Source organism: Cupressus sempervirens, chromosome 1, assembly GCF_028749045.1.
Source record: "Cupressus sempervirens isolate cs-2001-9-10 chromosome 1, ASM2874904v1, whole genome shotgun sequence".
Taxonomy (NCBI): domain Eukaryota; kingdom Viridiplantae; phylum Streptophyta; class Pinopsida; order Cupressales; family Cupressaceae; genus Cupressus; species Cupressus sempervirens.
In genome coordinates, this window is record NC_143118.1 from 27,836,836 (window position 1) to 27,908,924 (window position 72,089).

Consider the following 72,089-nt stretch of genomic DNA (forward strand, 5'->3'; position numbering starts at 1 on the left):
GGAGTGTTAAAGTTGTAGCTTCAATCGGATTGATTCGATCTCGTATTCATTATTATTATTGATAATCATTTTTTATGTATACTTATCCATGTTAATAATATACATTACTGTATATATATATATATATATATATATATATATATATATATATATATATATATATATATATGTTTAGTTAAATGATGATAAAACCATAAAGACATGTCTCCTCTCATATTTATATGAGATTCAAATCTACATTTGGAACACACAAATACTATAGCAGTGTTATTACATTTGTAGAAACAATCTATAAATCTCAACAATCATGCTTCACAAAGCTCTATATTTTTATGACGATATCCAGTGATTAGTTATGGGATGCCTTTAAAATAATACTGTTTTGATATGCTTTATGATGATCAATGGAGGATTATTTTTAGCAGGGCTCGTTTAAATGTCTTTTTATTGGGTAGCATTTTCATTTCCATCTCAATAGTCGCTTTGAAGTGAATGGCTTTTGACAAGTTATCTCATGATTTATTATTATTGCTACGAAGGAAATGCTTCTCATGACTTGCTCTCCTACAAATACTTTTAGCTGCACTATTCCAAGTTTTATATTCTTGATTCTCAATGAAAGGACTATGATGTCCTATGTTTTCTATGTATGTAAGTTGGGACATGAGATTTCATGGCCAAATTCCTTGGTAAAAACATATGTTCTCATATTTTTGTAATCTAATCTTGGGCTATATATCAGGTTGTAATTTTTTCCAAAAGCTTTTGTATATGATAGTCTCCTTTTTCATGAGCCTCTTAGTAATTGAGTTACGGGGCTTCTTTAGTGGCTTCTCTAATAGGATCTAGATGTTAAGCACAATCATGTGCTTTCTTGGGTAGCTTTTGGGTTTTGATGTTGATTATACTCTATACTGCTCTTTGTATTGCAATGGGTTATGGATGGAATTTTTCTTTCTAGTTCTTTTCTTCGAAGGTCCTCTTTTGAACCAGATTTTTCTGAAATAAATATAGAGTTTCGCCAAAAAAGAAATTATAATTAATATAATAGTATATTAATATTATATATTATAGTAATGTAATTATATGAATAAATGTGATAATGCTTCATAAATAGTCATCTCTCATATATACATATAATGAAATGTGTAATGTTATTTATTATAAATAAGAACAATTAAATGAAAATAGTCATCTTGTAATGTCCCATTTTAAAAAAAAAAATTGGGAGGAATTAATTATAAGGTTATCAATTAAAAAATATATATTACAAGGTAACTTTATAAATTAAATAAAAAAAGCTTCTAGAGGTTGCTGGAAGAAGCGGAGGAAAAATTAAAAAGGGAGGCCGACCTATCAAAGAAAAAAGAATAAATAGGCATTGAGGGCTCGTTGCCTATCATCGAGACTTATTATTGATTTTTGCTTGTGTGCGTTGTGGAGCCCAGGGTTTCTGCAAATAGTCACAATTGGCCACTGAGAACGAAAACTCTCAATTGGTACGCAATTTTGAGGGTGTGAGAGATCACCTGAATTATTGTAGTTGTGGGAAGGATATTTCAATCCTTTCATTTGTGCTTAATTGCTGATTTGGAGTTTCAGTTGGAGTTGCACTTTCACCATATCATCTTCAGCAGTCAGTCTCCAGTATTCGATCGATCCAGGTTCTTCTTTTCAATCTGTAGTTGCAACAAGTTCTCAATTGTATACAGCCAGTTAGGGTTTCTCTGTAATGTGCTATGTCATAATGTTTTGGTGCTGAAATTTGCCATATCATTTGTAAAAAAATTTGGTTTCATTGAATGAATACATTGGCACTATTATTTCATCTCAGCAATATATTTTAGCAGCGTGTTAAATCTAGAGTTTGTTTAGTGGCCTATTGGTATGGGTCGTTACAGTGGTATCAGAGCAGTTTTCTGCCAGCCTGATAGGGTTACCCAGCCACCATTTAATTTAGTTTACAAAAGAACCAACATAACGAAGAATATGGCTGAGAGACATTCTCAAAGTCCATTCAGAAGTGTGTGAAATGATGAGACTTTACAGCAACAAGAGAGGCTTCTACAGTCAATAGAGGCAAGTACACAGGCAATGATATTTATGATGCAACATTTGATTGGGGAAAATAGGAGGAATAATCATAATAATGACCAGGATGACAGGAGCATAGCAGGATCACAACATAGGACACGATCTGGAACAGCTGACAGACCCACACGTCCTACATTCAGAGAAGAAACTCCAGCACGCACACGTGATGCTATGATAACAGATATTGTAGATGAACTCCGACGAGCAAGGAATGAGTGGGATTCATTACCAGAATATGTACAGGATGGATGGACATTTGATAGGTACTTGAACTATAGAGCTCCCAGGCAGAAGCAAGTAGATAAACATAGTGAGTTGCAACAGGTCACCAACAAGTTGGTATTACCCACATTTGATGGCAGTGGAAAAATGACTGCTCGTGCTTGGATTCATAAGGTGGATACTTTCCTATCTCTGAAGACTATGACAGAAATTGAAGCACTCAAGTATGCCACTTTACACTTAGATGGGGCAGCACATGATTGGTGGACACATGGCATGATCACATTGCAACACAATCAGGTAACCACTTATCAGAAGTTTTTGGATAGATTAATAGAAAGGTTTGATAAAAAAAATCCTGAAGTTTATTTTCGGGAGTTAGCCCAGTTGAGATAGTCAGGAGGCTTAGAACAATTTATCAATGACTTCTAGAAGCTTGCAGTGATGGTGCCTAACATTTCAGAAAGGAGGCCAGTCATTTTATTCACAGAGGGATTAACTGAACCACTCAAGGGGTGGGTAAAGACCTTTGATCCTCCTACATTACAGGAAGCCATGAAGAAAGCTCGTAGTATGGAACTTGCAGCTCCAGCAAATCGGTTTAGTTCAAAGGGTTCTTCATCATTTAGAGATAACAAAGGGGAATTCAGCAAGGGTAAAGAGAAGGTTAGTGACTCAAAAGACAAGCTAGTTGCACCTTAAGAAGCTATGCTTCTTTTGCAAAGGTCCATATGAGTTTGGTCATGATTGTCCTATGAAGCCTAAGGGGAAGGCTAACCGGGTGATGTGGGCTTATTATGAAGGTTTAGATTCAGACATCTCAGAGCACCATGATGAGGATCCTGATGAGGTAGAGGGTGAACAAGAGGTAGATAGTGTTGAGAAAAAAGAGGCTCTAGAGATACATTTACAGGAGGCACGTCTGTCTAGTAATCAAAGAAAGGGATCTTTTAGATTTTGAGGAGTCTTGGCAGGATAAAAGATTATTACTCTATTGGATACAGGTGCCATGCATAATTTCATTGATGCACGATTTGTGGAGAGGCGTGGACTCATTACTGAGGAGTTCGAGGGACTAAGAGTTAAGGTAGCTGATGGATATACTCTTCGTTGTGATAGGATGGTGCGAGATCTACCTTTGCGCCTAAACAACTATGAGTTTAAGGCAGACTATCATGTGGTCAACATGGGTGACATGGACATTGTACTTGGGATGCAATGGCTACATTTTTTGAAGGAGGTTACCCTGAGATTGGAGGATATGGAGATACGATTCGTGGTGGATGGCAAGACTCATGTGCTAAAGGCTATCCGTAATGGTGATGTTAGGACTATCTCACTTAGGCGGTTGGAGAGATTAGCCAAGCATAATAATATAGAATGGGCAGCAATATGTGCCTTGATGCCTACCCAGGGGGAACAACATAAGATCGAATATCATCCAGATATTCAAAAATTGAGAATCAAGTATGGGAAGGTATTCAGTGAGATTCCACTAGGCAAGCCACCAGACAGAGGTATTGAGCACATTATCAAGTTGGAGGAAGGTGCTAAGCCTGTCATGATCACACCATACCGGCACCCAAAATGACTCAAAGATGAGATCGAGAGAACCATCAACGAGTTGCTAGCAATGGGACACATCAGACCAAGTCACCTTTTGCATCTTCTATTGTTTTGGTAAAAAAGAAGGATGGAACTCTACGAATGTGTATTGATTATAGGGTGTTGAATAAGAGAACTATAAAGAACAAGTATCCCATCCCACGCATCGATGAGCTGATAAACGAATTGCATGGGGCTTGTTATTTCACAAAAATTGATTTGAGATTAGGCTATCACCAGATCAGAGTTCGAGAGCAAGATATTGAAAAAAACTACTTTTAGATGTCATTATGGTCATTTTGAGTTTGTAGTTATGCCTTTTGGTTTGACTAATGCACCTACCACTTTTCAGTCCACTATGAACAAGGTCTTCCACCATCAGTTGAGGAAATTTGTGCTAGTGTTCTTTGATGATATTTTGATCTATAGCAGGACATGGCAGGAACATTTAGAGCACTTGGAGACAGTATTAAGCATTTTACAGAGCGAGTCCTTGTATGCCAAGGAGTCCAAATGTGATTTGGGGATGACAGAATTGTTGTATCTTGGACACATCATTAGTGCAGAAGGAGTACGAATGGATCCTGAAAAGATCTGTGCTATTGTTGATTGGCCACCACCAGAGAACCTTACATAGTTAAGAGGGTTCCTTGGTCTATGTGGATTCTATCGCAAGTTTGTTAGTGGCTACTCACGACATGCAGCGCCCATGACAGATTTGCTGAAGAAAGGGGCATTTGTGTGGACTCAGGAGGCACAGGAGTGTTTTATGCAGTTCAAGGAAATAATGACTACATGCCCAGTATTAGCATTGCCTAATTTCACGAAGCCATTTGAGCTTCAATGTGATGCTTCTGGAGAGGGAGTTGGTGTTGTACTCATGCAGGACAAGCATCCTATAACTTATGAGAGTAGGAAACTCAGAGGGGCTGAGAGATCATTCAACATATATGATAAGGAGATGCTGGCCATCATGCATGCCTTGGCCAAATTCAGACAATATCTTGTGGGTAGCAAATTTTGTATTAAAACTGATCATAATAGTTTGAAGCACTTTTTGGGACAGCGGGACCTGAATGATCATCAGCAGAAGTGGGTGAGTAAGTTACAGGCATATGATTTTGATATCACATATGTTAAGGGGACACAGAATATTGTAGCAGATGCTTTATCCCATAGGCCACACCTCACTTCTATGATTCAGATATCAGAGGATTGGCGACACTTGATTGTAGCAAAATATGCCAAAGACACGTGGGCCTCTTCTATAGTGGAGGGGACAACAATCGACACCAGATACACTCTCATAGATGATTTGATCATTTACAAGAACAGGATTTACTTAGTCCCAGGATCGAAAGTGAAGCAGTTGATTTTGAGAGCATTCTGTAATTCACCTACAGCAGGCCATCTTGGGTATTTCAAGACTTACAGGTTAGTACGGGAACGATTCACTTGGAAGGGACTTAAGGCTGATGTTTTGCAATATGTGTGTGAGTGTCATGTTTGCCAGCAGAAAAAACAAGAGCACACTTATCCAGCAAGGCTCCTATAGCCACTTCCTATTCTTGACAGGAAGTGGGAGTGCATCTCTATGGATTTTATTACGGGCTTGCCTAGGGCCTAGGGGCGTGATTGTATCTATGTGGTGGTGGATAGGCTGACAAAATATGCTCACTTCTTCCCTATCGCTACTACATACTCAGTAACTCAAGTGGCAGAGGTCTTCTTCAGAGAGATTTTTAGATTACACGGGTTACCTCATATCATTGTGAGTGACAAGGACAGCAGCTTCATGAGTCACTTTTGGCAAGAGATATTTCGGTTGTCTAGCACTGAGCTTACACCTAGTACTAGTTATCACCCACAGACTGATGGTCAAATAGAGATTGTAAACAAATGGGTGGAAGGGTATTTGAGGAATTATGTGGCAGATCAACAGCGAGCTTGGGTCAGATGGATATATCTCTGTGAGTATTGTTACAATACTACATATCATATGACTATACAAATGACACCCTTCATGGCACTTTACGGTTATGAGGCACCTAGTTTCTTAGATTTGTTGTTGGGAGACAGTCCAGTACCCTGTGCAGGTGAACTATTACAGGAAAGTAAGGATATAGTTACTACTCTCAAAAACAACATTGCTAGAGCTCAGAACCAGCAAAAACAGTATGCAGACAAGAGGACTGAGCGTAGTTTTGAGGTAAATGATATGGTTTATCTCATGTTGCAACCATATAAGCAGTCCACTCTCAAGAAGAGTGGTATAGAGAAACTCAAGCCACGCTATTATCGACCATTCAAGATCATCAAACGAGTTGGTGAGGTGGCTTATGAGTTGGAGCTTCCCACAGATAGTCGAGTGCACAATGTGTTTCATGTATCACACCTCAAAAAGGCGTTGGGTCAGAATGTGATGCCTTCTGCAATATTACCTCCCTTGAATGATGAAGGGAAATTGATCTTAGTGCCAAAATTCATTCTGGATAGTAGAGAGAAGCAGCTTCGCAGGAGAGTAATCAAAGAGTATCTAGTTAAGTGGAAAGATTTACCTATTGAAGATGCTACTTGGGAGGGAGAAGTGATTTTGCAACATCCAGCATTAAGATTGCTTGAGGCCAAGCAATTTTAGGAGGGGCGACCCTGTAATGTCCCATTTTATTTTTTTTTTTGGGAGGAATTAATTATAAGGTTATCAATTAAAATATATATATTACAAAGTAACTTTATAAATTAAATAAAAAAAGCTTCTAGAGGTTGCTGGAAGAAGCGGAGGAAAAATTAAAAAGGGAGACCGACCTATCAAAGAAAAAAGAATAAATAGGCATTGAGGGCTCATTGCCTATCATCAAGATTTATTATTGATTTTTGCTTATGTGCGTTGTGGAGCCTAGGGTTTCTGCAAATAGTCACAATTGGCCATTGAGAACGAAAACTCTTAATTGGTATGCAATTTTGAGGGTGTGAGAGATCACCTGAATTATTGTAGCTGTCGAAAAGATATTTCAGTCCTTTCATTTGTGCTTAATTGCTGATTTGGAATTTCCAGTGGAGTTGCACTTTCACAATATCATCTACAGCATTCAATCTCCACCATTTGATCAATCCAGGTTCTTTATTTCAATCTGTAGTTGCAACAAGTTCTCAATTGTATACAGCCAGTTAGGGTTTCTTTGTAATGTGCTATGTCATAATATTTTGGTGCTGAAATTTGCCATATCATTTGTAAAAACATTTGATTTTCATTGAATGAATACATTGGCACTGCTATTTCTTTTATTTCAGCAATACATTTTAACAGTGTGTTAAAATCTAGAGTTTGTTCAATGGCCTATTGGTATGGGTCATTACACATCTCTCATATTGAAATATCAAGATGTTTGGAGGAGACGATTGTGAATTGACTAAGTTCGTAAGACAATAAAAGTTATTCCTGTGGTGAAAGAGTATCAAAAAATCCAACATTGTGTTAGTTTTAGGTAGCTTGGACAGTTGTTCATCCATATGTGATAAATTAGTAAATATTTGTTAGTTAATTGACTCCTAAAAGCAACTACTAACCTATTGGTTAGATTGTTATCAAAAAACAACTATAAACTTCTTGGTTAGGTTGTTATCAATAAGCAATTAGAAACTTCTTGGTTAGGTAGTATAAAAAGGGGGTCAAGGGAGGCATTTGGTAAACAGAACAGAGGAACACAAAAAGTTGTAGAAGCATTTGCAGTGTTAGCAAATGAGTTTGCAATGATAGCAAACAATCTTACAGTGTTAGCAAAGGCACAGTGATAGCATTGGGGATAGCAGTGGGGAATATCAACAGAAGAAATTAAAAGGATGTCTGAATTCTGCCAAGGAAAGGTAAAGAATTTAATATCTCTTGATTTGCTGAAATTAATATATTTTCCATCTCCAGAACTGATTTTTCCAAGGACGATTTATCCAAAATATTGTGTTTTGAGTTGTGACTTTCTTTCTATATTTTATTGGTGAAGTTGCAGTTGTGTTATTTTTTGATATTAACTGTGAATTGTATTAATTTTCACACATAGTATTACAGAAGATAGGAACTTTTGTACAAGAGATTTTGAACAAAACAATATCCATGTTAATATTAATAAGATCTAGACTAGTGGGGCAGAGCCGTGATTTTTTTTGTTGCGGAGGAATGAGAATATTAGTTGAAAATACATATATCTACAGGAGACTAGATAGATCTCGCCAAATTAATAAATTCTATGTTGGCTTCTAAAGCAACCGCTGAAAGTATTTAGTTGCAGATGGAAGACAAATCATCGAGATGAAACTATAATTTGAATATTCACGTTTCTAAAGACATATATACCAACGCCTATGTGCTTCGGGACAAATAATATCTATTGAATACTAGAGGACAAACATAAGATTTGTATGATGCCTAAATTTGTTTAAAAAATTTGTGGAGTTTCTTGTGTTTGCTTGATACATAGAGTTCCTCTATATATGTTAAGTGTTTATGATATTTCTAGTATGTGAATTTCTGATTGATTTTTTGTCAATTTGTCACGAGAAGCTACACTAAACGCTGAAGCCTTGGAAATGGGATACGAACATCATGTGCCTTTGTAAATTGTGTTTCTGTTGCACCAGACGTAGATAGTCCGCTGCATACATAAATTTGTATGAATAAATTGCGAAAGGAATTCCAGGTGATCGTCTTTACCACTCGGGTCTCGGCTTAGTCATCTGCAATCACTACTAGTGTCTGGTTTAAGGGTGCATATGGTTGTAGGGAATACATATCAATTGTATCCTTTGCGATGATGACTATTAATATTATATTTTAAAAATTTAAAACGGTTCATCAAAATCAAGTCTTGTTGAGTGTAAAGATTTTATATAAAAAAACTGAAGATGTCTTAGACAAATTTGGTAGAATGAATATTCTCAATTCTTAATTATTAATCAAAGAAACAAAACTATAAGACTAAACCTTCAAATTCTATTCGAAGAAAATCCAAAAAAATATATTATCTTGGGCTCTTCACAATTTGACAGCCTAGCCCATCGAACAAAAGGTCAAAATTTCCTACGAAGTTCTCAAGGAACATTACACATCTCAATAAATCATGTATGAATCTTACTCGAAGTCGCTATCTGATGCAACTACCAGCGGACTTAAAAGGGATGCTGACTGTAAGTTATTTTTTGTGGCTGTTCCCGAAACAGCAGCAGACCCTGTAACTATATTATTAGAACTCCTTTGTCGAGTTCGATAAATTCTAGGTGCAGGTACAGGCACTTCTCTTCTTCTCTTCCTCGAACTCTTTTCCTTTGTTTCGCTAGTGCACTTGCTTTGTTGCCTGACTGGTGATGATTCCACAGATCCAATGGTTTCCTTTTCAGTGCAATTCTCCTTTGACACTTCCGCGTCAATGCCCTTCACAGTTCGCTCTGTTCTTTCAGCATTTATATTATTCTCATTTGCATTCGAAACATCAGTGTCAGTTTCCTCCGCGACGACGCTATGAAGAGAAAGACCATTATTCTTTTTCTTGGAAGCTGGTGAATTTGAAACCACACGATTGGCCTTAGTCTCTTGCCGTTGCAATGTTCTCAAAAGAGCTTCAAGCTCCTTTACATCACCTTCTTGGTCAGCCTGGAGATATAAAGCAAACATGTACACAAAACACAATTTCAGTCACCTCTAACTTGCCATTGTTAGGGACTACAAAACTCAAAAACATATAACATCTTACAAGCATACTCCGCAATAGCTCTTCTGAGTAGCGAGAATACTTGCAATGAAGTTGCAAGATTGCTTTTTCTTTCTCTGGGTCTATAGGCCTCTTGCCATCATCCGCAGTGACCTTTTTATCAGAAGCGCCCGTTTCTTGAACCTCGGTACCTCCTCCATCTGTAACCTTGAAGGATTCGGATCTGTCAACTGGTGTAACTTCAGGTTCATTATAGTCATCTGTTGCCTGCCCTATACAGTTTTCAGTTTCCTTGTCTTCATTCTCGGTACCCTCACACTGAACTTCTTTCCTGTTACCATCACTTTCTGACCCATCTTCATCATTATATTGGAGTGAACGTATCACATCCTCCATTTGTCTATTCACCTGAAACATTCACCATTATTTTGTGAGTGAAATGGGCAATCCGTCTCCTATTATTTGAAGGAGTACCAGCAAGTATTCATGTCAGGGTACAAGTTTCCTCAAGCCTACCTTGGCTCTGTTCAGTAACTAACTATCAAGCTCTAAAGCGTCCGTGTATTGGCATCATTACCTTAATTATAATATGTGAAGAATTTTAATGCATTCATCTTTAAATAGCACTGTAGACACTGTACAAAAAGACGATAGTACCTGCGGATTTAGTAGAAAATCATTAATATCTCCCTGGCAAGATGGGCACTTCTTGACTATCTTCTGTGTTCTCAAAGAGCGGCCACTAACAGTAGTACGCTCTCGCACATCTTCTTGCCCAACAAACAAATCTTCTATACAGGACTTACAAAAATTATGTCCACATGGAGTAGAAATTGGAAGAGTCAAAACCTTCTTGCAGAGGCTGCAACTGAACTCTGCATCCCAACACGGCAACTATCATACGTTTGTATCTTAATAACTATAAGACTAAATAAAAAGCTACGAAATCCAGATGAAACATGTACGCATCTGCAGTATGCATGCAAAAACAAACAAGGGACTACTAAGCTTTTCGCCAACTCAATCGACAAGCATGAATCATTAAAAGGTCTAAACAAGAAAAAACCTTTAAGCAACCTCTGCTGTATTGTCATGAATTTCCTTGTTTTATCATTATTCCTACTTCCATCAGAAGCTAATCTTTTCTTTGAAGAACCAAGTTTTCTACTTACAGGAGGGTCTCGTACCCATCCCCATCGTTCGCCCTGAAATTTGCAAAGACAAAACATGAGTATAAAAAACTCTCGCTAAGAATGTGTTGACCTTTCCAGTTATAGAAAAAATTAAAGATTGGAAAAATGCCAAAGTTTGGGAAGACAACCGTCCAATCCCATGATGGCTCTCTCTTTCTGTCAGTGATATCAGATGCATTCTTAAGCTCATTTATTTTAGGTAAGGGTCGCGGCCGATCCCCATGTTCATCACTGCCAAAGAAACAGAAACAGAATCAGAAGGTGAGCACAAACTTAATCGCTCAATTGAGATCTGGTTTCTACCATTCGAAATGTGAAACTAGTAAATGGAAGGTCCTTAAGAAAGAGTAGGAGAACAGAATTTGTAGATTTTGCAACGAAGGTGTGGTGGAAACAGAGTGGCACTATATGAAGGATTGTACAGCATACGAAACATTCGCAGCCAACACAAAGAAATGTCAAAAGTGAACAACATAAAAGACCTTTTCGAAAGACCAAGACTCCTCAAAAGGGCCATTTTACTTATGCAGATTCACAATAAAAGAGACAGGTTGGAGAAATCACATCAGACCGACTAGGAGTTTTATGTGGGTCCCTTAGGCTTATGGTCCCGTGGACGTCATTAAAAATCTTTCATTCATTCATTCATAATATAAAGACCTAGTTATTTATTTATTCTAAAACATTAAAAAGAAAAAAAAATTAAACCTGGTCCATGGAGCAGGTTCATTGTCACAGCGAACAAACAAGTATCGACAAACCTTAAACCCCTGCAAAAGAATTTTGAATACATATATCATCCACTCAAACATTAGAAGGCAACTATGACTGCAAGCCTAGAACACATTTGTGAAACTGGCATTTATGACAAAATATGAGAAGCATGCAACAACACACAACCAAATCTGCAGGTGTCTCAAAAAATCAGACCATCGATATATCTTAACTCACAAGGTTCGAATTATTCGAATTCATCAAATGTAATTTGAAAAATTCCGCAAAAAAAATTGACATAAAATTTTAGTTATATATATTTATGTATTTTTAAATATTAGTAATATATCAACAAAATTGTCTTAGACATTGGTAAATAATTTAACTAAATAACTCGATATCAATTTAAAATAAAATATTATTATATTAAATATCATAAAATTTGAAAAGAATAAAAATTCGTCCACGTGAATATATATATATATATCCCAAGAAAGAACCTTGTCATATTAGAACCCAATTACTAAACTAAACACCTCGAAATGATTTTTATCCGATTAAAAATGACTACCTGTATTCCTTTCTTACGCCAGCATTTCTCGATCCTATATATGCCATCGTAACGAACACCATTTTCTGGGGCATAAGATGAACGTTTTTCCTTGTGAGACCTGAGTCCAGATGACAACAAACATTCTTTTGCTCACCTTGTAGTGACAAATAACTTAAGCATAAATATAAAAGGCAGAAAATCACAGTTTCCATAAATTACAAGAAGCGTACCTGACAACACGAACCGGATAGCCCATCTTACAACTAACTCGCAAAGCTTCATTATATTTGTCAAATGTTTGATCAAAGGATTGGTCCTTATTTGTTCGCTTGTTCCCACTGAGATCTCTTCCGCCACTGTTGAAAACAAATGTAGTAGCATAAAGTTGGACCGATAATGGTGGCAAAGGTAACATTAATTTTATACATTCTTTCTCATTAATAAGATACAACAGGTCTTTTTCATCTAATATTCTATGTTTTAGTATCATCTTTCATTTTTACTTTTATTTACATAATTTACTAATTCTTTCTACATATAATAGATTTTTTTTATCATTCTAGTATTTACTTATTTATTTTTTCTTTTATAATATTTTTTCTACATTTTAATGTCTTTTATTTTTATTTTATTTAAACAACTTACTAACAATTATTAGTTTTTCCTTCTCTTTCCTTTACCTCTTTTTCTCCATCCCTATATTTTCAGTTATTTTAATCTGTTATTCTAAAGGCGTGGGGACTATAGTTTTCACTCCACACTTTTGAATTAATTGTAGCTTTAGTAACCCTGTAAATCTAAAAACATTCTTCTTGAACTATGGGTTTTTTATTAATGCTTATTAAAATGAATTTTTTCATTCAAATTTTTAATTTTCTCATTGGCCAGAGTTTATTTTTCTGATTACTCTTGACTTTACTCTGCAGACTATTGCATGTATCATTTACACGCTGGAATAGATTGCAGGGCCTGTTGTCATGCTTGATTTTTACCTCATAACATACTATTCCTCTTCTTTGCTAGCAGATTATTACAAGTTTCCTGACCCTGTCATTGGACCCAACAGGAAATACACATACAGGGATGCTGTTAAAGTGAATCTGGGTCCTCAATCCTGCCATGCCCACATTCATGCTTTTCTTGGTTATGCATTTATTGTTGGTCTTAGCTAGTTATCACACTAAGGTTCATAAGGTTATGTCTCTTTTGATCTCTCTTGTACGCGACAGGCAAGCATGGCTGTGTGGACTGGTACAATATGTGACCCTGTATGGAGCAGTGTTTGCTTATACAATCACTGTCTCAAATAGCATGAGGTAAGCTCCCAATGACTCAAGGTTTAGGGTTCTCAGACTGTTTTGTGGTTGAAAGAATAAAACAGTTGTTGCGCACAATGTCACTCAGAGCCTCACCAAATCTCCATTACCCAATCAGCCCATATTCTGGAGTGTCCACAAGGGTTTCTTACACAAATTAAACCTTGAATTTTTATGTGTCTCTCACAATTTTTATGATAGAATTTAGGATGCATACTAACAAATAATCTCAAGGTTTTGGCTATGTTGTATTTGTTATGAAACCCTCAATTGGTGGTGGTAATCTGGGTCTTAAAATTAGTTTATAGTCTACTTTTCAGTGGAACCTGTACACATCTGTAATCGAGTAGAAAAACCCAAACATTTCCTATCTTTTTCTAGCCTTCTTAAATGACCAGCCTTAGAAGACCCAATAATCATTAAAATTTGGTAAATTAGGTATTTCAATATCAATTGATGATATTTCTGTTTCTTTGACTGTTAGTCTGAGCCTCTCCTCGAGATGGACTTCTGTTCCATTAGTCTCTCATTGGGCTTTTGAGAAAATTTTATGTGAATAATGGGGGCAATTCAGACCGTCTAGCAGTATTCTTTTGTTGTTTATTAACTTTCAGCAATGAAACTGTAAAAAAATGTCTCTGCAATTGTTAGAATTAGAAGATAGGTAATGTTTTGTGTAATTCAATTACAACTTAGTTGTTCTAGCACATATTAAAAAAATCAATATCACATCCTACGGCCAAGATTTAGAACCCCCTGTTTCTGTTCAATCCTCTTCTACTTCATTCGTTTTTCATTTTTTTAGTAACGTGTATTCTGTTAGTTCGTGATTTCATCTGACTAATATATGTTGACTGCCCATTTCTGCAACCTAACAACCTGACACTTACTAGAAGAGCTTTATGATTTTTTTACGACTGATCTAATTGGATCCTGACATTGCAGAGCAATCAGGCAATCCAATTGCTATCACTTGAATGGACATGACTATCCATGACACTTTTCAGAAACCCACTTCAAGATCATTTTTAGAATAATACAGCTTATCTCAAGTCAAATACCAAACTTCCATAGAGTTTGGGGTCTTTCATAAATTGCATCGATTATGTCCAGCTCCTACGCGATAATATGACTGGGTCTTGACATGGCAAAAGTAGCTGGTAATCTTTTATCTCATTCTCTTTCAGATTTTTATTTTTAAAAGGTTCTGATGAATACTCTTATTCTGTTCCGGTTTATATGACCAGGTTAGATGTGTTCCAAATGTTAGAGTTTGTAGCCGCGATAGAGATCTTTATCTCTCGAAATCTGGGCGTTATTACTGTTATTGTCATCTTCAGCTGAAAAGGACACTTGTTTAATTTGTAATATTAAATGTAAATGACATGTGTCATTCACATGCATTGAGGCATGTATAATCGAAGAGTCATAATTACTTATAGGAGTTAAAAGAATCTCAAGAGACCTTCAGTTATAATGTGAAGAGTCTCCTATTGTTATATATTCGCATCAAGAAAAGGATAGTGTACACTTGAACATTTCATTATCAATAAAGATATATTTGTGTTGTGTGGCTGGGTTTTTCCTTTCATTCTCAAAGGGTTTTCCCAAGATAATTCTGGTGTTCTTTGTTTCAATTTTCTCTCGTATTGCTGGTTATCTTCATGGATTTCTAGGCTTTAATTTCAACATGGTATCAGACCCTAGTTAATATCAATTTTGAAGGAATCAGTCTCTGAAAATTGTCTTGTGCAAAGTTGTTTTTTCCTTCTCATAGGGTTGCGATTATTGGATCTGTGTTTGACCAAAAGCATTTTATTTGAGTTTTGTGTTTGGCTCGAAATATATATAATTATTTTTCTTGTCAATGATGATTCATCACATGTTTCACCTCATTGTGTTGGAGCTGATCCTTGGCATATTTGAGCCTTGTTTTTTTTCTATGGGCACCAATTCTATTGTATGAAATTTTTGTTAGGATAGAAGCATATAGATTTGTTGATCATCTGGGTAGAATCGTGTCAGAATTGGTTGTATGTAAAGAGGGAAAGTTGCCTTTGGTTGATCTGTCTGATCTCTATTTGCTTCTTTGTTTTCTCTTTTGTTGTAATTTGCATCTCTTTATGATGACAAGAGTGCCCTTCTAATTTGAAAGACGATGTATATATCAAGGTAGTTATGTTGATAAAGTCTGGATGCTCTCCTAACGACATATTCACTCTCTTCATTTGCATAGAATAATCTTCTGGAGTTCGTGCAATAACAATGATTGGAGTGCTTTTTTTATTAATGTTCTTATCTGCTCTCTTTTTTAACAATATGCTGTGTAGATTTTTATGTCGATGTTCAATCCACATCGGGCACCTATGTTGTTTCTTCTGCAATCAATACTTTGATGGGGAAGAAAGTGGCAATCAAAAAAAAAAATCATTAATATTTTTTAGCATGTATCAGATGCTACAAGAATTTTGAGAGAAATTAAATTGTTGAGGCTCTTCCGCCATCTTGCTATTTTTGAAATCAAGCACATAATGCTTCTCCCATGTGGCTGCAAGTTTAAGGATGTTTATGTTGTTTTCGAGTTGATGGAGTCCGATCTGCATCAAGTTATTAAAGCAAATAGAGACTTGATGCCTTGTCATTCTCTGTTTTTCTCGTATCAGCTTCTGCGGGCCATTAAGTATCTTCATACACTGGTGCTATAGAAAATGTTATTCGGTACTGGCATATGGACAAGACCAATGACATTAAGATGGTGATGTTAGGAGCATCAAGCGCTGCTCTAACAGGAAAAAAGAAGAAGAAGCATCTTGCAAATGCATTGAAGAGAACAACTGAATACGGCACTCTCCAGCATTGTTATTCCTTCTCCGTCAAGGTTTTCGAGGAAAAGATCTGAGCAATGACAAAGACACAAAATATCTAGACTCGGATCGATCATTTGATGCACCTGTTTATTTCCTATAAACTACATCACATTGCTAGAGTGGAGAATATCGAGTGTGTCCTATGGAAAATAAATGTGTTATGATTTAAAGGCTAGAGGCGTCGGTGGAGGAACATCATCATTTTCACGATGATTCTGGACAACATTGGCCACCTTGTCATAACCTTTGTTTCTTCAAGAGCTTCTTTGTAACGGCTTAAAGAAGACATTTCTCAAGATGACTAGAATTATGCATCGAGAATCATTGCATGAGTACCTAAGTAACAACTATGTGTAGAGTACTTTCTTGACTATCGATCTTTTCTTGCCAAGAACACCACTGTGGTGGATTCATGAGGAAAGATATGCCCGCACATGCTAGTGATCGTGATCTCAAGCCATTCTATGCATTCAGTTTCATGGTAATTGGCAACCTACTATTTGTAAGCTAAGGCTACCAAGTAGTCGATGTTGCAGAGTGGGAGTCTTTATTTTATCTTTGCCTTTCTTATATATTTAATGGTTGTTGTGTTATAGAATTTGAGTTCATGATATGACTTATGACATAAGTTTTTATTATACATTTGAGCAGGTATTTAAGATTTATCATTGCTTTGGTTGCATTGATTGCTACTGACTTCTATTATGGATTGATGTTATGAATCTCCCTTTGCTATAGGATACAACCAAAAAAGCAATATGGAGATGATGTTGTTTTCATTAAGAGGGAGATGTTGAATTTTAGACAGAGATTTTAGCTTCAAAGGGAGGCTTTTTATGGATTGATGTTATGAATCTCCCTTTGCTATAGGATACAACCAGAAAAGCAATATGGAGACGATATTGTTTTCATTAAGAGGGAGATGTTGAATTTTAGAGAGAGATTTTAGCTTCAGAGGGAGGCTTTATAATTAAAGGGAAGTGCTTAAGAAATCTCCTTCATTCTCATTTATGATTTGTGATGCTTGTGGTATCTATAAAATTTGAGACTTAAATGGAACCAAGTCTTGCTCATATTATGCCTATTTTCATTCTGTGTGAATAAATGAAATTGTAAGATCAGCTATGATAACTCTTAGCAAGTCTTGATCTTATTATGCCTATTTCCATTTTTGTGTGAATGAATGAGATTGTAAAATCAGCTATGATAACTCTTTCACTATGCGATAGTGAACATCATGTTGAGAGAGTCCATGATGTCATCACGTTGAGAGATTTCGTGATGGGAGTTGGATGTCATGTTGAGAAATTCCATGACAATTCATGTTGAGAGAGTCTATAAATAAAGGCTTAGCTATGAGTCTTACAAATCTTTTCATGTTGAGTGATTCCATGAATATGACTCATCGTTACAAGTTTTCATGTTGAGTAATTCCACGAATTATGTTTTGAATTTGTTTGATCAGAGTTAGTCATTGACATTTTTGATTGCAGCTTTGTGTGACTTTTCAGCTAAAGATCTCTCTCTTGCTAAGAGGGAGTGTTAAAGTTTGTAGCTGCAATAGAGATCTTTCTCTCTCGAAATCTGGACATTATTACCGTTATTGTCATCTTCAGCTGAAAATGACACTTAAGTTTAATTTGTTCTATTAAATGTAAATGACATGTGTCATTCACATGCATTGAGACATGAATATTCGAAAAATCATAATTAATTATAAAAATTATGAAAATATCAAGAGACCTTCAATCATAATGTGAAGAGTCTCTCCTATTGTTATATATTCGCATCAAGAAAAGGATATTGTACACTTGAACATTTCATTATCAATAAAGATATATTTGTATTGTGTGGTTGGGTTTTTCCTTTCATTCTCGAAGGGTTTTCCCAAGATAATTCTGGTGTTCTTTGTTTCAGTTTTCTCTCTTTCTTATTACTGGTTATCTTCATGGATTTCTGGGCTCTAGTTTCAACACCAAATCCTATCCAATGCACTGCAATACTTAACCTTGTCTAATTCTGATGAGACACAAAAATCTTGGAAAAGATTGTAGAAAATAGAAAGTTTTATGGAAGTATAGCTGGAATCAGCGTGAGCAGAACAGTATCCACATCCCAGAAAGTATGGTTGATCCTCCAAACTATTGGTGACATAGCATTTGCTTATCCATACTCTAGTATTGTCATAGAAATTGAGGTATGGATCTGTGGTAAAATCTTTTTCTAAGTTGCAATCTAATTTGCACAAGTGATTCCAGATTTATCATATTATTATGCAGGACACTTTGAAATCAGAACCTCCAGAAAACAAAACTATGAAGATTGCTTCCATGATTTCTGTAACAACAACTCTCTTCTATTTGCTTTTGTGTATGCAGCATTTAGAGAGAATGCACCTGGAAACCTCATTCTCAATAAGTGGCCAAATAATAGAACAATCAGTAATAAATATGGGGTGCCTGTTCCCCTGCTTGGATAGTATTATGTTAATGTATTCAGGCTATTTTGGAGAACTGCATTTGTGGTCTCAACTACCAGCATTGCCATTTTGATTTCATCTTTAAATGATGTTCTTGGACTTCTGGGTGCAATTAACTTTTGGCCATTGGCAGTGTACTTCCTTGTGGGAATGTATATGATGAAGAATAAAGTCCAACATTGGACAACTAGCTGGATTCTTTTACAAGCCTTCAGTTTCATTTGCCTCCTCGTCTCAGTCACAACTTTGCTGGGATCAATTGAAGGCCTTGTTAAAGGTTAGTACATAAATGGACATGCAAGACCTTTTGAAATTCCATTGTGAATGCAGACTCCATTGCTTTGTAATTAATTATTTAAATGTAATATACATCTAAAAGGAATAAAATAAATTATTTTGAAGATGTGTCCCTTGTAGTAGGCAGGATTGAATTTGAACCATTTACTATCTTGCAGGTGTTTGACAGATGTATCTTTGTTCAGATGAAATTGCAGCCTTTTACCAAAGACAAATAAAATAAAAACAGGTTATATTCTATTTTATATTTGATATAACTTAAGTTGATTAATGGGAATTGAGATAAATCAACGCTAAAGAATTTGATCCTGCCTAACTGGTGATTTGGCATGGACCATAATGAACTTATAGAACTCTGTGCCTTAGTCTGTCCTTAAGCAGATTGGACAACACTCAACTAATGCCTTGAAAAGGGTCTGTACTGACATAGATCGCGTTGGGTTTTATAATTCTGTCCAAGATATCTTCCACATATTGGTCGTCCAATGCATTTTACAGATATACAGTCCTTCAATATTGCAGGTTTTACTTCCTGGAACAGATTGTTTCTAAGTAAATAGATTGTTCCTAAATAAATATATGGTGTTGATGCCTGATGGATCTCCAGATCAGAACTTGAGATACATGCTAATAACATTTGCACAATTATTTGATCACGGACTTCTATGCCCAACACTCTATAGGTGAAATCTTATACTTAATTCAATATAGGAGTCATTCACCTCATAATGTTTGCCAAAAGGTTCCCGGGAATCAGTTAACTCAATCTTATATGATGAACAGGGTATATACAACAAACAATAGGTTCGACTACCAATTTTATATGATGATACTTTTACAGACTTGTGATAGGCAATTTTCTATAATCACCTACTGCTATTAGGACAGGGTCATATGATCTTGAATGTGTTGTGAGAATACTTACAAGGAAATTGTAGGAGGCTAATTCCAAGTTTGATATGTCATCTAATTTTCAACTCATGGGCTTGGAAATCTTTGTAAGAGTCCGTGGATACGATCTACACTCAGATGGGCCCTGCAGTAATTTTTAATATTGAAAATTAAAATTCATCAAACATTCTGTGAGAGCACATTAATCCACTTCACCCATGAACTGTGCCATATTATGAACTTGGTCATCAAGTTGTGTTTACTTGTTTGTCTATCATTATTTGATCACAGCAGGTGGGAAGATGAATATTGTGTCATGGTAAATTTGTATGGTTGCCTTACGTTAAGTTTGTAGTTACAGTCAGATTGATATGATCATGAGATTCATTATTGATGGTAAATCATCATTAGATAAATGTTCATATATATATAGTGATAATGATGATTAACTATATAGACATGTCTCTTCATGAGACATGTCTCCTCCTCTCATATTTATAAGTCCTCCAATCTGCATTTGGAAAATACCTATAACAATGGCAGTATAATTACATTTGCAGAAACCAATCCATGTTACTCAACATGGTATCAGAGTCAAACTGTGAATGTAAGAAAAAAACTTATTTTCTTTACATAAAGAAGATATTGACTTATAATACCTACAGCGAATAGAATTCACCCTTCAATCAGATCAAAAACTTAAAACAATAATTTTATTGTCATCGAATACAAAGGAGATCACAATTGTAAGAAAAGTTCATGTTCTGTTTGGATTTATTTTTTATTGATAATGACAACTTTTGATACAATCATAAGCAACAAAGAAGAAGTGCACTGACGTGACAAGGAATAAAATATCAGCTCAACAAGTTGGACAAAATGGGCATTGATTAAAGCCAATGGACAATTACAAGTACAAAGTTACAAGGGACAATATAGAGGCATGTGTTTCATTATCAATTACTACCAAAATATCCATTGCATAATTATTCAAATGAAAGGAAGTTCACACTAAAGCATGAATGTCCAATAAGGATTCCCCAAGACCAAAACATTGGACTCTACATGATAAGGTTAAGTACATGTGAAAAAGGATATATTAAAAACTGCTTTGTTCTAGTAAAGAGACAGACAACAAAGTACCATATAGATCGTACACACACCATAACATAATATGAAAAATGAGGGATATCTATCAATCGGCCAGAGGAAGAAAGATAATATATTTATAATCATCTTTAGAGGACATTGAGATCTTACCTACTCCATTAGTTAACATTATGTGCATTCCCAAAAGCATTGTGACCGACGATTTCTACATATCATAATAGTAGAATAATGATAAGAGTGATAAGCTCACAAAGAAAGTAGAGAGGAGCACTTCCATCATACAATGACTCGAATCACTATGCCTCAATAACATTGGATTACTTCCAATGTACGTTTTGTTACATTTTATAGAGGTCCAACGATGGCAACCCTCAACTAACATAAATCTATGGCGATTGAATAGCCTTCCCTAAAGGCAGGCAAAGGCTGATGGCCCCAATTTCTAGTTAAAGACCTCTTCTACGGCATAACATGGTGTAGAAGGTTCTATATATTGCCCACGCAAAAGGTTCTATATTGTTGTTGGGAATAAAGGCAGGTATATTTCTAGGGAGAGAGAGTTATAAATTAATAAAAATAATTACCCATCCTTGCTACCAAATGCAAAGTAAAGACATTATGGAATATGGGCCCCATCTAAGATCAAGTAATTTGACGAGCATCGTAAAAGGACAAGTTATCCATGTAACCAACAACCCACTAGGTAGATGATTTTGGAATGTATTGTCTAAGTGGATTCAACTTAAAATGATGGGCAAAAGACTTGGAAGAAGATAATCTCAAAGAGGGCGGATTTTTTTATTGGTCCGACCCATTTTAAGAGGTAAGACAATGGGGATGCACTTATAAGGTAACTAAGAATATGATTTAATTTGAATTTATAATTACACATGTTTAAAAGGGGATGACTATTATAGTAGAATTGAAAATTAATATTGAGCACCTCCTAATATCATTGTAAATGTATAAATAGAATGAATTTCTTATATTTAATGGGGGAATATAATCTTACTATTATTATTCGTTATTAACCATAGTCTATATTGGGGGATGTTAAAGAATAAAGTCAATATATAAATATTATGATGAACAATTATGGAAAGTGGATTATTTTAATATTATTATGCAAAATTATCATTATAAAGAATAGAATTAATTTGCTATTACTTGATTTATGATCTGAAGCATATGATGCAACCAAAGAGGGGCTTGTCTAAGTCCAAGCAATTGGATCTTTGGTCCCAAGATAGGGTAGGAGTCATTGATTCCTGATCCTTTGGGACACGAGCTTGGACTTGTAAACTTTGAGGGAATCCAGTGCAGATTTAGGGTCTAGGCAACTTGGATAACATCTATACCTTCCGATCCTAAATCTACTCTATCCTTCATTGGTTTGAAATAATAATATGACCAATAAGAGAAAGATTGATATTTGAGGCAACCTTAAAAGAGAGGGAGCATATTAAAAATATGATTCAGTCAACCTTTGGTGATCTTGATCATATTAATTTAGATGGAGTAAACCACGTTGTGATGGATTCACTAATGATATAAATTTGGAATATACAGATTGCAAAATGTACATAATATAGGTTTTATGAATTCATTTGAACCATCTACGAGTCTCTCTTTGATGAATGAAACTTGACGTATGAGTTGTAGATTTATACATGTGGCACAATTATACTCAATCAAGATATTTGTGTATTGTGAACAAGTGCGAGAAAATCAAAGGACATGTTTGCTTCTACTATTAAACTAAATGAATGTTTAGACCTTCAATGGACAAAGAGAGCAAGTTGAAAGGAGTTGTCATATTTGATACAAACTTGTTCAACAATAAAAGAATGAGTGGAAATTTTACGTTGTGGTGGGAATACTAGCCAATGTTACATTCCCACTTGAACCTTATTTAGAGGGGAGATGTTCGATTCTCAAATAATCTAAAAAGACAATTTCTAAATCTTCATGTGTAGATAAGTATTCTTATCTTTTACATTTATCTATTCTTTATAGTCTCTCTTATTTTTTATTCTATACATACTATAAGAGTTATTTGCCTTGATCTTTTCCTTTATGTTTGAGGATGTTCTTACAAGAAAAGAAGGTTGGTACTTTACACATGCTACTAAATATTGTGCAAACTCAGTCTAATGATAGTAGCTCCAAAGACCCTGGTGATCAAGATGGATGAAGTAAGGCTCTTGAAGCTAACATCTTTGATGATTGAGATTATGAAATCCTTCTACATTAAGAGGGAGTATGACACTTCTTCTGAGGCAACGCAGGAGCTTAGAATATTGATACTCAGAGGGAGTCTAGAAATACATGTGTGTGACTACATGATGTTGATGACCCTACTCCTATGTATATCATGAGGAAGTGATGACTTATCACTAGAAAATCAAAAAATTGATATCAAAATCAGAAAGAGTTCAACAGGCATCCTTGGGTGAAGAGAGTTTCTAAGGAAGTAACTAGAGGACTTGACTTCACAGGATCAATGTTCAAAGGGAGAAAATTTTAAGGTGCAATCCATTGTGGATGATATCTTCTCTATGAGGAGAAATTCTAAGAGAAATTCTTTGCAATGCACTCTCCTCTATGAGAGAGAACTCTAAGGTGAAAAGCCTTGTTTCACCCTCTAGTAGCAGCTATGGTGGGTCCACCCTATGACTTGGATCATGGTGGATATCATGTGAGTTACTATATGATATTGTTGTGATTATGTCATGAAAGGTGACGATTTTTCATTGATGTATATATTTAGAGGGAAGCTATTAAAAGGTGATGATCTTATCAATAATTGGACCTGTTATCATAACAGACTACATTAAGTTGTTGTCCCGAAGTGCTGGAAGTTATGATAACGAATAGAAGGTAACTATTGAAAGGTGACAATCTTATCAATGGTAGACCTATCTCCTAACACCAAAATGTGTTTTAGCAAGTGTTATCATGGTTCTTCGAGTCGGATTTTGCCGAATACCATAAAATTAAATTGTTATGTTTCTTTGCGTCGGATCTTGCCTGACACCATAACATAAATTTATTATAGACCACACTTAAGGTGGTGTTTAATATTATACTAAAGTTATAGAAATTAAAATTTTCGATATCAATCCTTCCTAACTAAGAGGGGGTGTTAAGTTTGTAGTTACAGTCAGATTGATATGATGATGAGGTTCATTAACGATGGTGAATCATCATTAGATAAATATTAATTTATATATCTATATGGTTATTTTTATTATTAATATACCAACTAATGATGACTAACTATATAGACATGTCTCCTCTCATATTTATGAGTCCTCAAATCTGCATTTAGAAAATACCTATAACAATGGCAGCATAATTAAATTTGCATAAATCGATCCATGTTACTTAACACCTTAAAGATCAAAATTGTGACAACTTTCATCCAAAAATGATCATTTTAACCTAGTACTTTCTTTTTTGGTGTCAACAATAAATAGCTATCCTCTGATCACTGCTGACATGTTTTTGCATAATCAATGTCATTTAGCTCTTTGATACTTATAGTGCATGAAAATCAATCTCTATGGACAATGGTGGCAGGTATGTTTCTTTGCCTATATGTGCATAACCTTGGACTTCCACTTTTCTAGCCAACGTACTCAACAATCTTTCTAAAGGACTCTTTGGTAACCATATCTGCATTAGTTCTAATTGAAATCAACTTGAGCATGAAGTCTTCTTCTAATCTAATATTGATGAATTATTTTTTATTTTCTTTCGATGTCTGATTTTTTTTCCAAGCTAATGAATATAAGTTGTTGTCTTCACGAGGTCCATTTTAAGTTTCTTTGTGCATTCTCTGTCACATGGAAGGCATTCTCAGTAGTTTAACTGTGAAACATACAAGTCTCTTTAACACATCCTAAGAATTTTTGCTCATGTTCTATGATAACATACTATGATTCATGTGCCTAGGTAAAATAAGCATTCATTCTACTGTATAATTCACTATTACTTGTTCCTATTTAATTTGGAGATGGTACAAAGCCACTTAATGTGTGCTTCTACGCCTACATGTACAAAATTAGACAAAAATTCATTTCTAAATGGGCTTAGTTTCCTATATCAAAGTTTAAAAATTCAACGAAATATAGGCAATCTCATTGTATTTCATGGGGCACAAACCTGGGCAATATAATTGCGCCAAAAACCAATTGTGGGATATCACAGAAAATTGCAGCATCTTTTTTGGAATATATCGGAGTAAACGCCAAATCTTGCAAGCAAATAACATTGTAAAGTCTCGGGCAATACATTTTGGATTTGGTGTTATAAAAAATGTGTTGAGAAGTCTTCCATTCATCTATCTTCTTTGCAACCTAGTCTTGATGGCTCTCATTTGTTCGCAAAATTGCATTGTAAACCTAGTGTCGACAGCTCGACGACATTGTTTGCAATTGGTATTGCTCAACAATGTTGTTTGGAGACTGCATTCATCTCTACATTACTTGATCACATTGTCAGGATTCTACATTCGACCTTGCATCTCTGCATTCGACTTGACATTGGATGGCACTGGCAATGGCATTGGACGACACTGAGACTTCACAAGAGCTTTTTGGTAGCTTTTAGAGGTATGTTATAAACTCTAGAGTACTTTTTCACAATTTTTTTTTAAATTTAAAATATATGGTGTTAAAACTTTTCATTTAAAACTTAATTTTTTTTGTAATAGTAAAATCAAGATTTAAAATGTATTGTGTTTTGGTTTTTTATTAAATAATAAATATTTAAATTATACAAATAGACTATATTTAATTTTTTTTAATTTCTTATAATATTATATAATACATTATTATTTATATATATAATTTAACAATTACTATTTAAATTGTAATGTAATTCAAAATTAGTATTTTAAATTTAGTATAAATATTAATACTAAATTACTAATACTATTTTCTTTTCTTTTTTAATTGTTAATAGTAAACATTGTATTTTACTGATAATCATGTTGAAATTGCTGCTTTAAAGGCAATTGGATCTTTTGCGGAGTACATTCAAACTCATAATGAAGTTTTGATGTTAAAGGAACTTATACCAAGCATATTGAATGTATCACGACAATATCTAGCTAATGGAGATGACAAGGTATCAACTATTTCCTCTGTAACATTTGATGACTTGGTAGAATCTCCAGCACATGTAATTGGGTCATCTATATTGCCCATTGTTCAGTTTGCTCTTGAAGTCTACTCAAGGAAAGATCTTGAAGCAAGCACTAGTCATCAGGCAATACAAATCATCTCATGGCTAGCTAAGTACAAACCTAAAGCTTCATTATTTTTAGTGGTATCCGGTTCGGAATATGTCTTCGTGCTCCTATTTGTGTTAAATGGAGTTCAAGAGAAAACAACTTTGATGTTGGAAGTGGAACTGCATAAAATTGTGAAATTAATAATGCGAGCAGCTTGGGAAAGGTGTAATGCATTAAGCATTAGGGGTCTCGCAAAGATCCTATTGATAACCCTCCAAATCTAAGATTAAGTAGTGGTGGTAACAAAGATTTCAATCAAGTTGGTGTCAAGCATTCAAACTGAAATAGTTGTGCAAGAGATTGTCACAAATCCTAATATCTAGCATGGAGACTTAGGCATCTATTTATATTTGTCACAGATGTATGCTGTTGTAAACAATGTATCATAGTGTGACTGCTATTTTGAGGTTAGTCTATAAACAGGATAACAACATTCAGCAATGGGAAAAGATTTGGACAAAATCTTGGAAGGTACTATGAAATTACAAGAGCAGATAGCCCAAAATTCCAAAACCGATATAAGAGCATAAATGCTCAACATTTATGGAGAGTATAAAGAACTTCTTACCCGAATTTAGATGATTTACCATTCAGTGATTACTTGGAGTTTCATCTAGTGTAGCAAAATAAGACGGATAAGGCTAAAGAAAAGTACTTTGAATTGGTTCAAAATCTTCTTGAAAAAGACCAATGTCAAAATTTGTATGAAGAGTTTCCAACAAATCAAAATCAGCTTTTAAAGGGGTTTAAAATAGAAGAGCAGCCAACTACCAGTGATTTACAACCCTTCCATGATCACGTAGGAGATGTTACACAGAGTGCAAGTTTCTATGTTGGGGATTTGGAGGTTAACTTTGATAAGCAGGTTGAAGAGAATAGTTGCACACAAAGGTTGATTGGAGCCTTGGTTTGATAAGCCTTCATTTACAAATCATAACATGGTAATATTCAGGTCCTTGCATACAAATTAAAGAGAAGGGAAAGAAGACCTATGATTTTGAAGGGTGTGATGAACCATATATTTCTGATGTCCATGACATGAATTTGGTGGAACAATCTAAGATGACGTTGCAACATGATGAACCATTCCAATAGGACAATAATGATGTGCATACATTAAAGAAACAACTGAAGGTTAGTGATGACATGATTGTGGCGTCTTTGGTACGTTATGACTGCACTCACAAGATGGTTGAGGATCTCTACAAGAAGGTTCAAATGGGAGTGGAAGAAGAAGGGTTGTTTCTGATTTCCAGGAGATCAAAACAGCTCTTGAAACTATGAAATCAAAATATTTGTATTTGCTTTCCGACAGGGATAACATTCTTAAAGTTGCTGAAACACATGTTGATCAGCTGAATAAATAAAGGAATGAGATTAAGGAGCTCAATAGAAAGCTTAAGGAAACCTAGGAGGCATTAAATGATACTCGGATTTCCCTACAGAAAGCAAAAAATCATATTAAACTGACAAATCACTCTCAAGAATAGGAGGATAAAGCCAAGCAGGAATTTTTCCTAAAGGTAATTGATGAACTTGATAGAATTCAACAGAGGTATGCTTTGGATAGTTGCCCTCAGCAATCAAGTTCCAAAACTTCATAACACATTCAGCTTATAGACAAACCTCTGTTTGAGGTAAATGCTGTTTGGATTTTTGATAACCCACTTTTTAAGGTAGAGGAGATAGTTCCTCTTGGATTCCAGGAAGAGGATGATCTTGACTTAAAAGATTCGGATCAAGCTACAATTCTTAACAGCAAAACCTGGTCACAAGATGGGAGTGGTGAGTTGACTACAGTTGTGCATCATTGGATCAGTACACATAGGATTGTGGCTTTCACACAATACAGGAGTTGGTTGGATTATATACATCAACCTTTGGATAGTTTTTGGTGTAGTATTGAGGAGAGTTATGTGTTGATCATAGGGAATGCTCTTCCAGCTTCATTCTTATTCATAGTACCTATTTACTCAGAGGTTCTCTAGATTGAAGATGACAGGATGATATTTGTTGTGCTTAGGGTGTTGCACTCAACTTTTAAGCGGCTAGTTTATTATATCATCTATTTAGGTCGAGTTGTCACCATCTACTAGGCTATGCAAAGTTCACTGATACATTTCTATCTTATCATATTGGCTGGTTATGACAACAGGGTTTGAGATCCAAGTGTTGACCATATGTATTTATGGCTTGTTGAGGACCTTGTTGTAATTCTATTCAATTTGAGGCTGAATACAATGATGATCAAAGTTGTACAATTTACAAATGCAGTGTTATTTCATAAAGTTTTATGGGATCTAGGGATTCAGTTGTCAAATGGATTGCAAAGTGACACCTTGCTTCGCAAGATGACCAGATTTGTTTTCAGATTGGACTGCAGGGCTACATGCAGACTCATATGGGATCCTGGTACTAATTGTTTGAGAACAAGCAATTTTAAGGAGGGGAGATTTGTAATGTCCCCTTTTTGGGACATTAGAAATATTGAAGTGTTATCATATATAATGTTAAAATTGACTAGGAAAGTGTAGACTCAAATTATAAAAAGGTCAATTTAATATTATAAAGAGGGAAAAAGGTTAAAGAGGAATAAGAGGAAAAGCTAGAGGGAAGTTGAAGAGTCAAAGGGGAATAGGATGAAAACCAGAGAAGGTCAAAGAGTCTTAGTTTGTGTATTAAAAAAGGAAAGAGGCCCATTCCTTGGCATGCTTGATCTATTATTTCAAATTTCAATTTTTTTCTTGCAAGAGTGTTTGGAAAGCTTCAGCTTTTAGCTAGTATGAGAACGTAGCCCCTCGTGCTGACAGATAGTGGATGCAAACTCATTATTCGTGGAGACGTCACTTCAGGTGTCTTGTATGCGTTTACAAGTTCTTCTTTTGATGTTCCAATCTAACTGTATAACTGTATTTAAGATTGGGTTCTTATTGCTGGTTATTGTATTGTTGTATAATGCAATAACGTTGTGTTAGGAAGTTTCTAAGCGTTTTCTGGTTTTCTATATTACTAGTTGTAATGCGTTTTTATATGTTCAAATCTTGAATATTATTAAGGAAAGAACGAGTTATTACCATGTAAAGAATCTTCTAGTTTTGTTATTATATCGTAATACATCTGCTTATGTTTGAGTTTTGAATACTATTTTCAAGAAAAAGCTAAATATATATCTGTTGGAGTTTCTACTGGTTTCGATTAATACAGCTGCATATGTTTAGTCCTGAATACATTTTGAGTCAGAACAAGCAAATATTTGTTAGGAATATTTCAAAGCCTCCAACTCCTTGCAAGGTAACTGGGTCGTTGTTAGATGGTGAGGTATGAAACATTCATCAGCTTGTGGAAGAGCAAAGGAAAGTTTGGGAACAAAAAGGCTACACTATTATATCCGATGGGTGGATAGATGGCAAGAATAGGACGCTCATCAACTTTATAGTTGCTTCAAAGGGATGGTATTTTTAAAATCAGTTGATGCCTCTAATCAAGTAAAAACTGCACAAATTTTGTGCAACATGTTGGATAAGGTGGTAATGGAAGTGGAAACGGCTAATGTCATCCAAATTGTGACTAATAATGCAGTTGCATATGTGTCAGTCGGTAGACTTTTGATGGAGAGACATACCACATTATTTTGGAGTCCTTGTGTTACCCATTGTCTTAACTTGCTCCTAGAGGACCTAGGAAAACTAAGTTGGGTGGAGAAGGTGGTTGAAGATGGAAGGAATATTGCAAAGTACATCTACAATCATACATGAGTCTTGAGTCTTATAAGAGTGCACACTAGCAGTAAGAACCTTGTACGAGCAAGGGTCACACGCTTTGCTACTAATTTTCTACTTGTGAAGATTTTGTTTGATGCTAGATTTGAAAAGCTAATGGACGAGATCCTCAAACTAAGTTTTCAAGTCTTTATTGACGAAATAGTTCTATTCTCTGATTTTTGTAATTTTTTATGTGCAATTATCAAAATCGACCACTCCACTAACATATTCATGCAATCGTGTACTACTTGAACCCCAAGTTCTATTCCTCCAACACTTTTAGTGTATATGCAAAGGTTCAAATTGGCTTGGACACGTGCTCGAAGATTGGTTACTAATTTGAACCTCCAAGACCTCATACTTGATGAGTTGCAGAGCTAGAAGAGGGAAGATGGACCATTGTTTTCTCCTCCTGATTGCAAACGTAGGAGATACACCGTGCAACCAGATAAAAAAGAATGTCTTTGCTTTTATCATGCCATTTATTTCACTCATGAATTTTAATGGAAATTTTAGCACATCATAAATGGTTTCTTTTAATCCTTGTAGATCTGTGGTGGGAAGATTATGGTGCTACAACGCCTAATCTTTTAAAACTTGACATTCGAATTTTATTACAACCTTGTAGTGCTTTTAGCTACAGGAGAAACTAGAGTTCTTTTCAAAACATACACACAAAGAAACGTAATAGGTTGACTCAAAGCCGCTTGAATGACTTGGTTTATATGAAGTACAACCTTCTCTTGCACAAGAAGGTGGAAGGGCAAACTTAATATGAAGCACTTGGCTTGGATGGCATTGATCCATATTCAGCAAATTGGATTGTTCCTCCTAATGGTGACAATGCAGATGCAAATGTGGGTGATCCTTTATTGACAAATGAACAACTACCTGAGTTTGAGAGGGAGCTAGATGATTGGGATGCTGATGTGTCAGCACGTGAGGAGGAACATGAGCTTGGTCATCCATCATAGGCTTTTTATCAAGACTGAGGCACCTATTCAAACACTTGTTGAGGATGTTGTTAGAGCAACTACTTCAACACCTCCCACCCAACAGCAGCAATCTCTTTTGACCTTTACTCGTAGACACACTTTACGCTTGCTACTTTTAGTTTGCATTCATACTGAAACATGAATTTAATATGTATTTAGAAGTTGTAGTTTCATGGAGTTTGACTTTTATATATACTAAACTTATTTGTATTCAGATGTTGTACTTGTTTTTTGGTATATGATTATATCACTATGTTAATCTACTAAGATTTTAGTTGCTATAAATTACTGTTTAACTCAAAACTTTGATTAATATATGGTGGATATCTCAAATCATTATATGTTATAAAAATTTGGTGTATGTATGGGTTTTTAAGAATATTTTAAGAAATTGTATGTTTTCAAATGTTCGATAAAAGTGTCAATTATTGACGAGTTTTTTGCCAACTCCGATATTTTCAAAAACTTTGGGCCACCCAAGATATTGCCGAAACCAATTTTTTTAGCTATGTCCTATATGATTTGTCTGCTCTACGAATACCATTTCTCATAGAGGCAATCCATTTTTAAAATGCATTCTTTCCCAAAAGGTGCGGACATAGGACCTCCCATAGACTTTTCTGTAAATAAAAATAATTCTCCAACTAACATAGCCAACTATTCAACTTTCTTGTTTTAGTGAGATTGGCATTTATCATGATCTCTAACAAAATCTCCATTCAACTGAGTCCTTCTAAACAAATTGCTTCAATCTCCATTCCAAACTGTGTGCTTATTGTAAATTTGATCTAGGAGCATCCATGGTATATAAGCTGTCCTTATCAAACAAAAATATTTTCTTTTAATTTTTGCAATTTTGGTGAATAAATGATATAGTTTGAATATTTTTGTAATAAAGGTGGAATATATTATTGAACATTTTGGTTGGCACCCTATGTTAAAACTTAAAAGTTTGTGTAAATTTTGGCTTACACAATGTCAAATATTTCAAATTTGCCAACTTGGGCATTGGATTTTGTGGGGTACCACTTGCTCTTCATGTGGATACATATTAGAGTTATGACATATGACAAAACATTTATGCCAAGTTGGGATCCATTAAGCAGTTTTGGGTTTTTCTACTCTAGGAGTCAATTGGTATGGTTAGTGGTACAAATAAACATCTAATTTTAACAAATTGTAAGAGGAGTTGTAAGAGCATTGAATATAAATGTTTAATGCTAATTCAAACATAGAAATGGAGGGAGATCAAGTTAAGTGTGGCATTTCTGAGTTGCTAATTTTAGCCGAATGAAATGTAAATTCATTTATTGAGTTGTATTTATGTGATGATTATTTCATTTGCTGAGGGGGAGTTTTCAAATTGGAAGGTGTAGAAGAAGGAAAGGAGGTGGAGACTAGATTTGAAGGTGTGTGAATGTGTATTTTCTCTTGCAGGTGGTTTTATTAATGTATTCAGGATTGCAGGTGACTTAATAAAGCTAACATTTATAGTGCAAGTTCCAATTGTTATCAAAATAGTAAGCAATTACTCACAAACATATGAAGAAAGTATTCTTATAATTCCACTTTTATAATCCTGGTGGATAGTTAATTCTGAAGATAGTTTCTAGATTTCATGACCTTGCTTCTCCAAATCAACAAAATTAGATATGAAGAAATTATTCTCATAATTCCACTTGTAAAATCCTGGTGGATACTTCATTCTGAAGATAGTTTCTAGATTTCATGACCTTTCTTCTCCAAATCAACAAAATTAGAATTTCCTGGCGGAATGGTTATAGGTAAATCTTCTGCATGACCAATTCTTAATGGAACAGATCCAACTGGTATGTCAACTGGATTCAATATAGATAGTGTTTTGAGCAACTTGTGTATTTTAGTGCTGTCCTGATTTTTTCAAGTACAAAGTTACAGTGTGGAATTCTTTGTCACCATCTTTTTTCTACAAAGTCGAGATATTCTAGATTATTTTCCCACTACAATAAAAATTATATTTTGCATTACACTAAACATTCTAACTTTCATACATAAGGCCGAGACTATAGCTCTATCAGGGCTCTTGTTTACTCATGTTTATTCTGCCAACACTACACCTTCATAATTGACCACAGAATGTAATGCAAAAATTATTTCTATAATTTTGAAGAAAAAGAAAAGAATATTTTTCTAGATTATTCAAAATCATACATAAGCAAATGTAGCTGATCCGCCATTAAACGAAAGGTGAAAGTGCAATACCTCCCAGTATAAAGGAACCATTCACCATGATCCTCATCATCTTCATAACCACCAGATAGAGCCACAGACTGGGCCCCATAGTCACCCTGCCCAGAAATACCAGCGACATGAGGAAGATGAACTCCCCACTGCCTGCACTCCATTCTGTCTCCCCAAAGCTCTCCAACAAGAACCCCTTGATTTCGTTCCGGATCATTCTCTGCAGGAATTGGGCCAAAGTGGTCTGGTGGAGTAGTAACAAAAATACGCCCACTTGCTGCATTTGCTATGCCAGTTTTTTTGGCACGCTCTGTTGTAAAGGCCTTATCAGGCTTATTTTGATTCTCCATAGTGACATAAACCTTGGGGATTTGAGAAGAGTCTCCTCTATTGGCTGCTGCAGCTTTTGCCATTCGAATTGCCATTACAAGGGTTGAATTGATTCTAGGCTGAGAGTACATCTTTGGAGGAATAGTAGCTCTGCATTTTGCACAGTTTTTCTTTCCTTGTGCCATCCACTTCTGGAAACACTTCAAGCAGAAGTTGTGACCACAAGGCGTCTGGAAAACAACAATAGGTTCAGTATCAATATGTGCTTTGGCTAGACGAGGTTATTTATTCAATATGGAAAAAACACAGTTGAAAAGAAATGCAGTGCCTAGTATATTAATTAAAAAAAGAAGAGAAAAATGCTACGGACCACATCAAAAGATCGAAAAATATCATAAGCACGAAATCAAAAAAAAATGAGTGTGATCTTAAATTTCAGCTTAAAAAGCCTATTTAAAATTGCAAACATAAATTTCACAATTTAATTTCTAAGTTAGATAAAATTCAAGACCACAACCTAGACATAAATTATGCTATTAAAATTACGGATGTTTGTGCTGCAGGTATTGCATTAGGGACCATTTGTGATCAAAAAAGTCATGTCAGAATAATTAAATCCTATTTCATGGTCATGATTCCATTACAAGGACAAAACAGAATATTTCTCTGCATATCAAAAGGTCTACATATATACGACTAATCTAAATGATGGGGAACATTCCATATTGTATCACAAAAAAACTAATATGTAATACCCTACAAGAGAATGACCCCATAACAAATCCTTCAAGCAAAAGGATAGCCGTGTAACAAATCAACAATGTTTTAATAAGTGATCCGTCAGAAAAAAGTTTCTAATAAAAAAATGAACGATTTTTTTTAAATGCATGAACTTAAGTCAAAGCAGTCTATGAGGCCTATAAACAGAACACACCTTCCTACAAATAGCAGAGCGCTATAACCTTTTACAATTTGCAACCTCCTTTCCAAATCTACTCTTTTACAGTAAACTTTTATTAACAAGTTTGTTGTTTTTGTAAATTTATTTCTTTACACAGTATTTGAGTTATTCATTTTCAAAATGTCCTAATATCTGACATAGATGTTATAATATGCAATAACAAAATGTCTAGATCTACTGCTCCTGTGTAATAACAAATTTCTTTTAATCCTAATATCTAACATAGATGTTATAATATGCAATAACAAAATGTCTAGCTCTACTGCTCCTGTGTAATAACAAATTTCTTTTAATGAAAATTATTCCTTTCTTAATGGCCAATATGTAATGATAAATAGAAATGCAGAGCACATTGAGCATCCAAGCACAGGATTCTCAGTAGAGAGCATCATAGCTAAGGACCTTGTTTAAGATTGCTGATTCCTGTTTCAGTCTTTTATTTAATCAATACATAATTAATTGGAAACTTTGATACCGGTTCAAGTCGGATGTTTATCATTTGCAATATGTCATTGTTATATGATTTATGATCTTCTTGATCATGTTTAAAGTCTGCCTTCTATATTATGCATCTAAGCATTTAGCATATATTAATATTACCGAGGAAACATGTGAATGTACTGCAAAACCAAAACCATCAATTAATGCTAGTATTACATAGGGAGAAAACATTGAGACAGCAGCATGGGAGATTGGAAATGGTGCAGTTCAACTCCCCTATGTCCTATCAGACAGAAAGGGTATGCAGCCAAAGCCCAGGACAAATTATTACCTGCAAGATTGGCTTAAAAGACAAGAGAAAGAAAAAAAGAAACTCCACACACACACAACAACTGCTGTTACAGAATAACTTAGAACTCAGCAAGCACAGAGGATTCCCACAAAAGTGAAATGCCACACATATGAATCACGAACATGAATTCAAAAGCAAATTTCAAATTCTATAAAATTCCAAATCTTGTTTGCATACATCCTTTGAAGTCATTTGCTCTCTATTCCCTGGCTCCTAAGCTCACTCTCCTAATACTCAGCCTCGTGCACAATGTGGAGTCACCAAGGACCAAGCATTCCCTTTCTTCCTTCTTCTCGCAAAAAACTAACTTAGAAGATACATATTAAATATTGAAAATGTAGTACTAATATAAGCACCCAAACCAACTTGAAATTCAAAAATGGGCACCTAAGTCTAGAAAATTCTAAATTTCAAACTCTCATATTAAATGGTTTAACTACCACTGACAACTCTTATGCACTGGGTTAACTCGACATCAAATGGACATATGCTAGGATTAACACAACATATACCAACAGATTCAAAAATGGCATCCAATAGTTAAAATGTCATCACGGATGCTCTTGCATCATACCCCACAGGTACGAAAATGTTTCATGGGCATAAAGCTCATGAACATTCCTGCAATGATGGGACCTCAATCCTGAAACTCTCTGATTTTGCAACATTGACCCAAGAAGAGTCATCAGTTGCACCTTTCTTCCAACAAAATAGATACTTCCCCTACTCTTTTCCCTATGTCTTCCTTGCTATGCATGAATCAATAATCTGCTCTGTCCTAAGTTCTTTTCTCTCGTAACTTATGTCCCCATGTCAATGCATCTTGCAAATCAAGAAGTGAATCTTGTTCTCTACTTGACTCACCTTCATGGTACTCATACAAATCCTCTCCATTGAATATGGGTGAAATGTCTACCCAACTGGGAGTTCAATCTCATAAGCATTTGATGAAAACTTTTGTACAACCTTGCATGGGCCAATCTTCTTGTTTTCCAACTTGTTGTAGGTCCCCTATGGAAACCTTTCTTTGCGTAGGTGTGCCATAACTAGCTCTCCAACTTCAAGATCATGTACTCTTCTATGTTTATTAGCATCTTCCTTGTATTTCACGGTACTCTTCTCTAAAGCTCCTTTTACTTCCTTGTGAACTTCATGAATGTCTGTAAAATCTTCTACTATAACACTCCAAGTCAAATCAGCACTATATCTCAACTCATCAACTACGCTTGGGTTGTACCCATGCACCACTTGGAATGGACTCTTTCTTGTACTTTGGTTAACTGAATTATTATAAACAAATTCTGCTTGTGCCAATATCAGATCCCATTGAGTTGGTTTGTCTCCCACCAAGCATCTTAAGAGATTGCCCAAACTTCAGTTCACAAATTTTGTTTGACCATCGGTTTGAGGATGGTATGTTGGACTAAATCCCAATTGTGTTCCCATCTTCTTCCACAAAAAATGCCAAAAATGCTCGACAAATTTTGTATCTTGATCTGAAATAATACTTTTTGGCAAACCATGCACCCGAACTACCTCCTTGAAGGACAATGAAGCTATATGGGAAGCATTGCTACACTTTTGACATAGTATAGAATGAGCCAATTTGAAAATCCATCTACTACAAAAAGATAAGACTCATTACCTCTGTGTCCGAGGTAGCCCCAAAACAAAATCCATGTAATGCACTCCCATGGCCTATCTGGAATTGGTAGTGGCTAGTATAATCTAGTATTTTGTTTAACTCCTTTGGCATATTGGCATACCTGACAGCTCTGCACCATTCTTTTCACATATGCACTCATCCATGGTTAAAAGTAGCTTTTACTAGTTGTGCTAATGTCTTGTCCACCTCAACCTCCACTATGTTTTCCCCTTATCAAGTTCTCCCTCATTGAACTTATAGGAATGCATAGCCTCTTTCCTCTGAACAATAAACTTTATTGTATGAAATACTCCAACCGTGGAGTTCTATCAATGCCAATCAACTTCTTGCATGTTGCCCAAGCTTCCTTAAAATCGGCATCTTCTTCATATTACTCTCCCATATTCATTTAGCAACAAACATCTTCTACTCAACACATTTGCAACTCTATTTGATTTTCTACTTTTATCTTTCAAAATAATAGGAAATTTTTGAAGTAACTCCACCCATTTCACATGCCTTTTACTCAACTTACCTTGGCTATTGATAAATTACAATGCATGGTGATTTATGTATAACACAAAACCCTTTGGTAGCAAGTAATGCCTCCACTTCTTGAGCACTTGCACAATTGCATAGAACTCTTGATCATACACAAATTATTTTCTCTTTGCCTCATTGAGCTTCTCATTGAAGTACACTATGGACCTTCCATCTTGACTTAGACTCCCCCTACTATTGTCCCGCTAGCATCACAATCAACCTAAAATACCTTTGAAAAACAAGTAATGCTAGCACGAATTATTGCCACCTTTTCCTTCAGAATGTTGAAACTCCTTTTAGTTGTTGTCCAAACAAATTATATTTTATCTCCTCTCATTGTTTCATTTATTGGTGCACATATCCCACTAAAATTTAGAATTAACTTCCTATAGAAGCTTGACAAACCATTAAAACTCAATGCTTCAAACTTACTACTTGTTGAAGGCCAATCAACTATTGCTTTCACTTTCTCTAGGTCCTTCTTCAAACCATTCCTGGATATAACAAAGCCTAAATATACCAACTCTTCTTTCATAAAATTTTACTTCTTTAAATTCACCATCAATTTTTCTTCTTTCAGCCTTTGTAAGACAGCTCTAACATGGTGTAAATGTTCTTCTTTAGTCCTAATAAAAATCAAAATATCATCTAGATATACAATTAGAAACTTACCAAGATATTGTTTCAAAACTTCATTCATCAATCTCAAGAAAGTGCTTGGAGCAATCATCAACTTGAACGCCACCACCAACTATTCATCTAATCCATCCTTGGTCTTTAATGTGGTTTTCCATTCATCACCTTCTCTTATCCTTATTTGATGGTAACCACTCTTCAAATCTATTTTTGTGGAGTATCTAGCTCCACTCAAGCAACCCATGTGATCATCTATTTGTGGCAATGGAAATCGATACTTAATGGTTATCTTATTTATTTCTCTTGAATTGGTACACATCTGCCAACCTCCATCATTTTTTGATGCCAACATTGTTGGAACCACACAATGATTTAAGCTTTCCCTAGTCAGCCCCTTGTCAAGCAAATCTTGCACTTGTTTGTTCATTTCCTCATCCTTCCTTGGCGACATTCTATATGGTGCCTGGTTTGGCAAACTTGCACCAAGAATCAAATCCATACAATGGTTGATGGTTCTTATTGAAGGTAACCCATGAAGCAACTATTTCATCAAGATTTTAGCATACTCCTCCAATATCTCTTAGATTGCCCTCAGTATCTCATCTTCCTTCTTGGTTGTTCTAATGGTGGCTGATTTAGCAGCAATAGCAAAACAAGTTTCCTCTTTATTGCAGTCCCTCAATAAATTATTTTCCAAAGACCGAATATACTCTCGATTAATCTTCTCCTTCGCCTTCACTACCCTTTATGGGATTTAAGGGGTACTCTCTTCCATCTTTCTTGATGGTATATGTGTTCAACTAACCATCATCTTTAGCTTGTCGATCAAATTGCCACAGTCTACCCAAAAGAAGATGACACACGTCCATTGGCATTATGTCGCACATGACTTCATCTTTGTAATTCTCAATATGAAAAAGTCACCAAACATTGTTCATTCACCAACAACTTATGCCCCTTTTGCAACCACAAGACTATATGGATGAGGATGCTTGGTTCTTTACAAATTCAGCTTGCTTGCCATTTCTTCAGACACAATATTATCAGTGCTACAACTTTCCACAATGACTCTACAACATTTACCTTGCACCTTGTTTGGAACAATTTTTGTCTTTAGTCTTGTCCCAGCTTCTCCTTTCCGAGATTCTGCAAAACTCTTCACATCATCAATGATTCTCCCTCTTCAAGGTCGTCTCCACACTTTGGTGGATTCTTCCCTTCACTTTGAACTTCCACCACATCACTCGACCTCCTTTCCTTTTCCTCCATCATATTGAATTCATGGGCACTCAAATGTTTGATGCCCTATTTCCACACATTGGTAATAAGTACTGTTGAAACTCATTCCTCCACTTCTTCCAAAGGATCCCTTACCACAAGAATAACCCTATTTTCCTTTACGGAAGCCTCCTCTTCCCCTTCCTTCTTGCATAATTGCACTTCAAGTGCCTGGTACATCTTGTTTGCTAGTGGAGCCTCTATCATTGTTGGGTTGTCCTCTTCCATGTGAAAATTTGTCTCTTCCTCGTGAATTACTTCGTTGCTTCCTATTGAGCTTCTCCCCAACCTTCAAGGCAAAATGATATGCCTCTTCCACGTTGTGCACATTAACCATACTTATTCATCTTAGATTGATATGTGTAATCCATTTGAATAACAAGAAACTTGCTCTGCATCCTCTTCATGACCAGCTCTTATATTTAATCGATAACACTCTTCAATGTACTCCTCCATGTTGCTCTCTCTCTCTTTGCTTCAAATTTTGCATCTTCTTGAATAGATTGATCTGATAGTTTTGTGGCAGGAATTTGGACTTAGGCTTTGTTACCATTCAATCCCATGACTGATTCTTATATGTTAGCCTCTGTTGCCTATCCATTTGCACATGTTCCCACCATAGGAATACATGGCCCTTCAGCTTAGTGTGGGCATATTTAACCCTCTGCTCTTCTTCAATGTTCTCAAACTCAATATTTTATCTATCTCACTAATCCAACCCAATAATTCATCAACGTTCAATCCCCCTTTGTAAGTTGGACGATCAAGTCGAGGCTTAGTGCTTGCTTTAGTAAGAGCTCTAATGATTATATCCTCTTCAGGATCTACTTTGGGTTTATGTGACCCTTCGCCTCTCTCAATGGCTTGTTCTTCCTCATTGTCACTAATGCCCTCTAGGTACACTCCTCTTCTTTGAGCTACTCCATGGCTTCCATTCGTGCCATAAGACCCCTAACCACCTCTACATGTCCAAGCTTATCATCTCTTGTCCTTCTTCAAACCCATCCTCTTTGGGCCATGTTTCTTGTTGGTCTTCTTCTCAACATAATAACCCACAACTCTGATACCACTTGGTGCAATTCAACTCCCTAGTGTCCTATCAAACAGAGAGGGGTTGCAATCAAAGCCCAAGACAAACTATTACCTACAAGATTAACTTAAAAGATAAGAGAAAGAAAAAGAAAAACTCCACACACACAACTGTTATTACATAATAACTAAGAATTCAATAAGCACAGAGGGGTAACACAAAAACAAAATGCCACATATTTAACACCAACACAAATTCAAAAGCAAATCTCAAATCTTATTAAAAAGAAGATTTACTCTCTATTCCCTGGCTCCTAAGATCTTATTGAAAGCAAATGTATCTCTTCTTATCCAATATACACACATAAAAAGAAGATGAAGCAAATGAAGAATCTTCTAAAAGTACTCTAGACTCTAAAAAAGTACTTGGAGATGATTCTCAAAATGTATTATGGTTAGTTCAATTGTTGATAGGTGATTGATAAGCTTTCTTTAATTGTTATATTGTGTATATTACTTCATTGATCATTTGCTATTGGATTTGTATAAAGCATTTTTTGAATTGTTTTCTACAAATACAACATCCAAAAACATTTAGAGTTTTTGCATCCACGCTTTATTGCACATTCCCTATAGTGCATTCCTATAGTCACCACCATATTACATATCCATCACTTCGACATCATTAATAATTACATATCCACTTTTGCAAGTATAGATCCATGCACTGTAATACATGCATCCATAGTGACATCCATATGTTGTTTAACACTTCCATTGTCATTACATATTTCATTGAACAACCAAACTCGACATTGCAATTATCAGAATAATCAATAATCACCGCAATTAGTATTGCACTGATTTATGACATGAATATATCCATTGACTAAGTCCAATCAAGTGGCTAAGTCATTTTAATAATCAATTGCAAGGATTGTGTTACAAGCAATGAAACCCAAGGATGCGTAACCGGCCCAAAACCCAAGAGTACCTAGTACAAACACAAGTACTTGGCGCACCCAAGCACCCCCACCACTGCCCAAGCGTTGCCTCATCACTTGGCAACTTGGGTGCTTGAGGACATCAGGGGTACTTTGTTGCCTCATCCACTCTATTAAGAGGAACGAACTTATCTCGAATTGGGTGCTTGTGTTCTTGGATTTCTATTTGAATCTTGATTTATAAATGTTACTATTAGGTATGTACTATCTTACTATGTTGAATGTTCAATGGTTTTGGTTTGTGTTGCTTTGCTATGTGCAAGTATTTCGACTTGGTATGTTATACTGAACAACATTTCATAGTTAACCTTTCATGTTTTATATGTATAGTATGCAAGACATTTCATAGTTAACCTTTCATGTTTTATATGGATAGTATGCAAGAGCCCCCCCCCAACCCCTAGCCCCCTTACTACCATCCCCAAATTCAGGCCCTTTTTTCCACATCCCAAAAACTTGTCTCAACACCCCCCACGCCAATGTTACACTGGTTACAAGTAAAAAACAATTATGATGTTAACAAATCATAATCAAAAAGGCACCATCAAACAAGTATAATGAAATAACATATCTCATCCTTATTAAGTTTCATTAACAATTGTAAGTGAATAAATGTAATCAATTCACACTCTTAAGCATTGTCGAAGACATTTTTTCTTCATATTTATATTCATTATTGAAATTTGCTCATATCTAGCAACAATTGTATAGGCTTCTCATAGGTTGCAAATAAAAATTGCCTAGTCAAAGACAACATCATTTGGAAGCTTATATAGTAAACATCAGACACAACATTTGCAAAAGAATAACCTTTACCCACATATCCAAATAAAAATGGGAAGTGATATACATGGATTTTATCTCTAGACTTCTGAAAGCACAAGGGAAGGATTGCATTTTCAAAGTAATAGGTTGTTTAACAAAATATGTACACATCTTTGCGATCACTACTAAAGTCAATACCCCCCAAGTGGCCCAATTATTCTCCAAAGAAGTGTTTAGACTAACGAACCAAGACCACAAGTTTATGGGCATCTTTTGGACAGAATTATTTAAGTTAGCTAGTACTAAATTAACTTCAAGCACAAGTTATCATCCACAAACAGACAAACAAACCAAGATAAAGAACAAATGGATAGAGAGATACCTATTACGAAGTAATTGGTAAAATACCTGCTTCTTATTAAAAGAGGTCAAGAGGTCTATATATACAAAAGAATGGAGCAATGTTTCCTTAAGAAACGATAGTAAAGAATAAAAGCTTTCTATTCTAGCTAAAAGAAAACTAACAGTTATCTACAACTAACTAAATATTAGAAACAATCTAATATTTACAATAGATTACAAACAAATAACCATTAACTAATAAAAAAAGCTTTTCTATTATCATAATACCCTCCCTTAATGGTTAATCTATCTACAACACCAAGTTATCCTCTGAATTTGAGGAACTTATCAAGACCAAGAGGCTTGGTGAAAATGGTTGCAGTCTAATCCGAAGTGGGAACATACTACAAGTCCATTGTCTTCAACCAATTGTCGTATGTAATAACAATGAACATCCACATGCTTGGTTCATTCATCGAAAACAAGATTTCATGCTAACTTGATAACGCCTTTGTTATCAAGAAACAAAGTGGTCGGTCCTACTAGTGACATATGCATATCCCCAACCATCCAACGAAGCCAAACAACTTCACAACCTACCTTAATTGTTCCTCTATATTCAACCTTGGTGGAGGAGAGAGAAATTGCATATTGCTTCTTGTTGCTCCAAGTGATGGCACCGGATCCCAAATTGAACACATATCTGAAAATTGACTTTTTATTGTCAAAAGAGCCTGCCCAATCTGAATCTGTGAACCCACTGAGTTTAGGATTAAAACTTCAAGAAAAAATAAGTCCATAATTTGAAGTACCCTTCACATAACGAAGCACATGCTTTGCTGCCATCCAATGATCAGCCTTGGGAGTTGTCATAAAGCATGAGATTTGACTAACTGTGAAGCTAATCTCAAGCCTAGCAGCAAAGAGATAGATGAGGTTTCCTACCATTTGCATGTATGTAGTATCAAACGGGAGAAGAATTAGACTTTGCAAATGAGACCTTTCTCCATTGGTGTAGATGGAATATTGCAGTCTTCCGTACAAAATTTGTCTAACAAAGCCCTAGCATATTTGGTCTGCGAGTTGAATATACTAGAAGTTGTTGCCAAACCTCAACACCTAGGCAATAATGCATAAGCCCAAGGTCAATCATATCAAAAGACTGGCATAAATTTTGCTTGATTCCCTAAATCAAAGATGTCAAACTGCCAATGAATCATCCACATAAATAACCAAAAGGATGATGTCATTGTCAGTAGTCTTGATGTAAAAATTGAAGTCTAAAGAACTCCTCTTGAAGCCTCAATCACTGAGGTACTTATCAATTTTTATGTACCATGCCCAAGGGGCTTGCTTCAAGCCATAGAGAGATTTCATCAATCTAAGAACCTAATGGTCTTTACCAACAACCTTGAAACCAAGAGGTTGCATCATGTAGACCTCTTCGTGGAGATCACCATTCTGAAAAGCACTCTTGACATCTATCTAATGGACCTTCCAACCAAACTATATTGCCATGACTAGGACTAATCTGATTGCACTCATCTTTGCAATAGAAACAAAGGTCTCCCCATAATCAATGCCCTGACGATGAGAAAAGCCCTTTGCAACTAAATGAGCTTTGTATTTCTCCAAAGTACTATCAGATTTGTATTTGATTTTGTAAACTCATTTGCAGCCAATAAGTTTCTTCTCTATTGGAAAATCAAAAAAGACCCAAGTGTTATTCTTCAACAAGCTCTAGTGTTCACATGTCATCGTGTTTTCCCACTCTGGAATTCCTTTAACCTGCAAAATATGTTTGAAGTTCAAACACACTATGAATGTTGGCCATGAGAGCAAAGTTAACATTCCATAAGTTTGCTCTTTTTCTAAGCAGTTCTCCCATCAATGACCTCATAATCACGAAGATCAGCAAGCATCTTAGCCCAACACTTAGGTCTGAGAGGAGAATGACCAACATTAGTATCAAGAGATGCTCGATGATCAGGTTTGTTGTCAAAAGAATTTGGATCAAACTAAGGTGAAGCATGTACAAATCGAGGTGATCTTGCAAGAGAAGCTGGAGGAGTCTGTACAGGGATCACTTGTATAACTAGAGTTGCAGGAGCTATTGGAGCCCTCTCATCAAGTGGACCTAATGGAAGCCTAACTCCCAAATCATGAGCCTTCACAGGTTGGTCTATTGGATCAAAAACAAGAGAAACAAGCATGAATGGTCCTTGTTGCTCATCAAAGACTACATCACAACTGTACAAGAGACGAGATGTCCCAATGTCAATCAAGTTGTAGGCTTTGTGAAGACTATTGTATCCAACAAGCATGAGTTTATGACTCTTGGCATCCAACTTAGCGCATGACACATCAAGGATCCAAACAAAAGCAAGGGAGCCAAAAACCTTCAAGTGATTGATTTTGGGCTTGAAACCTAACCAAGCCTCTTCCAAAGTTTTACTTTTGACCACCACTATGGGTGACCGGTTCAAAAGATAAATTGCAGTGTTAACTGCTTTTGTCCAGAACTGCATCGAAACATGTCTTTATTTGAGCATGGATCAAGCCATCTCAGTGATTGTTCTGTTCCGACGTTCAACTACATTGCTCTGTTATGGTGTGTTGGGCGTAGTTAACTCGTGTTTGATGTCATGAGCATCCAAGAAGCTAGAGAATTGATTAGAAGAAAATACCCCCCATTGTCTATCTTAACAATAATAATAGATTTCCCAAACTCTTTTTCAACTAAAGGTTTAAACTTCTAAAATACATGAAATGCATCTATTTTCTTTTTAAGAAAATAAGCCCACATTTTTCTTAAAAAATCACAACAAACAACAAAAAATACATGGAACCAAGAACAGAAGGAGTAGCCATGAGACCGTTAATATTGGCATAACAAGTTGAAGTACTTGAGAAGATTGCCATGAATTGCCACTAGTGAAAGGTGTGCAATGTTGTTTCCCAGCCTGGCATGCATCACAAACTCCAAGCTGCTAAGTCTAAATCTCTGGCAAACCGAGGACAAGCTCTTCTCAAGCAAGCTGAGAGAGATATCGCACATTTAAGTGCCCATACTACTAATGCCAAAGTGTACTAATAGAAGACCAAGCAGCAGCCATAGCTATGTCCCTAGAATCACCAAAATCAATAAGGCAGAAAAGACCATGATCCTCAAAACCCATTGCAACAATAGACTAAATCGCCCGAACAGTGATGGTACACTAATGTGAACTGAAGGTGACATCCAAGTGTGGAGAATGTCACAATAATTGATTGAGTGAGCGTAGGTTAGTTCCATTCCTAGAACGTAATACACATCAAGTAAAATAAGATTCCTCCTAGCAAACTAAATCTAAATGTTGCCCTTACCGACAACTATGTACTCTTCTCCACCACCAAAAATAACAGAATCTAAGTAAGGCTAGTAGTTAGTAAACCAGTCTCTGCAGTGCGTGAAATGACAAGAGGCACCTAAATCAATGTACCAGGCAAAAAACTTCACATGATCTACAAGTCTTTGAGTCGTGAAGGCATAAAAGGCATATTTTGTCTACTTAGTGTGCTCTGCACTGTTCACATTGAGTTGTGAACTTGAGTCCTTAGATTGGGTAGTTAAGCATTTCCGACATCCAACCTTCATGTGACCAAATTTCAACAATAGTTGCATTGAATATTCTTCCGAGAGCCTTCTGAGGCTGGAGCAAAGGACTTCTGCAAAGAAGATTGTTGAGACTTGCCTTTATCCTTCTGAAAGGATTTAGCAGCAAAGGCTTGCTTTGTGGAGGTGGAGTTGGAACTACTATCGAACTATTGTTACCACCGATCTTGCTGAAGCAGAAGTGTGCAGAGATTGGTGAACTTCAGATCAACACTAGAAGACATGATTTTGAGAGTCTCAATAAAATGCTCATAGGACTTTGGTAAACTTCAGAGAGTGATAACCACAATATCCTCTTCCTCCATCTTGCGACCAATGGCAAGCAATTAATCACAAATTTCCTGAATCCCATTCAGGTGAGTCTAGAGCAAGGTTCATTCATCCATGATGATAGAAAACAAAGTGCTCTTCAAGAAGAAAGCTTTGCTTTTGTCAAAAGTCTCATGAAGACTTGAGATGTGCCCATATCTTGGCAGCGATCTTGTTGAATGGAATCTGAGAGAGTTGATCATCAACACTGCCTCTTGATTATTCAGATCCCATGTATCCTGATCAATACCAGGGGTAGCCAAATGTTGTGTAACACGCCAAAACAATTTGATCTATATTTCGATATTCAAAAATTACTATTATCTGGTGCTTCCAATTGCCATAATTCTGCCCATTGAATTTTTTCTTGCTCTCGAGCAGAATATTAGTCAATGATGTCATAGCATGTTTTTCAATGAAAAAGTGTGAAAATCTATGAAGGCATGTTCTTCAAGGCAAAAAACAAAAAATCCAAAAAAATTGAAGGGGTACCCAGAAGAGAGCTCAGAAAACCCAAAAAGAATATGTTTGTTAATTTTCGAATCCCACTGGCTCAAAAATAGGGCATGAAAATGGAGGCACTCAAAAAAATCATATGACAACCCAATTGAACTCTTGAAAAACCCACCAAGAATCTCTTATCAAAAGGAAAAAAATAAATTCAAACTCATAATTTAGGGTTTCAAGCAAAACCCTACCTGACGGCCATTAGAGGTTAGATTTGTAGAAGAATGGCAATTTGCAGGGGAAGGAAGGCCAATTTTCCACAAAGAGTGCCTTGTATGCAAAGACGATTATGGAGGTCAGAGGATGAACTCAAAGTACAGCACAAATTTGCAATCACAGGTGCATGAATGAGGCATAGCCCTCTACAAAAAGATGTCACTAAAAAACAACCTTTTTTGTGGGTAGAAGCAGTGATTTTTTATCGCAAACCATTGAAGGCTAGATTTGCAAAAAAAACTCACAATTTTGAGTGGGTAAATGTGTAGAACGTATGCCTAAAAAACCTTAGCAATTTTGCCTAAACCTTAGCAAATAAATACAATCATCGTTTGAATTTGCCTACAAAAATATCAGTTACGATTTGCAAAAACTTAAACAAAAAACCAATCATGATTTTTGCAAAGATTGGTCTCCAAAAAAAAAGCCCTAGGCAAACCTAGGTGTTTTTGAAGCAAGTAAATCAAGAAAAATAATTTCGAGAATAAAGATCTAAAAATTTCAATAAGAAATTTGTATTTTCAAAAAAAAAAAAAAAAAAACCATACTATAATACTATATTACAAAGTAATTGGTAAAATACTTGCTTGTTATTAACAAAGACCAAGAGTTCTATACATACAAAAGAACGGAACGATGTTTCCTTAGGAAATGATCGTAAAGAATAGAAACTTTCAATTCTAGCTAAAAGAAAACTAATAGTTATCTACAACTAACTAAATATTAGAAACAATCTAATATTTACAATAGATTACAAACAACTAACCATTAACTAATAATAGAAGCTTTTCTATTATCGTAATACAACCTTTGCAAGGAACAGAGATATTAAGAAGTATCTTAAAATGGCAATATTTTCTTGATGAAAATGTTATATGGTAGAATGAAAACATTCTCCAACACCCTGATCTCAAGTTGCTCATGGAAAGACAACTTTAAGGAGTGGTAATTGCAATATCCCCTATATTACATTCCTATCATCACTGTCATATTCCATATCTAGCATGCAACTTTAAGAGGGCGTGATTGCAATATGCCCTACATTGCATTCCTATCATCACCATCATGTTCCATATCCGGTAGGCAACTTTAGGGGGCGTGATTGCAATATCCCCTACATTGCATTCCTATCATCACCATCATATTCCATATCGATCACTTCATGCATAATTACATATCCACATTTATGTATTCGTAAAAATGTACCATAATGCATGCATCCATATGTCATCTTGTATACTTAGTGCAGATCAGATGAGAATTCCATTGTCATTACATATTTTATTCATTAGTCATAATCAACCTTCAATTACTAGACTAATCAAAAATTACCATAGTTGGTATCGCACTCATTTGTGACATGAATATATCCACTAGCTAGTCCGGTCAAGCAGCTAAAACTCATTTGGACTATCAATTGCAAGGAATGTGTTAGAAGCAACATATAATTATGATGTTAACAAATCGTAGTCAAAAAGGCACCATCACAAAAATTATGAACCAGCAGATCGCATCTTTATGTTGTTTCATTGGCAAATGGAAACATATTGACATGATTGGTTCATTCTCAAGCATCATCAAAGACATCTTATTTTTATATTTACATTCGCTATTAAAAAAATTTCTCACTTGAAGCAACCAGTGTATAGGCCTCTTACAGGTTGCAAGTGTAAATTGGCCAATTAGATACAACACCATTGGCAGACTTATGTAGTATATCAGATGCAACATTTTATATCTTATTGCATGGGTTTAAAAGTAATATTGAAACGCAACAAGTATACAATGGAGGCAATAACTGCATATTTTTAAAGAATATATCAGACACAACATCTTCAGATAAGTGATCAAATTGCTTATGAACAATTTGCAGAGATTCTACCTTATAATTAGAATGAGAGATTGGATACACAAAAGGTTCACTACAATGTCATATAATTGTAGTTTTACAAGTACTCGTACCTATACTCCTGGGATATGTACACATACAAAATATTGGATACACATATTTAAGTATCCAATATTCAATGGAGAACATCATATCTAGAGACCTTGACTAAGGTTTTTGATTTTTGTTTACATATCAGCTTCTTGTTTATCAAGCTTAATTCAATATATAATCAGTTTAATTCAGAAATTTATTATTGCAATATGTTATTATTACATGACTTATGATCTTCTTGTCCATGCTTAAAGTTTATCTTTTCATTTATACATCTAAACGTTATAGATATATTATTATTACAAACATATTGCAAATCTGAAACAATACATCATATCTGCAAACTTCATCGTTGTCTTATTTTTAAAAAAATATTATCATGACTCAATTTTTCAGGTTTCCTATGTAAAATATTGATGATATTTAAGAAAGTTGACATAACCAAGTACTTCCATCCCTTCTTTTCAAAATTGGTTGCACCCATACCTGAAGTACTCGTCCCCGAACAACCCAGCTATTAAGGAGCTTCAATAAGTTCCACAAGCATTATTGGGGTCTAGGGCTAAAGAGAAAGAGAAGACAGAATATTGAAGAGTTCAATCTTTCACATAATCATCATTAAAAAACATATAAAGGGTACAATATTTCTTCAAAGGCGAAAATTCTTATTTCTCAATTGACAATTAGCTCTCATAATCTTTGCTGTAAAACTTAATCTTTGCTGTAAAACTAGACATTAGAAAAGAGCAACAAAAATATGAGAAACAAAGTGTATTTATTCACTTCCAGGAAAGTGAAAATAAAAATTAAAAACTAACAGCATAAAAAAAATTGCAAATATCTTAACAACTAACGAATTGATTTATTTGAAAAAGTGATTTCAAAGCTATTGAAAGTATTCATCGTCAATTTGCATAAAAAAGGAAATGAAGAAAATCTGTTTATAAGCCAATCTGTCCTATTGACTGTCTCTAGCCACTTCAATATTTAAATAATATATTTCCATTTGGCTCTGAATAAAAAAAAATGTTATGCTTGAGTTTGAACTGGACAAGATTAATTTTAACTGCACTTGTGGGGGTCACATTACCTCGCCCAAAATTTATGAACGAATGGTGAGAATGAAAAGATTTCCCTGGCCAGGGATAGATAGCAGATGGATAGACAGATAGTTTACGGCTGTGAAGGCCTACACCGTAGCACGGATGAATCAGAATCGTTCAATTGTTTCGCTCAGAACATTTTTTTTAAATAGCTCGAGGTGGTGGAAGCATGGGTCTAGTTGCCTTGTAATTGGCCCTAGGGAACAGGTAGACGGGCGGCTAGGGAAAAAACTTTAATCAGCATCTCAACTGTCTTGTATATTTCGGTTAAAGAGACATATTTAGAGGACTAGCCGCATTTGTTGAAGTAGTTGATTAAGCATTAGACTCAGAAGATTAAGTACAAGAACCAGTGAATGACCAAGACTATTTATTCACCACCTGCGGAGACGGGAGATCCAATTCTATAAGGACGAACAGTAGGAGTGGACCCAGGCTCGATCCGTTGAGCACAGGTCTACGATAGATAGTAGCCCTCTATGCACTCCTACGTAGATTGGCGGGGTCGTGCATCATCCATTAGTAGGTATATATCGTATTGGACTCGTGGGATGGGAGTTCAACATTCCAACCTCAAAACCAAATTAAAATAACAGTCTAAAAAACGGCCTCAAAGAAGGTGAAATCAGGATACTGCATTGCTGAACAGCAGCTAGAGCCACGAGTTCCATTACAATTCTACAGCGTAGCACAGGTTGGGGGCCGGTGATGAAGTAGCAACACATCAACAAACTTTAAATCTAAGGCCTCTGCAACGAGGCAACGCTGTGTTGTTATTTTTCGTGTATTTCAAACAGTAAAACCTCAGTGCAATACTACTGTGTCAACAATACTTTGTACATTTGTTCTTCAAAATGAGACAGAGACGAGAACTAGAATCACACTCACAGTGACAGGTCGTTCGGGAAGCTGCATACAGAAAATGCAATTGAGGCTCTCATCAAATAGCTCGAGCAATTCATTTCTCCTGGGCCTGGAAACCTTGACCTCCTCTTGCCCGTCTTTGTTGCCTTCCTTCGTCTTGTCCTTACCCTGTCCTCTGGCCATAAGGGCCTGTCTTTTTTTCGCCTTTTCATCTTCACTGAGATTTGGGTCGGCCTGTATTGCTCTGATCTGGCTAATCAAATCATCCCCATCAGAAGAAGATTTAACGCCACAGGGACGCTGTTGGTCTTCCTGATTGGTGATGGAACAGTCGGGGCAGAACCAATCCCCAGCAGGAACAGCCGTCAAAGGGGGATTCAAGCACTGCATATGCCATGGGCTCGTGCAGCTATTGCACAGCAGCACGTCGCAATCCGGCGGAACCACCGTGCACACCATGCAAACTCCATCTCCATCACACGGCAAGTCCGCCATTAAAACAACCCAAAGCGTAAAAATACCCAAGAGGGTCTCAGAAAAAAAGAGTCAAAACAGAGCGAAATGGGCAAAGTACCTACACCATCCCTGCCCTAAATTTCACACGGCATTTGCAAGTGAAACAGAGGACTGGTGACAGTCTTCTGTTATTTGTATTCAAATCAATGTTTTGCAATCCCTGTTCGTGGGATGGCACAGGCCCCAGACCCCTCCTCTTCAGCCACTCGCAATAAATGTTCAATTATATAATAATTGTTGGCGTTGATTGCCCTGAAATAAATAAATAAATAGTTTGCCCCTTTCGCTTTTGGGTCTTTGGCCTGCTCTCTCAGACTTCCTTTCCAATCCAAATCAAATGTATTATCGTTTTCTATTATTTTATTGTGTGGATTTCTTTTTATATTGTTGTTGAGATGCATAAAATGCCCGCCATTTTCTCCGTTTCGAATTTTTAAAGGGTTGATTTAGGTCTCGCTTTCAACGGCTACGATTCGCCCAGAGCCTCCCTTTCGACGGCGCCGATGGCGGGAAAATTTTCGTTCTTTAAGTAGGAGAGCGGGACCCGCCGGGGTTAAGGAGCTCACCTTTTTTATGTTTATTTATTAAGATATAAGTAAATTATTAGGGGTGGTCATGTACTTTGGCCTCCATCATATCCAACTCTGGTTAAACATGGGTTGAGGATTAATTGGTGGGGTTGAAAGGGGAGACACGTGGGCCAGTTGATAGGATGATGGGGCAATAGTGGGCCCCAGAGCTGACAGTCTAATTTGATAAGGTGATCACTTCCCATTGTAGATGATTTGTGTCATAGTAGTAGGTAGTTGTTGTCGTTGTTGTTGGTGGAGACAACACTTTTTTATTTGGGTATGTAAGGGTGTACTTGTGTAAGAAAATGTGGTAAAGTCTATAGTTTGTAGAGGAAAATGTTTCTAAGAAATTGGTATAGTCTTAGACCTTAACTTTGAATCTATTTGATAGGAGATTAGAATTTTGTTGGTATATTACTTTTTAAGTATAGATCATTGTTCTTGTTATAGGCCCTCACTTGTATCTATTGAATGAATGACAAGAGTTGTGTTGGTGTATTTACTTAATAATTGTTGTAGTTATAGAACTTAACTTTATTTCTATTGACTATGAGATTTAAAGTTTTGTTGGGTTATTAATCAAAGCTCTTGTTTTAGATCCTAACTTTACACCTATTGAAAGGAAACTAGAGTTTTGTTGGAGTGTTAGAGATTGCTCTAGTTTTAGATCTTAACTTTTGCATCTATTTAATGGAAACTAGAGTTTTATTTTGTTGGCTATCACTTAAGTATTAATAGTTTAACATCTTTCAAACCTTAACTTTACATTTATTAATTAGGGAATTAGAGTTTCATTGGGGCATTAGTTAAGTGTTAATTAGTACTTTAGTTTTAGATCTTTGCTTTGCATCTATTAAATAGGAGATTAGAATTTTGTTGGGGTATTACTTTGTGTGTAAAATATTACATTTAATAGTACAAAGTACTTGTCAATGATTACTTTACTTTAGATCTTAGGCTTTGCCTAGTGAGTACTTATTGCCTAACTTTGTAATATTTTCAATAAATTTACTCTCTTCAAGGGTTCAAAATTATTAAATTGTGGTAGATATTTGTTAGGTAGTCACATCAATTAGGTTTTTATTGAATTGTCCAAAAATGTTTTTAAGAGACTTGTGCAAAACATGTGGACAAAGTACGTGTTTCCAACAATTTTATGTATTGTCATATGATTAGTTGTTTCTTTGATTTGATTTATGTAATGTATAACTCTCTCTTCTTCTTTTTTGACAATTTATGAAGCTCCAATACAATGAGAGTTCAAAATTATTAAATTGTTGTAGATATTTGTTAGGTAGTCACATCAATTATGTTTTTATTGAATTGTCCAAAAATATTTTAAAGAGAGTTGGTGCAAAACATGTGGACAAAGTATGTGTTCCCAACCATTTTATGTATTGTCATATGATTAGTTGTTTCTTTGATTTGATTTATGTAATGTATAACTCTCTTTTTTTTGACAAGTTATGAAGTTCCAATACAATGGCAGCTAATGCCTAACTTTGCAAGCAACCAATATGGTACAAACCATTGCACCAAAACTTCAAGGTGCTAGTGAAGGCCGCCCACCAGGATCATAACATCCTACCACACTCTGCAGTCTAGACTTTAGGCTAGATGTGCGCCCATATAGTGGGCCCTCCCTTGGCCGTATGAGCCCCAAACAAACACTGCAATGCCAGCGTTGCCACTTGCTCTGAGACTCAAACCTAGGTGGAGGCTCCAATTCCACATGGTACAAACCATTCCACCAAAACCCCGAGGTGCTAGTGAAGACTGCCCACCAGGATCATAACACAATAAAAGCAAAAGTTAAAGAAAATAGCTATGCATATATGGATTCAACAATTCCATACAATTTACTATTCAATATAGCAATTCATTGGAATCTTTAATTTATTATGTGAGTGTTGTACATAGAAAAGAAAACATTTTATATTTTTTGGATTTTAGTTTAAGTTGACCATACATATGTTTATGTTTATGTTCTTATAAAAATACTTAGTAGAATTGACTTTGTTAAATGTTTGTCTTTTTGTTTTAAAATAGTCTTAAGTTTTAAAATAAAAATTTGAATTGTGATTTATTCAAAAGCACCACTCTAAAACTATTTACAGGATAGGTATTTTATATAAAGAATAACAAGAAGGAACTATTGTAACAACAATTAGACGTCAATATTAGATATCAACTTTCAATACCTTTATTTCTCTTTTTATCAAATTGTTGGATCTATCAACTTTTTTGTTATAATCAAGAGCCAATAATTCTTCATTTTCATTATAAGGATTAATGATTCTTAATGCCACCAAGTCTTTAAATTGTGGTTATAGACATCAAGTGAATGAAGTGTCGAATTATCAAAATCTTATTCTATTGTATGTTATAACAAAGGTTTTGATTCAAATCCAAGCACAAGTTCATGGTTGTAAGAGGAAAAACAAAATCACGAGGATAGTCCTTGTTGGAAATTTGTTCAACACTCCCCTGGGATTCGTGACAAGGGCTTAACTGCCTCCTCTGTACTATAAGTTGAGTGGTTGTATCTGTATATGAGAAATATGTTAGCAAGTAATACTAATCTATCCAAAAAACAAAAGCATTAACTAGCATAAAAACCATAACATATATGAGAGACAAAGTGAAACCCTCAAATGAGAATATGAGCCATAGAATGGCTCTCCCAATGAGGATGGTCACTTGATTTAGGGATGAGTCTATTTGATAGGATTTGGGATGTATGCTCAAGCTTCAAACTAGCTTCAATGGAGATTTTTGGGATTTTTGGTGTGGATGCATGCAAAAGTATGGATTTGGCTTCAAAATGGCATTATAACTTTACTTGATGGATTGTGATTAAATGGCTTGGGAGGGGATTCAATTTATAGGCTAAGGGCTTGAGGGATGGAGGGCTAAGATGGAGGGAAAGATGAAAGCTTAAGGAGGGCTAGGATGCACTCAAAAGGGAGCACATGGATTGTGCTTGTTTAGCACCAATCAGGGAGTGACACATGTCATAAGGTGAGTGGATGGAGGAAAGGGGAAGGATGAGTCAACAAAGGAGGCTCAAAGGATAATATCTTCATAAAGACCCTTCATTATGGCTTGTAAGAGCTTGTAAGAGTCTTTATGGCTTTTGTAAGAGCATTCAAAGCTTAGTGGTTGGGATATTTTGAGGGGAGTTGAGATTGTTGACTTTCCTTGGCTTAGGAAAGTCTTAAGCTTGCTTAGGGAATGTGACAACATTAGGGGGTGGATTAGGCTTGGGTTTAGGATTAGATTAGGGATGTTAGAGATTTGCAAGTGGATGGCATTCATGAGGGTGGGTGAGTTAGTGACTAAGCTTGGTTAGTATGGGTGGATGGGGTGGATTAGGCTAAAAAGAGGGTTAGGGATAAGTTAGGGGCTTATTAGATTTGAGGGTTTTATTTATCAAATAGATTTATTTAATAAATGAGGATTTTGGAATTAGATAGAAGAATAGGATTTAATTGATAAATAATAGGTTATTTGATTTATCAATTAGGACTATAGATGATTAATTAAATTAATCAGCTAGGGGATGGCAAAGGATTAATTAAATAAGAATTTAATTAATGATGCCTTTAGAGATAGCTAAATAAGATTACCGAAGCAGTGTAATCAAATTTAGATGTCTACAGTATCATGCATTAACAAATTGGTCTTTTTGTGCAACTAAAGCAATTATGAGCTATATTGAAAATTAGTGATAAAAACAATGGACATTTATTTGCCAACCATAAAAAAAAATTTAAAAAAAAGAATTAAAAAAAAAATTTTAAAAAAAAAAAAAAAAAAAAAACAAGTTCTTTTCACTCCTCTTAATTCCTATGTTTCTAGTTTATATTGTATAATTTGGTGTAGTTCTTAATTAGGATAGTTAGACCGTATTATTTGTTGTATTCATAATGTATTTTTTTGTAGCTAAAGAGAACTTTTTTTCTTGAGATATAATGTGTCATTTTCATGCTTACATGTTGCTAGAAATGTATGCCAAGTATTTCTTAGAAATGGGAAATATTGAGAGGGTGGGGGTGAATCAGTATTCCACATAATTTTGTCCAACTATTCATATTTTAACAATCTTATAACATGCACATGTGATTAAACTGAAAATTAAACATAATAATAATGCAATGCAACACATAACACCATTATTTGTTAACTAAGGAAACCCTAGCCAAGGAATAACCCCAGTGGGGATGGTACCCACAAAATAATCCACTGCTCAAAATTATCTTGTGAAAGGTATTGACCCTATTAGGAGTCTATTATATATGTATAGTGTTTATGTTAGAGGACTACGCCTTGTTAGAAGCCTCAACCCTATTAGGTGTTGGTATTATAACTACAAAAGTAGCAAGATGAGCCCACTTTTCAAACATGCATATACAATGATATATTTCGTACACAAAGGTATAGATACAAAAACCTCTTGACAATGATGATATCTTAAATTTATGATTTATCCTTTGTAGCTTTCTTCACAAAACTTTGCATATATTGCCTTTTCTCTACTCTAGCATAGAGTTTGCATCATATATCAATTGCATTTCAATGACATGGTCATCACATAACTTCACATATAGAAATCTTTCCTTTATACCCTTTTGTTAAGTCTTGTCGGCCTTCAAGTCTTCACACGTGTCTCAAAATACAAAATTGACCTTTACCCACTTAGGGTTAACATTTAGGAAGTCATCTCATAATAGTTAAGTAATTATTTTGGTAAACAAAAATAATTCCTTACACAATTTACCATTTATTTAGCTCTTGTTTTTGCATGTACATGTTTGTAATTGGTAAATCGTTATTATCTATGTCCATACAACTCAATGTGCTTTGAGATATAAGATCCTCATACCATGTACTAACTTCTCTCAAGTGTGCACGTGCTAACTCACTTGCTGTGAACCTTGCAAATCAAAAAAGTATCTATATTGACAGTTAAGCTTCATGACACTCAAACAATTTTCTCTCCAAAACATAACTCCAGAATCTCCTCACTGAATATAGCATATATGTTTTCATAAATGACAATCTCAAAGTATTTATATACTCACCTCTTATCCAAATTGCCAATAATATCCCCCTTGGGCATTTATAGTAACATATGAAAAAATTGGCTAACTCCCAAAATTATAAAATTACAAAATGTGAAGTTCTTCACATGGGCATACAAAATTTGACAAATTGTGGACAATTTCTATTTATAAACCATCTTTTACATTATACGTGCCCCCACCCCCACATTATACCTTATATCTCATTTTACAATGTGTATTACTCCCCCTTACATTATACAATTTTCTATGTTACTACTCCTCGTTTGACACCAATGACAAAGGTGAGTGTCAAAAACTATTTACAAATCAAAATGTTGGAATCCTACCTTCCTATCTTCAAGCCAATTGAGTAGACATGCGTGAAATACAATCAGTAAAGTTTATCTTCAAATTTGCAAATTATTTATCCCATTTGTCTTGGATTGCCTCAGATACACTAATTAAAGCGCATAGTCCATAGTATGCTAACTCTACTACATTGAAATCTAAATATACAAACTTCTCATATGATGCCTTAGCTTTAAGGCATTCATCCAACTGCTTTTGAATATGACTAATTTTCAAAGTAAGGTGTTCCCTCAACAATAAAAATCTCTTTATTTTTATCTCCCTTCTCAGCTCTGGGTGGAAGCATAAACCTATGTCACCTTTGGTGATATCAATAGGGGTTTCGACCGAAACAGTTCCGGTCATACATACGTAACATTTTCTCGCGCCAACGTGGCATGTATCATTTCAGCCGAAAGTGTTCTGGCCGAAAGGGTTTCGACCGAAACACTAAGTTTTTATAAAAGCACCGAAAAAGCCTTTGCGGCTATCATTTTGACTGTCATGGTTCCCAACTTCTCAGAGAGCGGTCTAGGTGTTTTGGTCGTAACAGGTTAGTGGGCCTTTTTTTCCATTTTAAAAAAAAAATTAATATGTTTTTTAATTAGTAAATGTTAATGGTACTTAAATTAATTGTTTTTTACAGATTTTATTAGTGAAATATTTAGATTTGTTAATTTTTTAATATATTTAAATTGTTTTTTAGATTTGTTAGTAAATTATTTAAAACATAAGCATGAATGTAGTCAAACATTAGGCAAAAATGTAGAAAAGCATTAGCTGAAAATGTAGAAAAACATTAGTTAAAAATGTAGAAAAAATTAGGTTAAAATGTTAAAAAAAAAATAGTTAAAAAATGTAGAAAAATATTAGGTAAAAATGTAGAAAAACATTAGTTTAAAATGTGGAAAAATATTAGTTTAAAATGTAGAAAAACATTAGGTAAAAATGTAAGAAAAATTAGTTTTAAAATGTAGAAAACATTAGGTAAAAATGTAAAAAAACATTAGTGAAAAAATGCATTAAAACATTAGGTAAAAATGTAGAAAAACATTAGGTAAAATGTACGTTTATATGAAGCTTAGAAACACTTTTAAATTTATATGAAATTTAGAAAAATTGTTTAACCCTATAGTTAAATCAAAATCTAATTTAGTTAAGAATTTTATTTTTTTATCGCATATACATGTGTACACTTAGTTATAATTTAATCAAGAAAAAAAAAATTATCGTATATACATGTACATGTACGTGAATATTTATTTTTTACATCTGCACATGAGCACGTTAAAATACATTAGATATGGTCTTGAAGACAATTTGTTTTAAAATACATGCATTACATTCAATTGAATAACACCATACATTTAATGTTGTGTATTTATATGCACGTGTGTTTCAAATTAAATTTAACTTTTAATTATATTTTAATTTATACACTTATATGTTTATACGTGTATATATATATGCATGTGCTTGTAGATCTCTAGATATTTATATGTCTTGTAGCTTCACACTCGTATCGTCATACATTATATGCATATATACATTATGGCATCTAGTTTTGGGGATCGTGGTCCTATATCCTCAGGGGATGCTAGTGTCCACAGAGGAGGTCAAAGTGTTGAGTCTGGCACAACACGTAGATCGACATCCTCCACTAAGGATAGAGAGTGGTTATTTAGAGATGCATTGTGAGATTATCTCATACTATAGAGGTTTTGGACACCTCGTTTTCCTCTTCTACCATCCTCCCTAATAGGGAGAAGATCATAGCGATGCGAGAGGAGTTGTTCCGTATGATTCAGACCATTGAATCATACAACCCTTTTGATGATATTAGCATTGAGACATTTTATTCTTCTCTATCTCATAGTATTACTGGCATTGTGAAGTATAGACAAGTTGACACTGAGGTTTCCACTGCCATGGTGAAGACCATGTTTCCATCTTATAGAGATAGAGCTAGAGTTAGAGGCTACTCTACGATGAAGTGTACTGATGAGCTCATCGCACCATTCATGTATCCTCGCTGGTTGGCTACTCATCATAGATGGTTATAGAAGGATGAGTTCCCTCTATATTTCTGCAAACAATTTCATTTACACTATGATGTTGACTACACAGATTATCTAGGGCATGTTGGGCAAGGTCTGGGAAGACTTTTAGATAGATTTAGACTTGCAGACACTCCTGTGCCTATTAACAAATGGGCAATGGTGGGTCCAAACCTTTTGGTTATGTCGAGAGGTCTTGTTGCAAGCCAGAGTGTTCTTGATGACACAATCAAGACACAAATTTATTCGAGCATCACCACCATCGCCACATAGTTGCACAAGATTTCTTTTGATCAGTGTGGTAGATATATGTTACGATCTCAAGGTACCATTCCCACAGCTGCATCATCTAGCGCACTTGTTGATGATGCATATGGAGTAGTAGACATACCTTCTCCATTAGAGGTTTCTGTAGTCTCAGAGGTGGATGTGTTGCGACGTTTGGGATCTTGTTTAGCATCTGATCTTTTGGATTCATATCAAGCATTATCTATAGTCACAGGGATTCCACTTCGTGACATGCCCTCTTAGATTAGTCATATTTTGTCACGTACAATAGGATCAAAGGGTTCGCAGAGGTAGGAGGACATTCATACACCTTCTACTACTCCTGCTGCTACACAGGCCCAAGCTACAACACTAGCCCCAGCTACTCAAGACCCTACAACACCTCCCTTACTTAGGATTTCACGGCTAGACAACCTGGTCTATTTACCTCCATGCTTTTAGATCAAGGCCGCACTATCGACATGGACACTAATAGTGTTTTTTCATTGCATGATTCAGATATTAGTCACATCGGCAGAGCATTACATCATGCTAAGGTAAATATCTCTATATGTTTAAATTTATTTTAATTATGGTAAATAATATTTCTATATGTTTAAATTTATATATGTGTGTGTGTTTGTGTATGTGTTGTAGGGTTTGAGTGATAGTATGTTACATTTTGCTGATTTGCAGACACCGACAGATCCTACACGTCTTAAGTCTTAGGTATGTTACAATTTAAATATATATTTGATTTATATACATGTATCTTGATATAATTTTTCTGTACATAATTTGGTCCACTATCATTTAACACAGGGTTCAGACGTAGTTGATAGACCCTTATGGGGACATCCAGGATCAGGAGGGGGATGTAGCTGATTAAAACATGCCCTTTTATTTTATGTACATATGTTACTTTGGAGACATTTGATATAGTATTTTGGATTTACATTTTATATGGACACTTTGATGTTTTATATGTTATTTCCAGATACATGTTTATATGGACACTTTGATGTTTTATATGCTATTTCTAGATACATGTTTATATGGACACTTTGATGTTTTATATGTTATTTCCAGATACATGTTTATATGAACACTTTAATGTTTTATATATGTTATTTTCAGACATTTGATATATGGTATTTTTATACATTTGATATGGGTACATTATTCTCTAGATATATGTACATGTATGTTATCGATCTTTTAATGTACACATGTATGTTATTGATCTTTTAATGTCTTAATCTTTTATGTTTATGTATGTGTTATTCATGTTTCTGTATATGTTATTCATCTTAATGCCTTATATTCATGTTTTCAATATTCAAGTTTACATGTATATGTTATTCATCTTGATGTCTTAATCTAAGTGTAATTAACTATATTTAATGACATGTCTTAAGGCGAGATCCTAAATTATACATAAGGATGTAGATTAATGAATATTTGATTTCATTGATGTATGTAAATATGTTCATGTTAAATGTAGACATGTATGTTTTCAATTTAATCATGTTTATGTATATGTTATTGTTTTTAATGCCTTAAAATCTAAGTATATAATTAACTATATTTAATGACATGTCTTAAGGGGAGATCCTATACTTAATATGTTATAAGAATGTCTAGATTAATGCACATGTAAGAATATAACATATACATGTACATAAGAACATATAAAGACTATGACCTAAAGAATGCATGTTACAACATTTAATTAATAAAAGTTAATACATATAAGAACATAACTTAGATTTTATACAAATATAAAGAATGTGTATTTTATTTCATAGATGTATGTAAATACACATGTTCATGTTAAATGTAGACATGTATATGTTTTCAATATTCATGTTTATGTATATGTTACTATTTTTAATGCCTTAATCTAGAAGTATAATTAACTATATTTAATGACATGCCTTAAAATTAACTATAATTAATCTAAATATAATTAACTATAAAATTAACTATATTTAACCTACTAGATTGAATTAAGCCCTCACATTGAAATCAACCTCCTAAGGATACAAAGATACAACCTCATATGACCCTACATCAAAGAGGCCTAAGGCTCCAGTATCCTCTTGAATCTCACAGCAAAATACTTACATAAGCAAGTATGTGGACTAAACTAAATAGAGTAGCTTATCATTGGACTTACTACCCACAAGATTGAATTCCCATGCCTTCCTTTCCCTAAAATCAACCTCCACCCAATCATCTTCCACCACATGTACAACCCTCAGTGTCTATATATGTAAATCATTCAATTTTAATTGAGATAGGTACGTATAACATCTCCCTTGTCACTGTTTTGAATTGATTTAGAATTTAATCTAAAAATACTAATAATATCAAAATCAAAATGCTTATGTGATAGGTAACAAATACCAATTGAAATGGACTTTCTGATTAAATGAGAGAAAACTCATAGAGGTTTAATTTAATGACATGTCTTAATCTAAGTATAATTAACTATATTTAATGACATGGGATAATTAACTATAATTAACAACATTTAATGAATAAAATATAACATGTAATATGTCTAACATAGAATATAACATATACATGTAAGAACATATAAAGAGTACGACCTAAAGAATGCATGTTACAACATTTAATTAATAAAAGTTAATACGTATAAGAACATAAAGATTATGCACAAGTTACATAAACAATGTATATAAATACATACAAATACTAAAGGGGTTGTCTTAAGGAGAGGTCAGGTAAAAGGATGTCCTAATAGGTGGTCTTAAGGGGAGGTCCTAAGAGGTGGTCTTAAATGAGATATCCATGTTGAATTTAAATAAAAATAACAAAACATGTCTAATTTTGCATGTATCCAACATAAATGATCCAATGTATACAAATTTATAAAACAAATATCCTATCAACATTAAATGTGAAAGTATAAGAGCTATATAGACATAGCTGAACTAGAGCTCCATAATAAGTATATAGGTAAACTAAAGCTCCACAAACAATGTATTGTTAGGATCCTCTCTAGTTTTTATTATCTCTAGAAGTTTTTCATGTTCTTTAATAGACAACTTCCACTTTTGATTTTCACAACGTCCTCTTCTTTGTATTGCTTCAAATTGCAATTTGGTTGCTATAACATGGTTACTATAATGTAAAACATTTTCTCTAGGCTTGTATTCAATAAATTCAATACCACTATCAATTACCCTTGTTTGTTGATAATATGTTCCTTCATTAACAACTAATCCAATTGGATATGATTTTTGATCAACATCTATAGTTCCTTCTAGCAACTTGTGTTTGGCTTTTGTGCATTTTAAAAGATAATAGTCCACATTTTCTGCATTATCTAGTAAGGCTTGAACTAAGAAAATATCTCCTTCATGTATATAAAAATATAGATAAATATAAATTAATTTTAAAATGAATATACATGTATATTAATTTATATATATGTATATATACACACAAACCTACCATAACTAAATCAGAAATGCACTCATAATCAACTAAATATACAAGATCATGAATGTCAATGTCAATGTTAGCATCTTCAAAAGGAGGCTTTCTAACTATCTCCTTCAAATCCCAATGTGAAACATATCCATTCACAATATTTTCACATGCACTCACTAGATTGTCCTTAAAGCAATCATCACAAAAACATGTTTTCTCTCTTAGTTTAATTACTGGAGGTTTATGGTTTCTTGTAGTCATCACTTGATGTAAACTTCTAATACCAGGAATTGTTTGACAATTGTAAGGATTAGATCGATCTATATCTGTTACAAATACAAAAAATATTTGTCATATTTCAAAATAAATATTTAATAAAAAACTCAACTTGATTTGAAAAATACATTAAAAATAAATATAACTTAGTTCACCTTTCACTCCCCAAAAGTAACGCTTATTGTATTCAATATCTCGAGTAGCAAATCGAACTTTGCACCATTCAACAATTTGATTTACACTCTCTATCCTATTCCCTATATGTACATACAATATGCATATATATATTTTATAAAATATATGTTACTCTAGTATTAAACATGCACATTAAAAATGCATATATTTACCTACAAGTTCATGTTGTTGAAGCGCACGTTTTATACATGCTCCTGCTCCATCATGCTCCCCTTTTCTGTGTCCATTTTTAAAGAAATTTCATAAAAACCTAACATTGGTTCTAGCATGTTGCATTGCTAACCAATTAAATGCTTTTGCATATTTGAAACATGAAACGTGATAAGTATCTACAATTATCTATGTATATGTATCAAATCGAAATAGGCATGTCCAAATAAATATAAGTTAAAATAAAGTTAAATAAATGTGTAAGTTCATGTATACTAACCTGCACATCCATCAAACCAAATCCAATGCTCTGAAACATTTATTCCACAATTTTTTAGATCTTTAGAGAACAGTGCAAAATAATGAGCCACATAACTCCTATCATGAACTCTATCGTCACTAATATAGAAATGAACCTTTTTGATGATGATGTGTTCATTTTCATCCAACCTCTCTATCTGATCCACCTCAAATTGTGCATGTCTATAGGTCACTTGCACAAATATTGCAACTTTTTTAGAATGATAATATTTCCCTTGAAGCTCTGTTTGAGGTGCAAATGTATAATTCTCAGAAAAATCTACAACTGAAAGTATACAGCCAGGTGGAAAACAATTTTTGGAATCACGAAACTGTTTAGGTTGCCATCGTGCATCATGACAATGTTGGATATGTGGATATATCAATGGACGAAACTTGGTCATAAACTCATCATAACACAATTCACTCTCCTTCAATACAATTTTTCTGGATTCATCTCTTGTCTTATTTTGGTATGTCTCATATTCATATCTCATCCATGAAATTGGTGTCGATTCATTAATATTCTCAATTTTCATTTTAGAAATTTTGCATAAATCTCCACAACCTTCACACTGATTTTTGATGCATTGCACTTTGAATTCATCTGAATCTTTTAATTTATCACATAATATGGACTTCACAAATTGTGTTGTACTGCTAGGGATGACCAAATTAGGATCAAGTACTACTATAACTTTTTTATATGATTGCAAGTGTAGACCAAATTCAACATGATCTCGACAACAACAAATTTCACGCATCTTATTTATGCGTACAAAGGAAGGACACAAACTCTCAAACAATCTCTGACATATTTTGACATTTGAATGTTTGAAATAATTCACTTTGAGTTATATCTATGAAATGTTTTGGATGTTCAATTTTGGCCCCTGTCTCTTGATATTTAATTTGTATAGTATCACGTTTGTTGAAAGAAGCACGAGAATGTGTGGTCCAAAATTCAACAACTTGTCTTTTTATATCTTCAAAATTTTTGTCTTGTCAAGGAACTCTACAAATATTCACCATGTTATTCTCAATGTTATCATCTAGCATATTTTTGCTCTTGATGTATCTCTGGACAATTCTTCTAGATATATGTAGTACATCAGAAATTGCATGTACCTATTTTCTATGTGTCAATTTTCTACTAGATATATTAGTCATCAATGCTCTACGTGCATTACTCAAATCACCTCCTCGAGTTGTGTTGTCAATTTTGTTATAAGCATTTTGCAAGTTTTCAACTATTGTTTTATTAATATTATGCGCATGGCTTTTCCTGTTATCAAGAACCAACAACTCCAAAACAGGTCTCATATCTTTTCTCCTAAATAACTTGACAAATAATTGTGCCTATCCAAATATACTTTTATACTTGAAATATTCATCCCACATGTTCTGACGATGCTTTCTAATAGTGTTATCATTTATCATATCTTTAGATCGAATTTGGTAAAAAAGTAGTTCCTTATCCAAATCCATCAAATTTGTTATACCTTCTAATTTGTCTCTATTAGTAGAATTGTTAATTTCTTCCTCTTCATTACTTTCATTTTCTTCATGAATCTCATCCTATTCAGGAATTTCAGTAGTTGGTTTTGGTTACATTTTGTATGACCTTTCATTTTGTCATCTCTTATTCTATCATATTTCCTTGATCTTTTCCTTTTACTGCCCATTGAATACTTTAATCTATAGAGACAAATATATATATATATATATATATATATATATATATATATATATTCCACTAAATACCATCTAATGCTTCAATATAAAATACATAAAAATAAAAATAAGTAGATGGGAAAAACACCTTCAAAATATTTAATCCTTTACAATTCTGACTAAATATGTGAAATAGTTGCTGAAAATGGCTTCAAAATTAGTTGTCTTATGAAAATGCTCTTCCAATTTTCATTGTTTTGTATATTTATTTATTTTTAAAGAAAAAATAAACTTTATTTTATATGAAACAACCACATTAACTACATGATATTTAATTAGTTGAGGGGGGTTTCGATCCGAACTGTTTTGGCCAAAAGGGTTACGGTTGAAACAATTTCAGCCATAACTCCTTATGTGGCATCTTAGGTGGCAGCCACACAAGCAAAAATAAGAACTTCTGTAAACATCTCACTTTGAAGGCCAATTTGACCAACTAAATTGAAGTTTTAAAAAAAAATTTATATATACTTTTGTAGGTCTTAGAGTCACGATTATGATCATATAATTTTTTTATTATTTTGATTATGAATAATGTGTTATAATATGAAAATATTACAAGTAGGTATTTTAAGATTCAAGAAGATGTCTATTCAAAAATAGGAAATAAATAGTAAATCATGTTCAAAAATTATTATTTTTTAATGTTGCACTAAACGAGAGTCTTCTTCAAGAATATGTAATTTGTTTTAAAAAATATGTAGATTTGATGGGAAAAGTTTAACTGGAGAAAAAACTGTCAATTTTTTATAATTTTGACTTTGACCAGTTATAACTTGAAAATATTAGCCAAATTTCAATTATTCTTTTTTGGTACACTAGGTATACATGTCAACTCTAACATATTCAAAATCAAACCAAAATATGAACATTTGCATATGTTTGTTTGATGGGAAAAAAACTCTATATTTTCAGCATTTTTTAAAAATAAAAAATTAGACTTTAAAAATCCAAAACAAAAAAAAAAATCACTCAATTTAAAAAAAAAAAAACTACAGACATAAACTTCATCCAAATTTACACATTTCATTATTTTACATCATCTTCAAATTCTAAACACAAATGCCACTTTTATGTCGTTAAAGTTGAAGAGTTTAAATTTTGATATCACTTTTCCTTTATAAAAGGTGACACAAGTTTGTGCTTTTACCCTTCTATTAAATTGATATCATCACCCACTTTCCCAATTCTACTTTCTAAACCTTCAATCTGCACATTGGGTAGATGACACTCATTCGCAATGTTTTGTGACTCTTCATGTTTCGCTTTAGTGCTTCAATGATGTCTCTAATATAGTTATGTGATATGGCACATTGTTCATAAAAAGTATTTCCCTCTATCAAACATCTTCTTAACTCTTTGATTCATGAGTCAAGAGTCATTAAGTCTCATCTAATGTTGTTGCATAATGTGTCAAATAATTTTGCATCATAGCTGACTTGTGTCTTTGCAGATGCAACCTATAAGAGAGTGGTAATGATGCAGTAGCATCTTGGGATAGCCAATAATCATGTATGCAAGAAAATCAAGCTCAAATTTTGTGGACCTATGGTTTGCACGGTTGGGGATGTGTTTGAGATACTTTCTGGAACCTTGTCCTAAGTGTGCATAAAGTTTAGAGTAATCATGTCAGAGTTAGAGTTATTTTGGTGGCTACTAGTAGTGTGTTCCTAATTTACTGGCAAACCTTGGAAATTATATTTGCGATCTTCGATCTGAGGGAGTTGGCGTGTGTGCTCTTGAATTTGGATAGTTGAACCTATGCCTAAGGGCACATATTTCATGTTATTATTTGAGTTACTTATGATTAGGGCTTTTCCTAATTATTTAGTTATTTCATGTATTTAATGTATGTTGCCAAGCCGACTTGTGGCTTAAGGGTTTATTTAATATGATTGTTTATTTAATGTAACTTGCTAGGCCAACTTATAAGTAGAGGGTGTGAAGTCTTGAGTCATTATTTAGTTCATCATGGAGTAGCTGAGAGGAGCAAAATTTGGCGGAGCTAGTAGCAAGTGTGGGCTTGGGAAATAAGAAGGTTTTTTGGTGACTTGTGAGCACAATTTTAGATTCTTGTTGGGGTTTTTTACCAAATTGAGGATACATGCTAGTTAGTGGTTAGATCTTGTGAGGTCTTGCAGAACTGTTATTGTAATTGCTAAAGTATTTGGCCATAACCCAAAAGGCCTTACAATCGGGCATGTTGAATGGAAATCTTATGATTCTATTATGAGAATTAGTGTTGTTTTGGATATAGTTCTCCATATCGTTGTTATACTTCTATTGTGTGGTAATTTGATGGGGGAGAGGACATATCCTTTGGTGATTCTCTTGACTTGTACTACATCAAGTAAATTGATTATCAAATGCATGTGGGTATGTGCAAGATCATGGTGTATCAAAAAGTGGCGATGTGAAAAAAATAGAGTTTGAAGACGTCTAAAAGCGCTTCAAAATCCGTTCTGACTTTTTTTCAACTATCCGGGTACCAAACCTGGAAAGTAAGGCCCAAGCCTTATTGGATATCCGATATGATATCAAATATCCGATAACATGGAGAAATATATATAATATATTATACTATAATATAATAATATTATTATATTATAATAGTATAATATATTATAAATTATAATAATATAATATAATATATAGTAATGTAATATAATATATATAAAATATAATATAATATATAATATATCTAGCATTATATGAACCGGCGAAGGTATCGGATATCCGATATCTGTAACACAATATAAAAAAAACAACAGACCTACAGGCTCATTTCAACACCAGTTTTCAAGCTTGCGATTGGATATCGGATACCAAATCAGATATATGATATAAAGGTTTTTTTTTTTTAAAATCATTTTAAACATAAATTCAATAGATTTTATCATGATTTTGTTAGTTTTAGTTGAATCTAGGTTTTTTTTAATATATATTACGTTTTGCAATTTAATAGGAATGGATGATCAAAATGATGACACTGAGGCAGGGAATAATATTCCTTGTAAGCCCCCACCAAATGATCCAGTGCCCCCACAAAACCGTCCACCAAATGATCCTCTACCCCCTGAAAAATCTCCTTGAATCGAGGATTTGATAAATGAAAATCTCAACGAATTGAGGGGTTTGCAAAGAACATATAATAATGTACTCGCATTGGCTCCTATGTTATCCATGTTAAACACCATAGTGGATAACATTGAAACCCTTACCAACCAACAAAATGTCGCTCTTCATTGGCGTGATGAAATGCACGAGATGTTTGATGATGGTTTGGACTATGATGAGGTTGTAGCCCTCAATATAACCAAAGAGGATCTGGTTAGCCTTTTTGCGAACCCGAAAACAAGTATACCAGTCGACCCAAAAAAATCCAAACTATCGATTAAATGGTGCACAAATGACGCCATACATGCAAACTTTTGGGATCGTTGGTGGATGGTTTTTGATATCCCTCCACATAGCAATTTAGACATGCCATTTTATTTCCTTAAAAAATTATATGCAGAATTTGTGTTGAAACTTAAAGTGAACTATTGGAGCATAAAGCTCAGCATGGGTGTAGGACTAGGAGCTTCTCAGGATAGATCCTCTTCCCAGTAGAAGAAAACTAGCACTTTTGTCCCCCTCACTGATATATCCCCCCCTCCTCGAGTGTAGCATCCTAATATTATGGTAGAGGCTAGCTCTCAAACCATCAAAGCCATTCATAGGCTGAGCAACCTAATGATATCTTAGGCTAGGTCAGTCCTGCCTCCTCGTGTCGATGATGCTAGTGCCAGTTCATCATTGGCTAGCTCATCACACATTTGTGTGCCTCACACTTACATTACGTGCAAGAATATTTGCCTGGGTCCCATAGGTGATCTTCTTGAGTATCATTTTGTATTAGACGAGGATACACCAGACACACGCGCAAAGGCTATAGACCTTGATGTGAGAGAGGAGGGGAATGCAGAGGCATGAAATCCTTCGGTGTTGGTACGTGTATACATTTTTTTGTTATGACATATGCGATTTAAAGTTAATTTTTATAATAGAGTAATTTTAATTTTTTAGTCATACTGACTTATACATGTATGTGATCTTCATTCATGTTTAGTTGATGACCGAGAGGAGCTTAGACAAATTGATGATGCCACGTTCTCGGCCATTTCATTTGGCCTTGAGACATCTATGGTACATTATGTTGTGTTCACATTGTTTTTTCTATTTGATATTGTAGCATATATGGTTGCTAATCTTTCTTTTATCTTGTAGGTACCACCTATCCCAGGGACAAAGTGCGAGGGATGAGCCAACATGCATTAACAAAGGAAAGGTAATTAGGTGCTTTCTATTTGGTTAAATATCAATGCATTCTTGTAAAATGTTTGTGGTAATGAAATTTAATTACATTATTTATTGTATATAGGGCGTGGCTTCTGGCAATGAGCCTGTATAGTTCCGCATCGTAGACAATCAGGCATTTCCATTCTCACTAAGAGCCCCATTGTATGTATAAGTATCATTTATTTTTTATTTTTCTCATCTTCATAAATAAATTCAAAATTGATTTCCGTGATATTAACAACCACTATCTTGTATCTCATAGGAGACTCCTAGTGCACATGAGGTTTAACGAGAGAGTTATGTAGATTTGATGATGCAGCCACTCTATCCTAAGGAGGAGCCTACAACAGTAAGTTGTAGTTTGAATTCATGATTAAATATGTTATAAATTTAGCATGATATGAATTATAATGTTATAGTTTAAGTTGTAGATTCATCTGACAAATGTATTTGAACATACACAGCCCACAATCAGCGAGGTACAAGCATTGCCGAGGGCATAGGAGAGGACTACTGACTGATGCAAGAGGTTGACGAGAGAGGTATTTATTATGAAATTTTAATAGTATAAATCTTCATTACAAAAAAGATCATTGTGCATTTGAGTAATTCAATGTTAGATACAAAGAATCATATAAATTTAGTAGTCTAACTTTGGGTTTTCCTTTTTTGTTTATGTAGGAGACATCTGATCCACCTAGTGCAACGAAGAGGCTGCATTTTGATCATCCACCAGCACCCTAGGATAGTATAGTTGTCGTAGGATGTATCATGAGACATTTTGAGATGGCATATGCCACATTGTTTACAGAAACATTGATATTATACACATTCTGATGGCATGATCAACCACATTTTGTATATGGATCTATGTATTTTGATATATATTTGAGTACTTTGTCTATGAATACATGATCTTTGATATATATTTGTGTAAAAAATTGTCTATGGATACATGTATTTTGATATATATTTTTGTCATTTATGTGCACAATGATATACATATTAATTTAGTATATAGTATTGTTCAATTTATTGTGGATCATGTGTATTTTTCATGTTTATGGAATATCATTAATTTTGATTATGTTTGTTATATTTGATTCAAATGCAATAATTTGTGAATAACAATTTAACAACCTTTATTATCAAATTTGGATACAATGTTTAATTTGAACTGCTATCATGACATAAACACACTTGTTAACCTCCTACATAAGGTCCAGATAACTCCAAATCTGATTTTAAACTCCACCTTCAACCTTGAAACTAACTCTTGGCTTCAAATCTAATCTCAACACAGTTAAGGACTCCACTCCTCAACCATGGATTATATTCCCAACCATGAACTCATTCCTAGACTCATAATCTTTGATAACTAGCACTTCACTTTGTTACTATCCTCATACTAGAACTTTTCAATTTCAACATAATCTTAAAATATCCCAACTTAAGAGACTTGATTGGATCAAACCTTTTTCACTTTGTTACTATCTCTCAAAAATGAGATAGGTTATTTTAGGCCTCAGTATCACCATCTTGTAGCATTCAATAGTTCATCAATAGCCCTC

The 72,089-nt window shown here is 34.6% G+C and overlaps 1 protein-coding gene and 1 pseudogene across 2 annotated transcripts; one reads left to right on the top strand and one right to left on the bottom strand.

Moving 5' to 3' along the window:
* Positions 1-8,831: 8,831 nt before the first annotated feature.
* VIM1 (Zinc finger (C3HC4-type RING finger) family protein) lies at positions 8,832-52,107 on the bottom strand. 2 transcript variants are annotated; one of them, XM_089816117.1, is made up of 10 exons: positions 51,262-52,107; positions 33,337-33,875; positions 12,311-12,436; positions 12,099-12,198; positions 11,522-11,583; positions 10,942-11,044; positions 10,687-10,825; positions 10,278-10,495; positions 9,663-10,028; positions 8,832-9,562 (listed from the first exon to the last, which is right to left on the bottom strand). In XM_089816117.1, exons 1-10 carry the CDS (start codon positions 51,730-51,732, stop codon positions 9,044-9,046), a joined length of 2,643 nt encoding a protein of 880 aa, XP_089672243.1. In that variant the 5' UTR covers positions 51,733-52,107; the 3' UTR covers positions 8,832-9,043. The 2 variants fall into 2 exon arrangements, with proteins under 2 accessions (XP_089672243.1, XP_089672244.1); XM_089816118.1 differs by having other exon boundaries at positions 9,671-10,028; positions 51,262-52,105.
* On the top strand, positions 16,149-19,108 carry LOC149576001 (amino acid permease 3 pseudogene; annotated as a pseudogene).
* Positions 52,108-72,089: the final 19,982 nt, after the last annotated feature.

Bases quoted from the DNA above. Each gene is read 5' to 3' on its own strand.
- VIM1 (XM_089816117.1), bottom strand. From the start codon at position 51,732: ATGGCGGACTTGCCGTGTGATGGAGATGGAGTTTGCATGGTGTGCACG. The intron at 33,876-51,261 runs GTGAGTGTGATT...GTTGTTTTCCAG, and splicing joins TTCCCGAACGACCTGTCACT to ACGCCTTGTGGTCACAACTT. The intron at 10,826-10,941 runs GTTGTCTTCCCA...TGCAAATTTCAG, and splicing joins AGCCATCATGGGATTGGACG to GGCGAACGATGGGGATGGGT.